The 72089-nt window shown below is 33.3% G+C and overlaps 3 protein-coding genes and 1 pseudogene across 4 annotated transcripts; 2 read left to right on the top strand and 2 right to left on the bottom strand.

The window, feature by feature from the left end:
- The first annotated feature begins 3683 nt into the window (after positions 1 to 3683).
- LOC125814075 (GDSL esterase/lipase EXL3-like) lies at positions 3684 to 7485 on the top strand (annotated as a pseudogene).
- A 15477-nt stretch (positions 7486 to 22962) lies between these two features.
- On the top strand, positions 22963 to 29836 carry LOC125814067 (protease Do-like 5, chloroplastic). Its single transcript, XM_049493519.1, has 8 exons — positions 22963 to 23196; positions 24457 to 24600; positions 24933 to 24995; positions 25107 to 25196; positions 26482 to 26604; positions 27079 to 27166; positions 27848 to 27922; positions 29349 to 29836. The coding sequence occupies exons 1-8, from the start codon at positions 22978 to 22980 to the stop codon at positions 29453 to 29455; spliced, it is 909 nt and encodes a 302-aa protein (XP_049349476.1). The 5' UTR covers positions 22963 to 22977; the 3' UTR covers positions 29456 to 29836.
- A 560-nt stretch (positions 29837 to 30396) lies between these two features.
- On the bottom strand, positions 30397 to 31039 carry LOC125814068 (uncharacterized). The gene has a single exon (XM_049493520.1). It carries the CDS (start codon positions 30919 to 30921, stop codon positions 30565 to 30567), a length of 357 nt encoding a protein of 118 aa, XP_049349477.1. The 5' UTR covers positions 30922 to 31039; the 3' UTR covers positions 30397 to 30564.
- Positions 31040 to 42074: 11035 nt separating this feature from the next.
- LOC125814064 (KH domain-containing protein At4g18375-like) lies at positions 42075 to 46838 on the bottom strand. Of its 2 annotated transcripts, XM_049493516.1 has the most exons (9): positions 46803 to 46838; positions 45810 to 46406; positions 45157 to 45651; positions 44499 to 44738; positions 44327 to 44411; positions 44145 to 44236; positions 43410 to 43465; positions 43236 to 43332; positions 42075 to 42537 (listed from the first exon to the last, which is right to left on the bottom strand). In XM_049493516.1, exons 2-9 carry the CDS (start codon positions 46383 to 46385, stop codon positions 42406 to 42408), a joined length of 1773 nt encoding a protein of 590 aa, XP_049349473.1. In that variant the 5' UTR covers positions 46386 to 46406; positions 46803 to 46838; the 3' UTR covers positions 42075 to 42405. The 2 variants fall into 2 exon arrangements, with proteins under 2 accessions (XP_049349473.1, XP_049349472.1); XM_049493515.1 differs by having other exon boundaries at positions 44145 to 44411.
- Between the last annotated feature and the right edge of the window lie 25251 nt (positions 46839 to 72089).

Genomic DNA, 72089 nt, shown 5'->3' with positions numbered 1-72089 from the left:
TTATATTATAGGCATTCTCCATTCATGTGCGGAATTGTTGAGTATAGTGAATAAATGAAAACTGAAGGGAATATGAAATTGAGGGAATATAAAGTGTTCCAATATGTTTTAGTGAAAAACATTTCTCTCTCATTAGTGGTGGAAAGAAAATTTCAAGTGTTTAAATAAGGAAACACTACTACATGTTGTTAAAAGGGTTGGAAAGAGAAAGACCTTCACGCCGTCGTCATTGTTCGGCTCGACTTCGACATTTTTTTTAGTTATTTAATAATTTAAGTAATTATTAATTATTTAATCATTAAATTAAATTATTCAACCCCAATCAGATCTACATGACCCAGTGCGGATCCGATTCAGTTTGTTTCCCGAATTTCATTTAAATTTTCATCGTTTCTTAAATGATTGTACTAGAAGGTTGCAAATTTCCATAAACGGTAGTTTTTATGGCTATAAATATCTTTGATTCCTCAGACTTCAAAGTACAAATTTTTGAACTTCTTTTTCTATACAAATAAATCCTAGTTTTGGTACCAATACATTGGTGAGTAAAATGATTTTGTCCTGAAAGGATATATTCAATTAACCTCAGGTACTTAAGAAGAGTAATTTCCTTAAGGATACATTGTGCATTTATGTAACACCCTGACTTTTCGAAACTCTAACTTAATTTGCATTTTCGTGGCAAGACGAAGAGTGATAATAAATTAGTAATGATGTGGTATGTCATATTTCAAGTGCTCAAGGGTCATATCTTAATTTTTGAAGTTAAGTGAGTTTAGTAATAAAAGTTAGCGAAAGTTATCGTAAGTTTCTTTTTAAAGATATCTCTGAAATTTAGTACAAATGTCTCTAAGATTTTCTCCCAATCTAAAAAGAGTTAGAGGACCCACAACCTATCAAATTGAAGGTCTACGAGTCTAGTTTTCCAAGCATCAAACTGTTCCTTCATGCAACATCAAAATAGAGAGATAGTCACTTTTATGTACCGACTGCACATCAGAGATGGCTAGTTGGGCCCCTAAGTCGGTGGAACTTTATAAAATAGCATCTTCTTCATTTTTTCTCAATCCAGCTCGTAAGAAATCCAAAAAAATAGATAATTACTCCTCAAATCATACTTTTATGTTCATGATCTGTTCTTGGTTCTTTAACAAAATTTGATCTACATCACAAGCTCATCATTTTGGTATAGTTTTTATTGTGAATTGTGCGGTGTAGCTTCGTGGAGGTTGTGGCAGCAGGGTTTTATCTGTGGTTTGAGTTTGTTCAGGTATTTTGGGCGTGTATATAAAGTTAAGAATCATCTTTTTATCGGTTTATAAATACCTTAGGCCTTGGATAGTAATTTACGATAGGAATCTGTATCGATTGTAAATTGTCGTAGTGATTCTTGTCCTTAATTATTGATTGAGATTATTCTCCTTTTTTGGTGTTTTAGGGGTGCGGGCAGAGGTATTATTCAGCATAAACTCTAAAGAAAAATGTATGTTAAGGCTATTTCCTTCATTCGGCATGTTTTCTTAAAGTTTGTGAGTGATATAATAGGATTGTTATCATTGGTGAACTCGTAGATATAATTGTGAGTTGTTGGATGATTAAATGGTTATAATCCTTCATTTTCGGGATTCGTAATATGTTAATAACGGCCCTATGTTGGGAACGACTTAGGGACTCTTTGTATAGATTATTTATAGCTAAACTGCTCGCCTTTAGCCTATTGAATTGTTTGTTATTTTCCTTGGGGCTAGTGTGGTTAGCTATAGAGATATGAACTACCTATGGGGCTATGTTGTTGGCTAAGAGGACTATGTTGTTTCCAAAAAGGGCTATGTGTTGCCTACGGGACTATATTGATGCCAAAGAGGGCTATGTGTTGCCTGCGGGGCTATATTGATGCCAAAGAGGACTATGTGCTGCCTACAGGGCTATGTTAATGCCTAAGAGGGATGTAAACTACCTACGGGGCTATGTTGATGCCTAAGAGGGATGTAACTGCCTATGGGGCTATTTTGTTACCTAAGAGGGCTATGCGCTGCTTATGGGACTATATCATTGCCTAAGAGGGCTATGTGAGTTCCTACAGACAAGGGGCTAGTGATAGAGGTATACAGATTGATTTGACACCTCCTGTGCTTATGTGGGCCTAGGTAGTTTATTATGTGTACCTGCCGAGCTAATGGAGGCTTGATTAGGTTGTTGTTTGATTATTTTTGTATGTTAAGATTCAGTAGTAGGTTAGTATGCTTATATTATTTTTTATTTCTTTACCTGATTACTTTTGGTATATTATGATACTTGTTCATTTAGTCTGTTGCCTTTCATACTCGGTACATTATTTTGTACGAATGCCCCATTGTCTGGGGGCGCTGCATTCATGCCTACAGGTAACGAAAGACGACTTGATAGACCTCCCCATCAACACAATTGAGTTCCAGTAGGTTGGCTAGCCCCTTTCTTCCGGAGTTGCCAGAGTATAAAGGTTTGTTGGATTTTGTTGTATATAGTTTTTTGGTAGGTCGGGGACTGTCCCAACCATATTTTACTACTCTTAGAGGCTTGCAGACTAGTGTGTTGGGTTATATAGCCACGTTATTGTCCATGTTGACCTGATTTGTTGGTTGGCTGAAGTTTAGTGATGGTTTGGTTTATTGTCTTGATACATAGTATTTCTTAGCTTCTGTATATAGAGATCATGACGGCTTTGATAGCTCATATAACTTTTACATTTTCCTAGATATCATGGTGGCCTCGACGGCCCAAACAGGATTTATGTGCTAGCTGACTATTTTTTTTATATGAACTGTGGGAGTAGTTATATCCTTGATAGAGTTATTGACAGGGGCCCTGCTGGTCAAGGACTTATTTTTAAGCCGGGATATACCCGTTTGTTTTCTTAACTACATGTGGCTTCTATCTGCTATTAGCAAATGGTTCAGCAGGATCGGCTCAGGCCAAAGTTTTGACAATAGGTGCCAGTTGCGCCACTTGAGTTTGAGGCGTGAATATTTACTGGACTTAATTTTCTTCTTATCGATATAGTTTTTGATTTATTACAGATTTTATTTTCTTTACTAATTTTAACTTTCTGATATTGAAAATATGTTTTAAACCTTGTTGTTTCTTACGAAGTGCTGCAAAGTTATTATTATTGATACGGAATAATAACATAAATTAGTTCGCAAACACAAAAGTGAATATTTGTTAGGATTATTTAGCATATTTACTCTCGAAATAAAACACAAAGTTAAACAAATTAAATCATGGACGTATAAATACACCAAACGTCATGGTAGGTAATGAGAAGAAGAAACCTTTTTTATGTAGTTATAGTTTTGTCACCTTCTAACGTGACTGCAACAAGGCAAAAGCTTTAAAAGGTCACAAAAAGTGCGTTATTAGTTGACAAGGACCTTTATCTCATGTATTTCATGATTATTTCCTCTACCAAGACATATGAACTCCATTAGTTTTCTCTAACATGTATTAATTAATAACTACTATATCCTAATATAACTTAATATAGAATTAAAAAACCTAATAAAGACCAATTGAACAAGGTCTTAATTTAGTCAATAACGTATATATCTATCTATAAATAAACAACTCTCCCCCTCCCCAATATTACTACTCAAATATTAATTAAAATGTGATCCTCTTTTTTGGTGTTTTTGTTAATATTGTTATTTGTTGGCTGTGAAGGAAAAGTGGAGAATGGATCTGTGAAGGCTGTTTTTATTTTTGGAGATTCGATCGTTGATCAAGGAAATAATAATAATATTACTACACTCATTAAATGTAATTTTGAACCATATGGTAAGGACTTCATGGGCAGGGGCGGCTTTACAACTTTGAAAAAAAAGCAATTGCCTTAGGCCCCAAAATTTGAGGGCCTCATTTTTTTAAAAAAATAATAGGTTATACGTATTTTTATTAAAAAAATATCGAGTATTACTTGTAGAAAATAAAAACTTTTCATAAAAAAGCAAAGAAGTAATAGAAGTTCGACAAATTATGAATACTATGTCTCAAGAAAGATTAAATAATTGGCTATAATAAATTTCATAAAAAATATTTGAATTTAAGGCCTCCATTCGGATTTGACATTAGGCCACCGATTTTTTAGAGCCGCCCCTGTTCATGGGTGGAAAACCTATCGGAAGGTTTACCAATGCCAAGACTCCCTCTGACTTGATAGGTATGTATAGTTAAATTATCGTACTATTTTGTTACAGTTATTATTTCTTATTTTTTTTCAAAATGTTTATCATGCTTTTTTTAGTATTTGCTTTGATATGATTTTATTTTTTTTTGAGTTGATATATTGAAGACAATCTCTTTAGTCTCTATATTTCAAGCTAAGGTAGGACTATGATTTGTGTATACTAGACCTTCTATATATCCTATTTATGAAATTACATTTGGATATATTCTTATATTGTTGTATCAAAAAAGATATTCTCAAATAGTTGAGTTTCATGGTGGAAATTTTGTTTAATTTGTTTGTTAAAATAGATATATATGCGTAGATCAAAGTGATTCACTCGTGAATTCCTACATTATAATGTCTAAATTCTCAAACAAAGAAAGGAAAAGATAATGGTAAAAACCAAGGTAGTGGTGGAGTGGTCTGTCTTCTTATTCTCTTGTCATTCTTTGGATTTTAATTTTGATTTCCAGACCATTAAAGTCAAAATTTTGATTTGTGAGAACGAAGTCGTCTTTATTAGGAGTGTTTTATCCCTTAATATTAAAATTTTTGGAGTGAATTAATTGAATTTAGTCGATCTTAATATCGAATAAGAAAGACAAAAATAAAAAAAAAGAAATTAAATAGGAGGGTGAACAATTTGAGATTCGCTATAGCTTTCTTTGGCAATTTTTATGACATTTTTCATATTTAAATATCAACAACCCAAATTTACTTTGGTAAAAAATGATTTTATCTCACAAGATTTTGCCAAACATTAAAAAGGCGTCCAAGTATATATACGTTCACAGATATTTCTAAAATGATAATCACAATAAAATTGCAAATTAAACAAACACAAAAAAATATTCAAAAATTATGGTCAAATATATGTTAGAACTTCAATTAAAATTGATTTTTCAAAAATATTCAGAAATCTATGACAAAACGGTAGATAATTAAAATCATTAAATTTGAAATCTTATTTATTTTTTAAAATTTTAAATCAAGTTAAAATTAGAAAAATAAATTAAAATATAAATGTACTATAAATATCGTTTGGCTTTATTGATGGAAAATATTGTTCTTCCAACATTTATAATTTATTTCAGTGGAGGAACTCGGGATTAAAGAAGTAATGCCAGCTTATCTTGACCCCCATTTGCGAGTTGAAGATCTGAAAACAGGAGTAAGCTTTGCATCAGGATGTTGTGGATTTGATCCTCAAACCTCTAGTATTGCGGTATTTTATTCACACTTATATATGTTGTTTAATGTTTAATATTTTAGATCAATTAATTAGATAATGTTTAAAAATACATTTGAAATACCATATTTTTGTGAATTCCTATTTTAAGGATTATCTATTCTTTATTTTTACTTGAACTATATCGCCAACTATTTATCAAAACACACCTTATAAATTATTCTTCTAGTCTCTCTTTGCTCCCCCACCCCGAAACTCAATTACTCCCTACATTTCAATTTATGTGACACTTTTCGAATTTCGAAATTCAAACAAGTATTTTTTATCGTAAATTTTTCATATATCTTTTAAATATTTTGAATTGTCAATTATTGTAATTTATAGTACTTTTTACGTAGTTTATAAATTCATATGCAAATTCTCGATCAAATTTAAAATGTTTGACTCTCAAAAGGCGAAAAGTGTCACATAAAATAGGACAGAGGGAGTATTAGTTATTCCTTTTTTTCTATCTGAACTATAATGTGTTTCACTTTTCTGAACTATCACCAACTATTTATCAAAACACACTTTAACTACTACTATTAGTTATTCCATTTTCCGACCTGAAGTGATATTCATGTGCAAATTTCAGTCAGTCATACCTCTATCAACACAATTAGATCATTTTAAAGAATGCATTGTGAAGATTAAGGAATTAGTAGGAGAAGAAGAACAAATGACATATTGAGGAATAGCTTGTTCTTAGTTGTAGCAGGCAGCGATGACCTCGCTAACACCTATTTCACCATTGGAATTCGTCGGCTGCATTATGATATTAATGCTTACACTGATCTTATGGTCTCTCAAGCTTCCCACTTTGTCCAAGTATGAATTTTCGTCACTAAATGTCATCATATATTCTAATGCAACTTATGACATAGTTGGTCAAATTTCTAAAATCAGTTCATTTGTGTTTGATTAATAAATTTTTAAGTATTTTTAAGTAATAATTAGTGTTTGATAACCAAGTTTTTTCAAAGTGCATTTTTCCTTAAAACTGATTTTGAGAAAAAAAAATATTTTCTCCCAATTTATGTGATGTGTTTTGACTTGGCTTGGCTTGAAGTTTAAGAAAGAAAGAATTTTAAAAAAAAAAACTAGTGGTCTAAATTAAGTTAGAGATGTTTGTGTTGTTATAAATTATTTCATAGGGGTAAAATGATCATTTTTAAGCTAAATGATTACTAAATATAGAAATATGTCATTTTTTAGAATTAACAAAAAAAGAGAGTCACATAAATTGAAACACATTGAGTATTTTCTTTTAGTTTTTGAAAAACAACTGTTATTTCTCAGAACCACTTATTTACATTCAAAAGCTTGATCAACTATCTTACTTTTTTATTTTTGAGAAAAAAAAAACATTTTTTACTTTCGAAAAACTTGATCAAACATACTATTAATCTAGTTGTTTTGGTTTCAATCAATGATTGTTTAATTGTTTTTCTTGGAAGGAATTATACAAGTTAGGAGCAAGAAAAATAGGTGTTTTTGGGGTTCCACCCATAGGTTGTTTGCCAGCCCAAAGAACACTTGCCGGAGGTTTCAGTAGAGGGTGTGTTGTGGAATACAATCAAGCAGCACAGTTAGCCAACACTAAGCGAAGCTGCAATTGCTTCAATTTCAAAAAATTTACTTCAATCAATGTTGGTTTTGATTGATACCTACAATCCTCTGCTTGATCTCATTGTCAACCCTCAAAAACATGGTAAACACATATACAATTTTCTTTCAAATCCTAGATTTTTTTTAATTGTATATTCAAGTTAGTAGGCATATACTGTTTTCAATTTAATTTGTTTGTCTGATTTTGAATTTTTTTTTTAAAAAAAAAATGAATAGTCAATGCATTTCAGGATTTGAAGTAGTAGATAAAGGATGTTGTGGTAGTGGAATGATAGAGACAGTGAGTCTATGCAACAAATACAGTGGAACATGTGAAGATAACACAAAATATTTATTTTGTGATAGTTACCATCCCACAGAGAAAGGTTACAGAATTCTTGTTGATCAGATCCTCCAAAAATATGTCAATATTCTTACAACATAAACATGAATTCAATCAAGACCGGCTTAGGATGCATTTACAAACATGAATGGGAAGCAAGGTCAATATTCGTCCAACTGTTCTTCATCAGTTTGCTTCATCTTTGAATTTTGTTTTATCGAGATTTTGTACACAACATATTTGTTTTCTTTATTTTGCATCTTTGTAAATCTCCTCTATGTATGTTCCTTACATACCATATTTTATGGTGTTTGTAATTTTGAAATAAAAAGATATTCATGTTTGGAAACTTAGTTGGAAAAAGAAAAAAAATTATTGTAGTTTCTCTTTAAACATATGTTATAGATCAAATAGAATCACAAGCAAGAGATAGATAATAACATCAAGGATACAGCAAGGAAGAAGATATACAACAAGATAAGGTAAGGAAAAACATCCTACAAGCGAATATAACAAACAAGGATCAATTTGCTTTGGAGGTACATCAACAAAACAAAGAGGAAAAATGTCAAGATCAGCCCAATTAGTAACAGCTCTAACACAGACTAGTTATAGATATCAAGATTGGTGATTGGATTCTGGTGTAACAATACATGTCTATCATGACAAGAATATGTTCAAGACTTATTCAGAAGTAAAAGATTCTAAAAAATTGTTAATGGGCAACCATAATCCAGCCGAAGTTTTAGGAAAAAGAATAATTGAGATCAATTTCACATCTGGACAGAAGTCGACTCTTGTGATTGTGTTCCATGATCTATAAATGATGAAGAACTTGATTTCTGCTAGCTTACTTTCTAAGAAAGGTTTATGATTGTAATTGAGTCTGATCATGTAATTGTGTCAAAGAGTAATATGTTTATAGGGAAAGGATATCACTGTGATGGTGTAACAGCACGGAAATTGGAAAAGGAAAAGTTTCATTTTTTGGCACTGAAATTGTGGTTTACGAATCCAACCTATGGACTCTAGGAAGAAAGTTGTAGGACTTGATTAGAGATTTGAAAATGATAAGTCTCTGATGTTTAACCTAAGAATGGACAGGATGGATCGTAGAGTATTCTTGGGGTCGTAGGAGGTACTCATGGAAGTGATCTAGACATAGTGAAATTTTGGGCTTCAACTTGAGGACTACGGACCGTAGGATGAATTCGTGGAAATTGGCTGGACTTTTGGGTTCTAATAATTTGTTCTACAGTTGACCAATACGGTCCGTAAAATCTCTTACAAACCGTAGACCCTGTCTGGCAGATTTTTATTAAGGATGTTTTGGTCTTTTCCTACCCAACTAACCCCTAAACTATGTATTTTTTTCTATAACTACCCCTATAACCGTTTTACTCTTACAACTAAGTCTAATTTGATCCCCTCATTCACTCAATTCTCCCAAAATCCTCAAAGTCTTTTTCTTTAATCTTCTCTCAAGAGCTCTCAAGTCAAGGATTAGGGTTTCATCATGCTTCAAGGTTCTTTTCTCCATTGCTAGGGAATTGATTACCCAAGGTATATGGGAATTCACCAATGGATCCTTTTCATCCATTAGGCTCCAAGAAAAACTCAAATCTCCAATTCAATTTCATCCAATTATCTAGGGTTTCATGCTATTCTTCATGGGTCATATTTATTATGATTCAATTGTTTATATTCAATCTTATTATGCATGATTTGATTCAATTACATGAAATTCAATAGATTTTATGTGGACTCATGCCTATGCCTATTTTATGAACTTGAATTATGAACAATGCTTATGACCTTATGAACTATGATCATGAATTTGATTAAGGATTTATGCATGTTTTATGAAAAGAATAATTTATGACTAAAGAATCCTTTTAAGATAAAATGTCAATGATTTGTGAAAGGTTTTATCACATATAAAATAAATCATGATTTAAATACTTAGAAAGGAAGTATCTTATGAACAAGTTTATGAAATTATGATTTTGAAAGGAGCTACTCTATTATGACTTATGATTGGATTGATAGTCTTGATTGTGTCTTCCAAGTATTTTGATATTATTATGATTATTTCTTTTATGTTAGGATTTACTAAGCATCAAGAGGACTCAGAGATGGAGGCTCTCCCATTAGTAGAGGCCGGGTCTGTAGAAGAAATCCCCTTGTCCCAAACTACGTGCCTCTGTAGGATTGTCTTAAATGACCTTAGCTAGTGGATCCACTTTAGCAAAGAATGAATGTGATAGAGTCTTACCTTGGTAAGTAGATTTCTCTTTTTCGATGTGAGGGTCATACCAGATTCCATGTTGTAAATCGAATGGTTTTATTGTCGGTTAACAGTATATATATCCCACAAAGTATGTTATCTTCAAGGGTTTTAATTATGAAAGATTATCAAATGGTTTTACGTATGCATTGACCTCGTATATGATTTATGATTTCCTTATAAAGGCATTTATAACATTTTACTTGGTCTGGCATATCATGGTTAAATTCACCTGCTATCATGCTTTATGTTTCATTCATTTTCTCATACTTAGTACATTCATCGTACTAATGCATATTTATGCCTATATTATCTCAAATATAGGGTATGACGCTCTTCCTCTCTCTCTTGGTATGCTTGAATTGCTCTATTAGTATGTGTATTGGTGAGTTATCATGGATCGAGGACAAAACCATTTATGTTGTATTTCTCTATCATCTTTTAGTTTCAGACTTGTACGTGGTGTACGAATTACGTTTCAACCACTCTTATGATGTTAGAAAGGCTATGTCAGACACAGTTTAGTTTTCCCCACTTATGTTTAGATTTTTTTCTTATGATATAAGACTTATATTGCCTATTCTCTCTCATTGTATTTCATGTACGTCATGCTTATGTCAAGTGGCTTGTTTAGGTCCTCTCGGGATCTTATTTTCCATGTCACGTCTAGGGTGTACTTTTAATCGTGATAAACTTTGTATTAGAGCATTAGGTTTTAGAAAAGGTCCTAAGATATCTAACAAGTCGCGTCGAGTAGAGTCTTGTTCATGTGTGTGAAGCGCACCACATTTATGCATAGGAGGCTACAAGGTGCTTAAAAAACTGCACTTCTTTTAATATATAATTTTTTGCAATAAAGTTATCTCTATAACGGTCTTTATCCTAACTCTTATCCGATGCTTTTCAGGATATGTCTCCTCGAAGAGCTAACACAAGAAGAATATGGCTAATGATGCGGATCTCGAGGTTTCTCAAGTGTCTGACGTTCCTTTGACCGAGCAAGTGGCTCATGCAAAATTTCGAGTCATTTTTCAAGTGTTGGCTCAAGCTATGATATCCTAAGATAATAGAGAGGTTATAGCTCATGTGAACCAAATTGTGGGTACGGCGACAACAAGAGTACGGGATTTAACTAGCATGAATCCTCCGGAGTATCATGGGTCGAAAGTTGATGAGGATCCTCAATAATTTTTTGATGAGATTTATAAGATAGTGTAAATTACATGAGTGTCAATGGTGAAAAAGGCAGAATTAACCTCTTATCAACTCAAAGGTGTTGCTCAAGTTTGGTTCAACCATTGGACGGAAGATAAGGCTATTGATGTGGGTCCTCTTGATTTGGAGAAATTCAAAGGGGCTTTTGTTCTTCATTTCTTTTCTCTTGAGATTAGGGAGGTAGAGGTGCTTGAGTTCATTAATCTTCATCAAGGGAATATGAGTGTGACAAAGTATGCATTGAATTTTACTCAATTATTTAAGGATGCTCCGACTATGGTTGTCTACTCTAGGGCAAGGATGAGTAAGTTTGTGTCAGGGGTTTTGAAATGGTAATCAAGTAGTGTCGTACTGCAATGTTGATTAAGGAAATGGATATCTCTCGTTTGATGATACATGTCCAACAAGTTGAAGAGGAAAATCTAAAAGAGAAGTCTAGGAAGTAAAGAGGGCAAGGACCGGTGATGGTGACTTTTCTCATTCTAGGTCCAGTGGACACAGTCATCCTCAATTCAAGCAAAAGTTTTTGGTCAAGGTTCTTCTAATGTTCCGGATCCTAAATTAAACAAAGATAAGGTGTCTAACCCTAAGCCTTAAGGGAGAGAGGTAATGGATCTTTCATTCCCGTTTGCCAAAAGTGTGGCAAAAGTCACTCGAGAAAATTATTAACCAGTACCGATGGTTGCTTTGGTTGTGGGAAGAGTTGTCACAAGGTAAGAGATTGTTCATTGATCGTTATTAGGTAGAGATGGTAGGAAAGACCAGCCTAGTGATTTTGGTTCGGGCGTTTAACGTCCGAAGAGATTTTATGTTCTTCAGACTCGACATGATCATGAGGGTTCTTTGGATATTTTGACTGGTATGTTGAGAGTTTTTCATTTTGATGTGCATGCATCGCTTGATCTGGGGGCTACCTTATCATTTATTACTCCGCATGTGTCCATGAGATTTGATGTTGAACTTGAAATCCTTTTTGATCCCTTTTCTGGTACGCCTATTGGTGACTCCATTGTTGCTAAAAGAGTTTATAGATATTGACGTATTTCTATTTCCCATAGATTCACTCATGTTGATCTCGTAGAGCTTGATATTCTAAATTTTGATGGTATTCTTGGGATGGATTGACTTCATTCTTGTTATGCTTCCATAGATTGTAGGACCCGATTGGTCACAGTCCAAGTTCCGAACAAACCTATCTTAGAATGGAAAGGGGGAAATTCTGCTCCTCTGGGCCAGTTCATATCTTTCCTAAAGGCAAGGAAAATGATTTCTAAGGATTGCATTTATCATTTTGTTCAGATTAAGGATACGGATTTTGAAACCCCTACTCCTGAGTCAGTTTCGATTGTAAATGAGTTTTCAGAAATATTTCCCGATGACCTTCTTGGTATTTCACCCAAAATGGAAATAGACTTCGGTATTAACCTACTCCTAGATATGCAGCCTATCTTTATTCTTCCTTACTGTATGGCTCCGGCAGAGTTTAAGGAATTAACGGACAACTGAAAGACTTATTGGCTAAGGGTTTCATTAGATCAAGTATCTCTCCATGGGGTGCTACGGTATTGTTTGTTCAAAATAAGGATGGTTCCCTCTGAATGTGCATTGACTATTGGCAATTGAATAAGGTCACAATAACGAATAAGTATCCTACTCCAAGGATTGATGATTTGTTTGATTAACTTCAAGGTGTGAGTTTCTTCTCCAAGATTGAACTTCGGTCGGATTATCACCAATTAAGGGTAAAGGAAGGTGACATTCTAAAAACGACTTTTTGAACTTGGTATGGTCACTTTGAGTTTTTGGTGATGTCGTTTTGTTTGACTAATGCACCGGTGGCGTTCATGGACTTAATTAATAGGGTCTTTAAGAAATATCTTGACATGTTTGTATTGTGTTTATTGATGATATTTTTGATTTACTCATGGAGAGAGAATGAGTATGTTGAGCATTTAAAAATTGTATTGTAAATTCTCATGGATCGTGAATTGTATGCTAAGTTTAGCAAATGCAAGTTTTGATTGAGGTATGTCGCTTTTCTTGGTCATATTGTCTCTGGCAAAGGTATTTCAATTGATCCTAAGAAGACCGAAGTAGTTAAGAATTGGCCTAGACCTTTGTCCGCTTCAGATATTTAGAGTTTCTTGAATTTGGTCAGTTATCATATAAAGTTTTTCCTTTATTTCTTCGCCTTTGACAATGTTGACTCAAAGGAAGGTGAAATTCATATGGTTAGAAGCATGTGAGAAGAGTTTCCAAAAGATGAAGGATTGACTTACTCCAACCCTATTTTGACATTATCGGAAGGATTGGATGGTTTGTAGCTTATTATGATGCTTCTCGGATCGGTCTTGATTGTGTTTTGATGCAAAATGGGAAAGTCATCAATTATGCTTCAAGACAATTGAAGGTGCATGAAAAGAATTATTTGACTCAATAGTTAGAGTTAGCGGCAGTAGTGTTTGTTCTAAAGATTTGGAGACATTATCTTTACGGAGTTTATATGGATGTGTTCGCCGATCATAAGATCTTGAAGTATGGGTTTACTCAGAAGGACATAAATCTTCGTCAATGGAGATGGCTTAAGTTATTGAAAGATTACGATATGAGTATTCTTTATCACTCGGGCAAGAAAAATGTGGTGGTCGATGCCCTTATTCAGTTGTTAATGAGTATTGTGGCCCATGTTGAAGATGGTAAGAAAGAGATAGTTCGCGACGTTAATAGACTAGCTCAACTAGGTGTTTTCTTGGTTGATTTCGATGAAGGTGATATCATTGTTAAAAATGGGTCGAATTCATCTTTTGTGTCGGATGTGAAAGCTAAGCAAGACCTTGATCCGATTTTGTTTGATTTGCAGAAGTTGGTTTCCAAAAAATCCATTGAGGTTTTCTCCCAAGGGGGAGCTGGTGTTCTTCGTTACAAAGGTCAATTATGTGTTTCAAATGTTGATGAGTTGAGAAATCAAATTTTCATGGAATCTCATAGTTCTCGATATTCTATTCACCCGGGAGCCACCAAGATGTACCGTGATGTACAAGAAGTCTATTGGTGGAACGTGATGAAGAAATATATTTCAAAATTTGTGGCTAAGTGTCCTAATTGCCAAAAAAAATGAAGGTTGAGCATCAGAAACCAGGAGGTTTGTCTCAAACATTAGCATTCCTACTTGGAATTGGGAAGACTTAAATATGGATATTGCTACCGATTTACCTTGTACTCAACGGCAACACAATTTGATTTAGGTTATTGTGGATCGTATGAAAAAGTCAGCTGATTTCATTTTTGTGAAGACTTCGTACTCGGTAGAAAACGATTCTAAGTTGTTTATTCGAGAAATGATAAGGTTGCATGGAGTGCTCATATTCATTATCTCCAATCGTGGTACTCGGTTTTACATCTCTATTTTGGAGGTCACTTCAGAAAGGTTTTGGTACTCAAATGAAGCTTAGAACGACTTTCCATCCTTAGACCGATGGACAAGCCAAGCGTACTATTTAGATCGTAGAAGATATGTTGAGAGCTTGTGTGATCGATTTCAAGGGTAATTGGGATGATCATTTGCCTTTGATTAAGTTTTCTTATAATAATAGTTATCGATCAAGTATCAAATGGCTCCACTTGATGTTCTTTATGGTAGGAGGTGTAGGTATCCTATTGGTTGGTTTGAATATGTTAAGGTCACTTTAATAGGGTCTGAGTTGGTGCATGAGGATATGGAAGACTTATTAGGAAAAGGTTGAAAACGGCTCAAAGTCGACAAAAGTCTTATATCAATGCTAGAAGAAGAGAGATCGAATTCGATATTGATGATTAGGTCTACTTGAAAATCTCACCTATGAAGGGTGTGATGAGGTTTGGAAAGAAAGGTAAGCTTAATCTCGATATGTGGGCCCATATCAGATTTTGAGATGTATTAGTAAGGTAGCATATCAGTTGGATTTGCCTTCCAACTTGGCATTGGTTCCATGTTTCATTGTTGAAATAATGTGTTGGTGATTCTACTTCTATTTTGTCATTGGAAAGTTTGGGAGTTCAGGACTTATGAAGAGGTTCCGTTTGAAATTTTGAATTGCCAAGTCTGGAAGTTGAGAAATAAAGAAGTTGCATCTGTGAAGGTTCTTTTGAGGGATCAACTAGTTGAGGGTGCTACTTGGCCGAAGTCGAAATGATGTCCCGATATTCTCATCTATTTCCTTGCGCTCCTATTCTAGCTTGAGGTATTAAGTATCTCATGGTTCATTCTTTTGGATTCATGTGTTTTAGTCATTCTCATATTTCCCTATGCATGCATGTTTCATGAAATTTGTTTTAAAGTTATGTTTTAGATTGAATTTGATTGCTTCCTAATTTTGTGCATTATGATGAGATTTGCATTCATGTTAGGTTGTTAGTTTCTCTTCATACTCTAATTCATGATAGTTTGAGTCTTATTCGAGGACGAATTTTTCCAAGGGGGAGTTATTGCAATACCTCAAAAATTGAAAGTTGAGATTACAAAGGGGAAAGTTTCATTTTTGGCACTGAGGTTGTGGTCCACGAGTCCAACCTACATATCGTAGAAAGTCCTACGGGCCGTAGGAAGGAAGTAGTAGGACTTGATTTGAGATTTGGAGATGACAAGTCTCTGATTTTTTACCTACGAATGGACAGGACTGATTGTAAAGTGTTCTATGGATCGTAGGAGGTGCCCGTAGAAGCGATCCAGACTTAGTGAAATTTTGGGCTTAAACTTGAGGTCTATGGACCATAATATGGTCAATGGTTCATAGTAATGATTCGTGGAAATTGGATGGACTTTTGGGTTCCAATAATTGGTTCTACAGTTGACCATTATGGTTCATAGAATCTCTTACGAATCGTAGGTCCGAATCATAAACTTGTCCGACTGGTATTTATTAAGGATACTTTGGTCTTTTCCTACCCAATTAACCCCTAAACTACGTCGTGTTGGCCCTATAACCATTTTTACTCCTACATCTAAGCCTAATTTCACTCAATTCTCTCAAAATACCGAAGTCTTCTTCTCTAATTTTCTCTCAAGTTAAGGGTTAGGGTTTCATTAAGCTTCAAGGTTCTTTCATCCATTGTTAGGGCTTTGATTACCCAAGGTATATGGAAATTCACCAATGGATCACTTTCATGCATTAGGTTCCAAAAAAAAACTCAAATCTCCAATTCAATTTCATCCAACTATCTAGGGCTTCATGCTATTATTCATGGGTTCTATTTATTATGATTCATTTTTTTAATATTCAATCTTACTATGCATGATTTGATTCAATTACATGATTTTCAATTGATTTCATATGGACCCATGCCTATGCCTATTTTATGAACTTGAATTATAAACAATGCTTATGAACTTATAAACTATGATCATGAATTTGATTAAGGATTTATGCATGTTTTATGGAAAGAATGATTTGTGATTAAGGATATTTTTAAGATAAAGTGTCAATGATTTGTGAAAGATTTTCTCACGTATGAAAGAAATCATGATTTAGATACTTAGAAGGTAAAAAGGACAAATATACCCCCGAACTATCACAAATGATACGTACATACCCTTAGTTATACTTTAAGGTTGCATATACCCTTACTGTTACTCTTTTGGGTTGTGTATACCCTTAAAACTAACGGACGGACACATGGCTTCATCTCAACAATTTACCCGATTTTATTTATTTTTTACCTAAAATTAAAAAACCCACCCATCTTTCATTTATCCACCCATGACCCAAATTAAAACACCATGACATTTTAAATTAAAATAAAAACAAAGAGCCCTCCTCCATTAAAACATAACCCAAAACCTTTTAAATCAAACAAAACACGAAATTATTCTTCAATACATCTTCATTTGCAGCTCTTTTTCAAATCTCATTAAACAAAGACACAGTAGTTTGTTATTTCATTGAAAAACAAGAGACCCATTTTAATTTGTTGTTCAAATCGATTTGTTGTTGAATGGGGTTGGAAATACTATCACCATTGATGGACGAAACTTCAAGTTTAAAAGTGGGTCTTCAATAGAATAAAAAATTTCGAATTTAAATTGATTTGTTGTTGTTGAAAGAGGTTGGAAATACTATCACCATTGATGGACAAAGCTTCAAGAAAAGTGGGTTTGCAATCAAATAAGAAAATTTTAACTTAAATTAATTAGTGGTTGTTGAAACGGGTTAAAAATACTACCACCATTGACGGATAAAGCTTCAAGCTTTAAATTGAATTTGCAATTGAATAAAAAAAATTGAGCTCAAATTAATTTGTTGTGATTAAAAGGGTTCAAAAATATTCTTGAAATAGATTTTGATGAAATGAACCAAGTGCACCATATTTTTGTGGTTGTTGTTGGAAAGCTTTTGATTTTAATTTTGCACAAAGTTGAAAATTTTGTGTTGTTGAAAGCGGTTGATTCATTGTTGTTGTCTAAACTTTAAGGAGGATGCATTGAGTTTATTCTAGATGAAGATTTTTTTTTATTTCTCTTTTTTTTTTGGATTAGCAAAGAATCAGTGATATTCTCTCACAAAAAAGATGAAGGGTATTTGGTTGTGGGTCGGGTGAATCTTTTATTTTAGGTAAATAAATAAATAAAATTGAGTAAATGGTTGAGATGAAGCCACGTGTCCCTCCATTAGTTTTAAGGGTATACACAACCCAAAAGAGTGACGGTGAGGGTATATACAACCTTAAAGTATAACAAAGGGTATTAACATACCATTTGTGATAGTTCGGGGGTATATTTGTCCTTTTTCCCTACTTAGAAAGGATGTGTCTTATGAATAAGTTTATGAAATTATGATTTTGAAAGGAGCTACCCTATTATGACTTGTGATTGGATTGGCAGTCTTTATTGTGTCTTTCTAAGTATTTTGATATGATTATGATTATGTCGTTTCTGTTGAAATTTTCTTAGCACCAAGAGGACTCTAAGATGGAGGCCCTCCCGTTAGTAGAGGTCGGGGCTCTAGAAGAAATCTCCTTGTCCCAAATTGTGTGCTTCGGTAGGATTCTCTTAAATGACCTAAGCTAGTGGATCCCCTTTAGCAAAGAATGAATGGGAGGGACTCTTACCTTGACAAATAGATTTTTTTTTTTCAATGTGAGGGTCATACCGAATTTCATGTCATAGCTCACTTGGTCTTATTACCGGTTAATGGTAAATATCCCACAAATGAATTACGTTTTCTTCAAGGGTTTTATGAAAGCTTCTCAAATGGTTTTAAGTATGTATTGACCTCATGTATGATTTATGATTTCTTTATAATTTATCACATTTTACTTGGTCTTGCATATCATGCTTATATTCACCATGTTATCATGCTTTACGTTTTCTTGCATTTCTCCATACTTAGTACATTCATCGTACTAATGCATACTTGTGCCAATATTGTCTCAAATATAGGGTCAGACGCTCCTCCTCACGCTTGTGGTTTTCTTGGATTTCTCTATTAGTACATGTATTTGTGAGTCCTCGTGGATCAAGGACAAGACCATTTATGTTGTATTTCTTTTATCGTTTTCTAGTTTCATACTTGTACATGGTGTATGAGTTACGTCCTAACCACTCTTATGATGTTAGAAAGGCAATGTCAGACACAGTTTAGTTTTCTGCACTTATTTCAAATTTCTCTTATGATATAAGACTTACATTGCCTATTCTCTCTCTCTTGTTATATTTTATGTATATCATGCTTATGTCAAGTGTCTTGTTTAGAGCCTCTCAAGATCTTATTCTTCATGTCATGTCTAGGGTATACTTTGGGTCATGAGAGATGGTATGTTTAAGTTAAGTGTTAATGCAATAAATGATGCTTCTATTTATATTTTTGTGTCTGGTTCTTATTTATGGCATGCTAGATTAGGACATTTAAATTTTGATTCTATAAATGAGATGTATAAAAATAGTTATATTAACTGTAAATTTAATGATGGAGGAAAGTGTGAAATATGTATACAAGCAAAAATGACTAAGAAATCTTTTCGTAAAGTTGAAAGATTTATATAACTGTTACATTTAGTGCATTCTGACTTATGTGAATTAAATGGTGAATTAACTAGAGGAGCAAAAAAATACTTAATTACTTTTATCGATGATTTTTCTAGATTTACACATGTTTATCTCCTTAGAACAAAAGATGAAGCATTTCAAAAGTTTAAGGAATATAAGTCAGTTATGAAAAATCAAAAGACTAGAAAAATAAAAATTCTTTGAAGTGATAGAGGAGGAGAATATTTTTTTAGTGAATTTAATAAATTTTGTGAAGATTAAGGTATTATACATTAAACTAGTGCTCCTTATACAACTCAACGGAATGAATTGGCTGAAAAGAAAAATTAAATCTATAGTAGATTTGCTTAATTCTATGTTGTTGAATTTTCACTTACCACATAATTAGTGGGGTGAAGCTTTACTTATTGCTTGTCATATATTAAAATGAGTATCTTCCAAAAGTATGCATGTTTCATTTTATGAACTCTGGAATGGTAGAAAATCAAATATCTCTTATTTTTAAGTGTGGAGGTGTATATCTTTTATATAGTTCTTGGCCATCAAAGAACAAAGTTGGGTCCTAGAGGAATAAAAAGTATTTTTTGTAGGATATGTACAACACTTGAAAGCGCATAAATTACTTGATCTAGAGTATAATGTTGTTGTAGAATCTATTCATGTTGAATTTTTTAAAAATAATTTTTTGACTAACGTTATTCTTGAAAATTTGACTGAAGCAAATCAAAGTAGTCTTAATGAGGAAAAGATGTTACACTCCAATAAAAAAAAAAGTGACAATACTCATCTAGAGCTAAGAAGAATTCAAAGAGTTAGGAGAGAAAAAAAAATCGGTCCTAATTTTATCTCCTTGGAATTGCTAACTTTTCTAGTGGGGGAGATGAAATTAAAGTATGTAATCAAATGCCTATTTTGTTTAATATAGAAGAAGATCCTAGAATATTTCAAGAAGTTATGTCTTCAAGAGATGTTACTTTTTGAAAAGAGACTATTAATGATGAAATGGATCAGTAATGTCGAATAATACTTGGATTTTAGTTGATTTGCCTCGTTGATCAAAACGTATAGGTTGTAAGTGGGTATTTAAGAGAAAATATAATAGTACTATACAAACTTTCAGGCTAATTGCAAAAGGCATTACTCAAAGAAAAGTATTGACTACTTTGATACCTATGCCCCAGTAGCAAAAATAACATCTATTGGAGTACTTTTATCGTTGACATCTATATATGATTTGTATGTACATCAAATGGATGTTAAAACTGCATCCCTAAAGGTTTAAATGAAGAAATATATATAAAACAACCGGAATGATTTGTTTTTTCTGATAATGAACATAAACTTTGTAAGCTAATTAAGTCTATGGTTTGAAACAAGCACCAAAACAATGGCATGAAAAAATTGATGGTGTGATATTATCAAATGGATTTGTAATAACACTGCTGAAAAATGTATTTGCTCCAAATTCACAAAAGTTTATAGAGTTGTCATTTGTCTTTATGTAGATGACATGCATGTTGATTTTTGGTACAAACATGCTTGGAATTTCTGAAACTAAGAAATATCTAACTTCAAACTTTGAGATGAAAGATTTGAATGAAGTAGATACTATTTTAGGTATCAAAGTTAAGAGAAATAATAAGAGAGTGACTTTATCACAAGCACACTATATTGATAAGATACTGAACAAGTTCAGTCATTTTGGCATAGAGAAATCTAATACTCCATATGATTCAAGTATAAAATTTACAAAAAATAATGAAAGAACAATGGCTCAGTTAGAATATGCAAGTGCAGTTGGAAGTTTAATGTATGTAATGCACTGCACTAGGCCTAATATAGAATTTTCCACCAGTAAACTTTCTAGGTTTACAAGCAGTCCAGTAGCATTCATTGGAAAGCTATAATTAGAGTACTTGAATATTTAAAGAAAACAAAACATTTGGGGATCTGTTATAGTGGTTTTCCTACAATATTACAAGGATATTCTGATGCGAGTTGGATTACAAGTACAAATGATAATAAGGTCATTTCAGGTTGGATATTTACTTTGAGGGGTGGCTCCATTAGTTGGGCATCCAAGAAACAAACTTGTATTTCCCATTCCACAATGAAATCTAAATTCATTGCATTAGCAGTTGCTGGAAAAGAAGCTGAATAACTGAGAAACATGTTACCAGATAAAAAGTTATGGACACTGCCTATGCCAGCCATTTTCATATTTTGCGATAGTGATACTACTATGTGCGTAGCTCATAATAAAATGTATAATGAAAAATCAAAACATATAAGCTTAAGACATGCTTATATAAAAGAGCTACTTACCAGCGGAATTATGACTATAGTGTATGTGAGATCAAATAAAAATTTGGTTGTTTCTTTTATAAAATCCTTAAATAGAGATGCAGTACAATAAAGTAGCTAGTGAAGGAATGGAGGTAAAACTCTTAAATTAAACACAAATAATGTAATCCAACTTTGAGTTAGTATACACTCTGACAATATAAGTTCAATGGGTAATAACAAGTTATTTGTGTTGTTTAAGCATGAGTCTCCTCGCTTAAATCCTTCATTTGTATTGTTTACTATTATGGGAGGAAATTAGAAATTGTTAAATGTTTGTAATTATAGAGGCTTAATAACAAATTTCAAAGTGCATATTGTTACAAGAAAGAGGATGAATTAATTCTTAATGAGATTAGCAAATGTTTGTACTAACAGGACATATAGTCTATTTTCACCTATATGAAAATTGAGGTGGTGCCGCTTCGAGCAAAAATTTAAAGATTTGATCTTGTAAATATTCATGAATTTGAATTAGCACATGGTTGTAAATGTGCTAAAATATAATATTGGATTGTTTCGCTACTTAATAATATTATGTGTGTGATACTTCCGATTTAACAAAAGGAGTTGTGGTTCAAATCTTACCAATATCTTCGTCAAACTTTAAGGTATTTACACTAACAAAAAGTTAAAATCTAGTAAGATACTTTTCGATATGCGTGATATTATGAGACATATTACAAACTAATGAGGAATTGTTAGGATAGTTGTAATATAAAGGGAAAGTTCTCACATTGGTGGGAGAAACCATCTTTTATGTCCTTTTAAGGTCTAGCTTATTTAGTCTATTTAATAAAGTAAGTCTACTTATATATATTTAATATATATCTAAATGACTTGGACTTGGGGCTTGAGCACGGATCGGATCGGATCGGATCTTTAATTAAATTTAAAGATTTATTTTTTCATAATTAATTTTGAACAAATAGTTCATTTAATATTTAATATTTAAATTTTAAATGAAACAAAAAGTTTTGTATATTCAGATAAGGAGCAACTAAAGTTTTGTCTTTTTAAAAAGGAAGCAACTAAAAGTTGTGATTGTTCAGAAACTCTTTCATGAAAAGTCATTTGTTCATGAAGGAACATGACTATTATGAAAAGTCATTTGTTCATGGAAGAACGTGACTGTTATGAAAATGCATCTCTTAAGTTCTATAAATACGAAGCATTCCCAGAAATAGTGTATTCAATTGCATATATTGGATCATACAAAATCTCTTACATTACTAATATCATGAATTTTCGTGTATTAGTAATACACACATCAATACAATAGAATATATAATGAATAGGCTAAAAAGTGTACCAAACAAGATATTGTTAGGAATCGTTTGATAGAGTGTATTAGAAGAAATAATGCATGCATTAATTTGTATATTAATGGAGTTATTTTGTAAGGTGTATAACAATAATGTTAAATAAAGTATATTAATAATATTTGTATTAATTATGTTTGCATTAATTATAAAGAGATTAAAGTACATCCTTCAATTTTAGAGGTTAAAGCTAAATCTTGAGGATCAATACAACTTTAATCTTTGTATTATTAAAAAAACATATCTAAACTATCATTTTTTTCCGCAAATTTTATATCATAATTATCAATGTCATATCTCTATCTGAACTATCACCTATTGTTAAAAAAAATTGCCACGTAGGGAAGGTTTATCTATTTTAAACTCATTAGTGTAGTGTGTGTGCTAAATTGGTTGAGGAGGCAGCTATGGTGGTGTTGGGAGTGGTTGTTTCTCCACAGGCACAGCATATCCTCCTTTCAATTCCAACGAAAATTCCTCCTCAATATTGTACAAGGCGTAAAGCTTTGATATTTACTTCTTCTCTGTTTTCCTCTTTCATATATACATCTCATCACTCTCCTGCTAGTGCTTTCCAAATCGAAATGCCTCAACAAGAAGAAGATAGACTCGTTCATCTCTTTCAGGTAAATTAAATACAAGAAGAAAACCCAATAACTGACTCTCTCTCAGTGTGTTGTAGATTCCGTTTCAATTTATTTGTCTGATTTTGACTTGGCTTCGAATATACCTAATTTTGTAACATGGAAAATTGAAATAGAGTAATTAGCTTCTTTATTCTTTACCTAGACTAACTTCTTGTGTTACGTGCTGCTATCTTCAATTCAGTGGTGCATATACAAGAAATCATGTGTTTGCCTCTACTAGGATTTGAAGTTGAGACCTATACTTATTGACTTAGGTATGGCCCAAATGCAGAAAATATTGGCTGTTTTATTGTTCAAATATTATTGAAGAATATGTGAAAATAACCATTTCCTTTAATTGGAGTAGAAACCTGGAACAATTCGATAAAGGACCATTTTTTAATTTGAAGAGTCAAGAATGTGTTATATCCCTATATCAAGTAAATGTTGTTCCCATCGTTCCAATATATAACACTCTTTTAGTTGAACATTCGGAAAATATTTGCACTATTCTATTTTTAGACAACTTTCAACAATTCAAATTTATTAAACTTCAGTGTAAAGATTTCTCCATCAAACTAACTTTTAAATAACTACTATGTACTTTCGTTATAACTAATATAATATTATACACTCCTTTCATATAGAGAGGAATTAATGAGTATCAATTTCCCTCCCTTCTTTAAGCTTACAAAGTTAATCCCCAGACCATTTGCTACTGTATGGAAAGTGAAGACTGAAAATTGGATGTCTTGAAGTAAGAAGCCATTATATACTAACCGAACTTTGTGACTCAGGTATCTTCATTGTATAATGTTGGAAGTGAACTCTTGATAGTTGTGACTTGTACGCTACTTTGCAGTCGTTGTTAATCTAGTCAAAATCTTCTTGTATCTGAAAGACGTGTGTCTCGTGTTACTGAATAGATGGTGTAGAAAGGAATTTGTGCATTATTCTGAAGACCTTGAATTGGACATCTAAGTGGACAGATCACAGATACATTGAACAATAAGATCCTCCTAAGCCATTTTGCAGTAGTATGTTAGTTCACACAAAGCTAATATGGTTTAGTATCAGTAAGAATGCCATAAATCAGACCTACGAGAAATTTAAATGTTTCTTAATGAGGTCATGAATAAATCATCCAAAAATCTTCACAACAATAATAAGACGAAATTATCATTTTTGTCTTATCATGTTTATTGATTGGTGAGTTTATCTGTTCAAAATGTAGTAACAGAACTGATGATGCAAATGCAGGAAACTTCCCCTTCTGTTGTTTTCATTAAGGACCTTGAGTTGGCTAAAGGCTCCAATGACTCTACTAAGGTGCTTGCTGACGATGAGAATGCAAAAGTGGAAGGGACAGGTTCGGGCTTCATTTGGGATAAGTTTGGTCACATTGTACGATTGTTCGACTCTATGGATTACAAATTTGCAATGAATATCCGAATTTTCCATGTTAATTGGATGAACTCTCTGCTGCTTATCTCAAGAAAGTTAAATGCTTGATGTCAGACTTGAATTAAGATTCCATTGGTTTTTTGTTTCCCGCCTCCAATATTTTCACACAGTTGAAATTCGGTTGTCTCATTCAAATTTCAGACCCTGCTTCAAATCTTGCTTAAAATTTTTCTGTAAATTTGTTTCAGTACTGACCTAACACAGTGTACTTATAATTCTAAAATCAGACAGTTTGCTGAGCATGGGGCATGATTATTTTGGGTTTATTGCAGGTAACCAATTACCATGTCATTGCTAAATTAGCTACTGATAACATCGGATTGCAGCGTTGTAAGGTTTTTCTGCATTCCTGGTGTTTTATATCCCTTTGTTTTCAGTTCTTATTTGTATATTCAACAGGACTGCTCCATTTCAGGTAATTCTAATTTTATAGGTTTCCTTTTCAGGTTTCTTTAGTGAATGCTAAAGGAGAAAGCATAGTTAAGGATGCGAAAATCGTAGGTGTTGATCCAGCATATGATCTGGCCATTCTCAAGGTGTTAAATCGATATTTTACTTAATAATGTTGTCAATTTCCATTTTGTTTACTAATTTATTTTCTATACTGGTAGCTTTAGACTGGTAATTATAACTATCCAAATTTCTCCTTATAGATAGATTGGTTAGTTGAAGTACGCTATGACAAACAGAACATAATCTAACTCCTTCCATTCTATTTTATATGACAATATTTGAATGGCCACGGATGTTGAGATATTAATTTTGGTTTATATATTATATAGCTATTGTGGAACAAAATATTAAAAGGTTTGATGGAGAAAACATCATATCAAAGTGTTAAATTTGAACAATTAAACGAATTTGAGCCATTGAATTGTGAAAGTTGTGTGGAAATGGATTGGTATAAAACGTTTGAAATGTTTAAAAATGGGAAGACCGTCATATAACTTGGAAAGATGGCACTTCTACCTTAGGAATAGAGACACAAAGAGAACTGCGAGCAAATAGCACACCTTTCAAGAGTATCAATACCGTCACATGAATCGTAAATGCATGAATGTGATGTACAGTCGCCATCAACCTATTATGGTGAAATTATTGGGGATCAATTTCATACAAATTTTAAGCACGTACCTAAATAAGGCACTATTCGCCTGTCTCAGAAAATTATATACAAGGTCTTCTAGTTTCAGTCTATATGTGAGGATTCATCATGAGTTAGCAAGTTTTACATCGGCTGCCAGCATGTTGCAACCCCTCCTCCGTTATCTGGGTTTAGGACTGGCAATATGAGCAAGCTCACACAGACGAAGTTAGTATGTTTATTTTGAACGTATTGCTTTCCAAGTAGTATTTTGACCTTTATATGTAAGTGAGTATATAAAGAACATTTAATATTATTATTTACTTATATATTTAACTTATTTTTCACTTTTATTTCCTTTTTTGGTATGATGATGACATGAGTTAGATTTTAAATGAGGAGATATGACTAGTGAGGATTCATATAGCCAACCCCGATTTGTTTTGACAGAGGGGTTGTTTGTTGTTGTCATACCGTTCCGACACCCCCTCATACTCCAAAATCTCAATTGGTATCTGTCATTGCTTCTCTCCTTTTAACAAAAAAGCAATTTAATAGAGACAAGTGAAAACACTTAGATTAGATCTAATGAAAATGAAATGTTAAACGAGAATGGGTATTAAACATGAAGAAAAAAAACTATGTGCAAAATAAAGTTGTCTAACAACATTCGATATCTATAAAAGTTGGTCAGTTAAAGAGTCCCCTGGGTTTGATTGTCTCCTATCCTACTGCAGGTTGATATTGAAGGTGTTGAAGTAAAACCAGTCTCTGTTGGTACCTCTCGCGACCTACGTGTAGGTCAAAGTTGTTTTGCCATTGGAAATCCCTATGGATTTGAAAACACTCTCACAACTGGGGTAATACATTTCTACAGTTTATTTATAAGTTAAGAAATATACCCGTGTGGAGACTCATTTTATGGTTTCATTTCCAGGGAAGAGCGATTCTAGCATTTATTTTTCATGCATTTCTGTTAAACTTACTCAGTATATAACTTGTTATCTTGATTTCCTTTGAGGATGCTAAATGTTTCCATTTCTATTGAACGGCAGCTCTCTCCTTTTACTGTATATAGCTTTTCATTTGATATAAACAAAGAAAATATTCTATTCAGCTCATACTCTCAATATCCTAAAAATGCTCATACTCCAGAATTCAGTCATACCTAGGCCAAAGGGAACCAAAATCATGAAACTGCTGAAGTTTATAAATTAATTTAATTTGCTCATGTTTCTCCATGCCATAGAGAAAGGAAAAAAAACAATTATTCATAGGGAATAAAGATAGTTAATAAGTTACTATTGTTTATTTGATTACCTCAAATGTTACAGGTAGTTAGTGGATTAGGCAGGGAAATACCTGCACCAAATGGAGCTGCCATTAAAGGAGCTATTCAAACAGATGCTGCAATTAATGCAGGTAAACATTATTCTTTAGTTTTCCTGTATAAGATATGATCACTTGTGAGAAAATTATGGTGAATAGCACAAGTAGGGGTGTCAAAAGGGTTGGGTTAATAAATTGGTGGCCAAAAGTTACTTGGGCATAACCCAAACAGCTCAATTCTTACTAAGTTTTCGTTTCATTGCTTGTTCTTTTATAATTTTTTAGTACATAATAAAACTTATCTTTTTTATAAAAAAAAATTATGGCTCTATAGAACATATCAATTATAAAGATTGTGTTTTGAAAATATTTTGACAAGATTTCTCAGGGTCAATTTAGGCTACAGATGAAGCAGAACTTCTTGATGGGCTGAAATGAGTTGAGTTAATAAATGATTAGCCCAAACTTGGATGGGTTGAGCGGGTCATGTTTTCAAGGGCTAATTTGTCACCCTAAGCACAACTGTCACCTCTTCATGATGTACTGTTTGAGTAGGATGTAACACATTGTTTAGAGAGCAGAGCCAGTTAAATGGTTGTTTATCTGGTTTACATGAGGATGCCGACAAGGTTGAATGCCAGTTTGATTTAAGGGATGAAGTTCAATTTCTAACTGCAGAAATTGTCAAAGTAGAATACTTTTACCTGATTAGAACTCATAATTCATCAAGTTATGCATGCCGAGATTTAGTTTGACTTATAGTTACTTATGCAGGGAATTCAGGTGGTCCGTTGATTGACTCATCTGGTCATGTAATTGGTGTAAATACAGCAACATTCACCCGCAGAGGTAAGAATGATTGCTTGATATTCTTCTTTTTTCTCTTTCTTATTGGTGATCCCTCGTTTAAGGTTTTCCCTTTCAAATACGTTTTTACATGAATGCTGGCAGGTCTGCATCTGTTGGTTCATCGCTTGCTGACATTATTAAATGCCTGTTGCTTCTTATCTTTACACAGAACATGTTGATTCTTCTGCTCTAGGTTGACCAGGATAGAAGTAGAAGCATTGGTGTTCATCATATTCTCATTTTTCAAATTTTAACTGTTTAAATTCTGCATCACATGGAATCATCAAGCATCTTACCCGTATCCTAAGCCAACGTATTAGGTAACTGTTGAATTTTTATGGCCTGGTAGGATCTAGTTCTGTCCTCCCCTTCGGGAAAATGTATTTGCTTTTCCCTCTACCCTAATACTGCAGAACATATGCACAATCTTTTATCCATTGCCATTTATATACTTTTTTATGTCAAACTTCGTATACAATTAACATAACTTCTTATTATTTGGCATTAACGTTTCGGCTATCTAAAAGCTTGTTACGGATTGTGCTTTGCATAACAAGGTGTAAAAGATGTGCATTTTATCATTAATCCCTCAGAAGGATCAGAGGTTATTCCTTTCTAAGAGTTTGTCAAGAATAGAGCTGAATTAGCATAGATCAGTAGAAACTTAGAAGCTTACTAATCCTAGTGACTGCTCAGGAATTTCGCTAATCTGGCTGCATCCATAGTTACATGATCAAAGTTATAGTCGTAGTTTGGTAAAATTTAAATTTATTTAATTAGAAATGTGGTATATCAAGCTTGGTTTCTAGGTTAGAAAATTGGATTGGCTTAGATTATAATCCAAGCCTAATCACAAGGTTAAGAGCCTATGCCTATTACAAAAGCTGTAGTTCACCATCCCTAATGGCCTATGATGAAGTATGTAGAAGCCTACTTAGCACACAATTCTAGAATGATTAACATATTTACTATTGAATCTTAATTAGCCTACAGGTTACATCATTTTGTGATTTTACTAAAGGACCTTTAGCCTTCGTTGCTCAAACTCTCCAAAAATGTTGTCACACCCGTATCGGTTCCTCCAATAATCCACTACTTTTGGAGGATTTAACACGCACCCTGCAGCATTCTTGAAGAATCCGAGCACCATAGCCTTAAGTCGCGTCCTGCAAAATCGTGTGATCTGAAAGAAATTAAAGCTCACACTTATTTGATGCTGTAGAGTTGGACAGGTGAATCTGTAATAGTCATTTCAGTTACTTGATCTTTAATGAGCATCTACTTTTCTTGCTGCTTCACAGGAGTTTAATACTCTCTGGTGACCTAGTCTTCATAAATATTTTATATATACAGAAACTTAGTGATCAGAAAAGGATGAAATCTGAGGAAATTTCTAATTGCTTTTGAGATTTCATTCATGTTGCAGGCTCGGGTATGTCCTCGGGGGTTAACTTTGCCATACCGATTGACACAGTTGTACGGACCATACCTTACCTGATCGTTTATGGAACAAGTTACAAAGACAGATATTGAATATCTGTAATCAGAAAGTTCCTTGAAGGAAGGTCAGGCCAAAGCATAAGGAAGGAAGCTCACTCATAAGCGAATTCCGAGCTATAGCTCTTAGCGCTTGTGATACATATTTCATCATGTAGATAATTCTTGACTATAAATATTCCATGATCCAACATTAACAATTTTTCATCTCTTTGAGTGGTACCTTTGATCCTTAATGCAGTTTTAGTTTGTTCATTGGATGGTATTAACTTGACAAAAAAGGCTTCATTTTAGAGCTGGGAAAAGACCATGTTATTAACTGTTACTCTTGTAGCTTTCACAATTCATTTTTCTTATGTGGAAAAGAAAAACATGAACCAAACACTGTATTCAATATTATGTTTTGTGTGAAGAGAACCAACTGAACATTGTGTAACTTATGCTAAATTCTATGGGAAGATTATTTTCCTCCATTTAACCAAACAATGTATAAAGTCATGCTAGTTCTAATGCATGGGTAACTCCTCTCTAACCACCAACAAAACGACCCATTTTTTACCAAAAGAACCAAAAAAAAAAAAACTCTTATCAACGATCAGTGAAGTAATAAATTGTCATATGCATCATTGACACTCCTGGCCGACTGGTCTACCAACTGTTTCACTTACACTGGTCATCAAAACATATTTTTTCTTATAACTGAGATATCCCCGAGGACTAATGGTGCATGCTTTGAAACTCGGTGGATAATGGACCTATCCTACGATCTTTCTCCACTTACACATCAACAGTTCCCCCTAACAAGATTCAAACTTGTGAAATGTACTTGATCCACATCACGTGTTGCTTTCTTACTACTAGAAAGCCCCGGGGCCTAGTCGTCAAAATTGGAACTTTATAATGGATCAGGGGCAGGGGTATCATGGTAGGAGGAAACCATCCATAAGGAACATTAGAGAGAGGAATGCAGCAGAAAATGACAAGTTTATCGATGACAGACTCATCAGCTTCTTCCTAGAAGAGAAAAACATATGATAATATAACACCAATAAAGTTCACACTTGAAAATGAAATAATCAATTGTCACGATGAATCAAACAGGGAAGATGTTCATCCAATTGGATCAAGTTTATCGCCACGAATAATTAAGACTTTTGCTCCCCAAGCGACATTAGGGACAACTGTTCGTCAATAGAACAATCCACATGACATGTTTTCCGGCATAAGGAAGGGATTAAAATGAGACCAAGAACTCGCTGTTCCATTGGAGAAGGGGCAGATCTTCTAGTGCTACGGTACTCGACTGCATCTTGAAGAATTATGTTTCCTTGCTTATCAATACAATAAAATGTACCTAGAAAGAACCTTCCATCACTTATACCAACCAGCATTCGTCGATATAGTAGCTTCTTGACATGAGAGACATAGTTTGAATTGTTTGTCTCTAACTGATTTGAGCTTCCAACTTCAGATAGGTATGTCTCTAGTTCCTTGGTGCTCATTTTAGTCCAGTTTAGATCAATGAAGGAAATTTGCCGTACAATTGTGTAATTGTAGCTACAGCATATGCTAAGACAAACAATTAAACCATCAACTCCTCTTCCCTGCAGAAAGTTAAGACAGGGAATTAATCAGGTAAATTTTGATAACCGTGGTGTCCAAACCGCTCTTGGGCGATATATTCAACCCTTTGATTCGTGAAAATCCATGAAGATACATTAAAGGGAAAGCACTCAAAGCAAACTCTCAAACAGAAGATCTTTTGCTAATTTCTCCTCCCCTCTCCTCTCCCCACAGTGAAATAGAACAAGTGATAGCAGTCGAGAAATGAACCCAGTATATATAAAAGAAAATCAAGAAAATTGTGATATCCTGGATGTGGGTGTGAACAAGAAAAAGAAGAATCTTCTTAGTCTTTGCACTAATGCTTGAACAAGGATATTTATAAGGCATAATACATAAATTTACCCTTTAACTTGGCCTCATTTCATATTTATGCCCTCCAACTTTAAGTGTACACAAATAATTAATTAAACTTATATAAAGTTGAACAACTAGACACAAGAGGAGTATGTGGCATAATACATGTAGGACACCACGTAGGCCGCAAATTGTCATGTAGGATGACATGTAGGACACGTAGGTAATTCTTGAATTAAATTTCAGCAAGTTTATGTGTTCTAGCATATTATATGTGTTCTAGCATAAACGATTTGGTTATTTATTATTCATGTAAGCAGTAAGATCCTGATATGCTTTGCTTTCGCTGTGCATATAGTTTTTCAACAATTGGTATCAGAGTCACGCTTACATCTAAATGTATAAGCTAAAACTCTACACACTAAATCATCTACTATATAACTAAATAGACACCATAAACGAATATATGATCTGTTAAAATTGAGCAAATATTTATTCTATAATAAATATTATTTCTTAACATATGGTTAATAGTATATATCCCAACATAAGTATCTATTGTGCACACTGAAAATTGGACGGCATAAATGTGAGCTAAGACCAAGTTAAAGGGCATACTATGTATTATGTCTATTTATAATAAAGGAACACCTATCGCAGAATAAGATACTCAGCTCCACAGCACATAGAGATTAGCACACTTTCGGGCAGAACATAGAATAGTAGAAGATCCAACATGCAGAATACAGCGACCATTATAAAGTCACAATTTAGAAACGATATAATACTCATTTCAGAAACAGCCTCTCTACCTCCACGAGTTATAGGCATAAGCTCTGCGGACACTCTAGCCTCCACACAGACAACCACTTACGGGACTACAATGGGTTTGTTTTTGTTGTATAATATACTCATTCCACTAAAATGCAAATAAAGATGAGAAATGTGGTCAATATCACAAAGAATAAAGAAATTCACAAATTGAGATTTGTCTATTAAAAGGATCGAATTGCATAAACCGTCAAGATACTCAATTTGGGGGTTAATCTACCAGATAAATCATATAAGCTAAACTCATCTCCTTGAAAAAACATCATTAATGGCTATTATGACAATCCCAACAATAAATTCTTAAATAAACACATTCAAGTTGAAGGATTGAAAACTATATTTAAGGTTGAATCCCAAAACCCTACCCCCAATATCTCAATAAAATTAGTAGTAGAAAGTAATTAGCAAGAGAAGAAGAATTTCAGGGCTACCTTTGCATAAAAGTTTAATTTTGCAAAATTCTCGAAGAAATGAAGCACCAAAATATGTGCAGAACCCGCTATTACAATCTCACTTTTCTTTGCTTCAGCTTATGGCCCTCTCTCATATTTGTATAGGCATCTGTATCTATATGGGAGGAAATGACCAAAAATACCCCTAATATATTGGAAAAGATTTTAAGATACCCTTGGTTTATTTTTTGGTTTAAAAATACTCTTCCTTTCACCTGTCTAAAAACCCCCTCAATCAAAATTGAATTGAATTTTTTTACTAATTAAATAATTCTTTTTTTATTCAAATTCTTAATATTAGCTCATCCCAAAATATTTAAGTCTAATTATATTTAAAATAAAAAAATAAATTTATTATGTTGTGAAAAATTATAGTGACGAGGAATAAAGGAAAAACGACAAAATTTGACTGATTATATAAGTAGTTAATATTTAAGATTTTAATAATGATCAATGACAGTAAATAAGAAACAAAAAAAAGAAATTTTGTTTTCTCAAGATTTCGTGATAGGTGTTCTTATTTGAGATCATTGATTGTAAATAGGGGGGAAAGAGTTTTTTTTTTATATTATTGTTATTGTTATTTTGGGTCAGTGACCACGATAAATAAGAGCCCGTTTGGGTTGACTTAAAAAAAATAACTTTTTAAAGTGCTCAAAGTTATTTTAAAAATAAGAAGTTATGTGTTTGGATAAAAAAGTTGCAGTTGAAAAAAAATTGTTGATGTGTTTGGCAAATAAGTGTTGTTAATCTAAGGTTTTTATTTCTAAGAAAAATTAAAATAAAATTAATTTATATTTTAATTCAATTTCAATAACTTAGTATTTAAGTTAATTTTAAATTTCAAAAATATATAATTTGAATAGTGTTATCACAAATGCCCACCTAGTCCCTGGTAGAATGCTCTCGTCCAGATACAAATGGAGTACAGCTGTAAAGCTGTCATGTCAGGTGGTAGGTGAAAAGTGCAAGTGAAAAGTGCAGTGTCATACCCCAATTGGAAGAGCGGATGAGATTGTATGCTTCAGTGTTCTCTCATCCAGATCTATAATGGGGTATAGTTGTAAAGCTGTCGTGTCAGAGGTTGGTGAGGCGTCAGCGTACTACACCAATCAGAATGAACGAGGGTGTTTGTCCAATGGTAATAACTTTTTATGGTTGATATTTTCTGCATGACAAACACTATATTAAATTCATTCATCCTAAGAAGGAAGTCAGCCAGCAAGCCTTTTCAAGAACCCACAAAGACGTTTGCGAGGGACCTGGTCCCTGCAAGACTGCGATATGAAAGGTGACAAGACAGCCGTCAAAAAAGCTGCCACCTCTGATGTGGTAGGTGAGAAACTTTTCTGAACAGCAAGCTTTCAGCCAATAGGAGTGTTTCAACGAGTTTGTGTTGATTTATATCATCTCTTTCCAAAATACACAAACTCAAGATTTGGCAAACAAAAACTTGGATTTTCTTTGAAAATTCACAAGCTTGAAAAGAGAAGGTCACCTTCAAAGAAGAACATTGTTCATAACAACAAGGGACCAGATGGAGTGCTAAAGCATCTTGTTGTATTTAGAGCTTTGTGTCTTATGTGCTTACATTGTAAATATGTTCCTATTCTATAAAGGATTTAGATATTTTGTTTCATTTTCTAAAAAGTCTAAGTCGATTAGAGTTAACTGATTTAGTGGGCAGTGTTGTATCTGCTTAGTCAAATTCTAAATCATCTAGAGTTAGGTGGTTTAGTGGGCGGTGTGGTATCCGCTTAGCAAAGTCTAAGTTATCTAGGGGTGATAGCTTAATTAGTGGGCAGTGTGGCATCTGCTTAGGCTTGGTTAAGTAATCGTTGTATTACTTAGTGTAGAGATTAGGAGGTTAATCTTTATGTGTGGTTGTAAACTGATTTTTACTTTTGCTTTGAGAAGATTAGTAGAAGCAGTTTGAAAAGTCTTGTTGAGACAGGTCGTGGTTTTACTCCCTTGAGTAAGGAGGTTTCCACGTAAAGTTGTTTGTTCAATCTTTACTTTCAGCACTTATTTTACTGTTTGTTATTGTAACTGTGCTGAGGACTTGGTCCCATCGAAACAAGTGGACACATATTTTTAGTTACTGTTCTTGCTGAGTCAAAGGACCTGGTCCTTAACTGATAAGTGGACACATACATTCCAACAAATAGATCACAAGAAAGAATTTGGGAATTGTTTAAAAAAATTAAGGGTAAAAAAGTAATATACTTGTCAAAGTAGAATGACTTTTAAGTTTAAAAAAAAAATAGGGGTCACCCTACTTTTAACTTATTTTAAGTTACTTTTGACTTATTTTAATTGTTCTTATAATTGTCAAATACTCTCACAAGTCAAAAACAAACTTAAAAGCCCATCCAAATGGCACTAAGACATAAGAAGGGAGTTTTTTTTGTTTTTTTGTTTTTTTTTTTTGGGGGGGAGGGGGGGGGGGGGAGAGAGAGAGAGAGATTTCAAGAAATGGAAACTATAATTAGATACACAATTATGGTCAGGCTCAGCTCCCCTCTATATCTTTTTGCTTAATACAAAATCGCCCAGAGATAAGATTGCGTAAAAAAAAATTAACTTTTTATTTTAAATATAATTAGACTTAATTATTTTTAATATTTTGAGATGAGCTAATATTAAGAATTTGAATTTAAAAAAAATTCAAAACAAATAAAAGCATGAACTAATTAGTAAAAGAATTCAATTCAATTTTGGTTTGAGAGAATTTTTAGACCAAAGAGTGGAAAGAGGGGTATCTATGAACCAAAAATAAAGATGGAATTTATTTTTAGACCAAAAGATGGATGGGAGATATTTTTAAATCTTCTCCAATATGTTAAGGGTATTCTTGGACATTTTCCCTCATTTATATATATATATGAAAAGAAAAAAACTACTTAATTACACTAACATGTCTATTAAAGGCTCATAAGTACCCTTAATCTATGGAAAAAGGCTCATAAATAGCCTTCTTCCATCTTTAGGTCCAAAAAAATTCCTAAGATTTGTTTTTGAGTCCAAACTAGTGATATTTTTGTTGTTTTATTTATGGATTGTAGTACAACTTTTACTCCTACCGATAGGGGTGTGTTTAGGGTTTAGATTAAAACCTATTCAAATTGAAAAATAGAACCAAATCAACTATATTTGGATATTCTTTAATTTGGTTTTACATCTTTAAAAATTAATAATATTTGATTTGATTTGACTTGGTTTTTCATTTTTTTTTAAAAATTGATAATATTTGGTTTGACTTTGATTTAATCCAAAAAAATCAAAGAAAAAACCTAATCGAACCAACAAATATATACATATATTTTATAACTATACATACATAATATATTATTTTTTATGTATAATTTTAAACATCTTATATATGTTTTCATTAAAATTGATTTATAATTTAGTGTCAAAAGAATATGAAAAATCGTCTGAACCTAACTGATTCATGTCAATTTTTCAATAAAATTGTGGACTTTTATTTAAAAGTAAAATTATCCCGAACAATTGGAATGGTTTTTTTAATTCATGAAAAGAACTAAAAAATTCCTGAACTGAACTAAATAACCTTATGTGTATGTAAATATATTTTATATTAACAATATGTTATATTTTATAATATTTTTAAAATATAAATATAACCTAGATCCTAGCCTCAAGTGACCGGACAACTTTGGGTCTTTGCTCTTTAATTAGCCTTTTGATTAATTAGGTTTAAAATTAAAAGATAAATACTCTATCAAACAATACATCAAAATCTATGCAAGCACTCCTATTAAATGTTTAAGATCAAACAATATGACAAGAAAATTTTACATGCTTGCCTTCTTGGTGAAGAATTGAAGTGCTTCTTCAAGAACATATTTGTAAATGAAATATTTTAATAATAGTATATTTTGAGGTGATATTTTAAAAGTTAAAACAAAAAAACAAAAATTAATTGAACCCTACCGATACCAAAGAGTAACCGATATGATTAGAATGGTTGTAAAAAATCTAATTTTGGTTATACATTATAAAATATCCGAAATTTGGAATGATGTAAGTTTTTAAAAATAACAGACCAAATCATCCCATTGACACCCCTAACGAGAGAATTTATGAGGCCAAAGTGGTGGATTTTGGAGTTTTATTCACAACAAATTGAGTGAACCAAAGTTCTGTAATGTTAGGCATTCTATCTTTCTTGTTGACTGAATAATTAACCTTCTTTTTGAATGAATCATTTCTTTTATTTTCGTGTATAATTAACAAACAAATAACTTAACTAAAATCTAGGGGTGTCAAAAGAATATGAAAAACCAACCGCACCTAATCGAATCAAATCAATTTATGCTATTTTTTTCAATAAAATTGTGGACTTTTATATAAGTGTATAACCGTTCCGAAAAATTGAGATGACTTTTTTAATTATGAAAAAAAACCAAAAAATTCTAGAACCGAACCAAATAACCTTACATGTATGTAAATATATTTTATATATTAACAATATGTTAAATTTGATATATAAATATATGTTATATCATTTTCAAATATAAATATAACGTAGGTCCTAAACCTCTGGTGACTAGACGACTTTGGGACTTTTTTCTTTAATTAGTCTTTACTTAATTAGGTTTAAAATTACAATACAACAAAACTTATCCAAACACTCTTAATAAATATTTAATATCAAACAATACAACAACAAGATTTTACGTTCTTTTCTTTTTGGTGAACAATTAAAGGGTTTATTCAAGAACATATTTATGAAAAAAAAATATTAGTAGTTGTATATTTTGAGGTGATATTTTAAAAGTAAAATAAATAAAAAATTAACCGAACTATATTGGAAATGATTAGGATAATTTTAAAAAGTATTTTTGGTTATATATTATAAAATTCCCAAAAAATTGAGATAGTATAATTTTTTTTAAAATAGCCGACCAAACCATATGACACCCCTACTAAAATCGATAACAATCAGATTAATGTAGACTATTTGATTTGATAGTGTTAATAATTTTTAAAACGATTAAGTTGATTCAATTTTGATTAATAACTGACCCGTGAGTTATAGTTTTCTCACCAAAAATAGCAAAACCAATAAACATGCAAATTGGTTTTCCTTTTATACCATCTTAATTCAAGAGACCTTCTCTATACGTCTTCTTCCTTGTATTCCTCTTCTGATAATTTTTCATGAAGCCTTCTCCTATATACAACATTGCATATTGTTCTTTTTTTAAAAAAAAAATTAAATTTTGCAAATTGTGTAAAAATATAGGCATGATGACATCAATTTTTTCCAAGTTCATTATGAGACCTTCTTGTTGAAAAACAGTGAGTATTCTCATTTCTCTCTATTGAGTTGTGAATCGTCAACACCTCAGCAATAAAATTATAATGATTGAAGTTTAACAACGATGCCAATATTTCTTCTCATACACCTTTTATTTTTTCCGACACGCATAAAAACAAGTTACAACCTAGAACTGAAAATAATGCAGCACATACTGCTAGACTGCAGTTACTTCGTTATCAAGAAGTGCCATAACGAAAACCAACTACAAGTAAACATGTGGGCCTTGTTTACCGTAAATAAACGAACATAAAAAGAGTAGTTTTATATTAAAGCAAGGAAGAATAGAGTAAGCACTGGTCACTAAAGCAGAAAAATATGGCCATGCATCAATATAGAGCAGATTCAAACTGCATAACATTACACACCAACAAAAGAAACAAGTAAAAGACAGAAAGAGACCACTTCCATGTCATCATCTACCTATCCGTTCTTTGATTACAAAGATCACTTGTTACTTTGTATAAGCATGAAAAAAAAAATCAAATCAAATATGTACAATCACTAATTTAATCAACATAATGCCTCGGTCCACAACGCTCCCTAAAGTCACATACTTCATGGGCTAAATAGTCCACAGGACATAAGGCAGACTCCTTCTAGAATGAGAGGACATGGGGCAGACTCCTAGAACAAGATCAAAACTACTTTAGGGGTCAGGACAAACTTCTTCCTAAGAATAGAGATCTCTACCCAATTCCTTAAAAGGATTATCTCGCTAGAAGGTTCATTATGACCATCAGCAGACTGCAAACTACGATTTGAAGCCAGAGCTCTTCCCTACTAAGACACTTCTTCTAATTGCTAACCCTAGAGACCAAAAGGTCAACAAGAACCAAAACCAACCAACCTTCAATAGAAGATTAGAATTGATCCCTAGCAGTGAAATGGGCAGGACATCTCCCTGGAAGCCTCGACATCAATATCACCATACTGTTAACTAGAGTTGAAAACAAGAGCTCTCCTCTTTTTCTATGGTGAACATACCTTCAGTCCGACAAAGATGACCAAAAATTATGGAGTTGAACTGAATATCCTGCAAAAACTCCATAACAGAAAAAGTTCGTTCCAGGAATTTTAGAAAGGACTATTCTTATCATAAAACAGAAGCACTAATTATGACCAAATCAACATATTAAAGAGATTAGAAAGGGACTCAGAGCAAAAGGGAAGACGGAGAATGTAGAAGCCATTCAATCTGACATTAAGGAGTAGAATGCAGGTGGTGAGAGTACATTGGTATGATACAACGAAGTAGATATTTAAAATTGTGTGAACTGCCATGGTGTTAAACTTAGGAGTCATCGATGAAACATTGGAAACGAATGACGGAGTATACTGATGAACATCAAGGATGACAGAACCAGTTTGGACTGGTCTGTTAGATCTATAACATAGTTTATAGTACTTGTGTCTGGCAGTTCTTTAACAACGTTTGTACTTATACCAAGAACATTGATGGAAAATAAGGAGCAGAATAAGGATCTACAAATGATATTTATTGACCTAGAGAAACATAGAATAGAAAAGAGAAGTCCACAAATGTACCAGAAATGATTTAATAGTATTCTGAACAGGGAGAGACAATAAGTTGACTAGAAAATATTAGAAATGATCACAGCATACAAAGGTGCGTAAAGAAACAACATATGTATTAATATAAAAGGACACCTAAGATAATTTGTCCATATATATCCCTAGGGATGGCAATGAGGCAGGATGGGTTTAAGGCAATGAGGGGAGGAATGCGGGGCAGGTTGAAGTGATTTTTTTTAAAAACTAATGCGGGGGGGGTGGGGGGGGGGTTGCGGGTTCAAACTTAATTTTAACTTTTTACATGTTATAAGAGTGATAGAGCATTATCTATTAAGATAGTTTCTTTAAAGCTGCTAAAATATTCAAGATAGTATATGAAAATGGTTCAATCAAAACTAAAACAATTTCTTACATGCCTTGCCAATTGACCTCTAAAAAATAAAACTTCAAGTCATTATCTATTAAATTAATACAATTTAATAAAAAAATAAATGTATTTTTATGAACTTTATTTTTAGCATCAAACTTAACTAGAAAGGAAAATATTTAAATAAATTATGCGGGGCGGGGTTCTATGCGGGGCGGGTTGAAAATGAAAAAAATGTTATGCGGGGCAGATTAAATTTTTTGCAGGTTAAGCTCAACCCGACCTACCCCTGCCCCACACCGCCCCATTGCCATCCCTACATATCCCACATGAGCCCACAATCAGTCTGTAAGTGTACATTATGGTGATTGGAGCTAAACGGAGAAAGGTAGATTAAAACTTACATTAGGTCCAGTATTAAAGAGTCTTTTAAATATGACTAGAGACATGTTACCGGTGAACCATAAGTGTGAGATTTAAAGAAACTCTAAAATGCTGAGGAACACCATTTTTTTACTATAACAGAAGGCACGAATAGAGCAGAGGGAAACAGGATTCATATTAGCTAGCACTTGCTAAGAATAATTGGTGGACTGTCGACAGATTGGAAATATTAAACAAGCAAGTTGCTACACAGCTCATGTATTATACTAAGACTCAATGACCTTCACCAAGAAAAGATGAGATAACAATGCTTATATAAACAAGTGAAAAGATGTGCAGAAGTGTCTTTCCCCTTCCGTAACGAGGCTAGAGAGAACCTTTTGATGAAGGATTTAGCTGGAAAAAGTCCAAAGACTAGGGAATTAATTTCTCTAAGAAATTATCTTGCTAGTACTAAGATAATTTAAGTTGTAATTAAATAAAATACAAAGAGGTGGTAGATCAATATTATGTGCATGCAATAGTCACAAGGCAATCAAAGTAGGTGGAAAGGAAGCAGCAAAGGTATATTTAAAGTAGGTGCAGCTTACAGGTTGATGGAGCAACCAAGTCAACAGATTCCTACCTGGCCATGGAGACAAATTTGGAAAGGCAAAATTCCTTATAAAGTCTCATGTTTTATATGGCTGCTAGCTAAGGAAGCAGCTTTGACACAGGATAATGTTATGAAAGTTCTAGGTGTTTTCTTTGTGGAGAAACATCAGAAACTGTTAACAATCTTTTTCTACACTGCAAATTTACTCAACAGTTATGGAGGGTATTCTTGAGTCTCAAAGGCATATCCTGGGCAATGCCTAGGAGAATTACTGAAGCCCTAAAAAGTTGGGAGGAGGCAGGAGTGCTAGCTAAAGACGGAACGAGATGGAGAATTATCCCTTCTTCAATCTGGTGGGCAACCTGGAAAGAGAGAAATACTAGGTGTTTTGAGAGCATAGAGAATAGTATGCAGAAAGTTAAACTAAACTGCATTTTGTTATGTTTTTGGTGCAATCAATTATACTCAAATGAAACTGTCTCTATAATTGATGTTTTAGACTCTATTTAGATTTAGAACAGTGGAGTTTTGGAGTTCATCTGTATATAAGGTTTAGTACTGCCCATGTACTATTGTGTTGTAATACAAAGTTACCAAGTTTCAAAAAAAAAAAATAGTCACAAGGCAATCAATGAGTAAATTGAACAAATTGTTTGCCTTTTTTGCTTATAATTCTCTGTTCCTAAATTTAATTTCAGTTCTACTCTTCTGAATAAAAGATCTAAAAGGCTGTCAGAGTGAAATAAATTTGTCTTCCCTTTTCTTTTTTAGTAAAGTGAATAGAGGAACTGAAAGATTCCAAAAATAGATACAAGATGGCGAAAGGTGAAAAGGACGGCATCAAATTAGATAGAATTATATACTCAATGAGAAATCTTGGAAGCAATTGGCACCGGAAACTGCAGAACTATGATTACATGGAACAGTAAATGCTAAGCCCAAGTTAAGCACCAGATATTTTCCTTCTTTAGAGGATCTTGAGAATTTGGAGACGCTCACTGGTTATTAGGATATATCTAGTAGTGCTAATGCACACAGCAGAGAATTTATCCGAACTCACAGAATAAGCACATGAGCCACAGGTCATATCAGCAAGACCTGATCTTACTGAAGAAGCTAAAAGCAAAGAGGAATCAGCAACAAGCTACTGAAATCCATGTAACATGAGCTTGACAGCTGATAATAGCTAAAGTTCCGTATAAAGTTAACAGAGCATGGGAAAGTAGGAGAAAGTTGGAAGCCATATTCATCAAATTATAAGAACTGATGACAGACTATCAAAGGAAAGATAATGTCCTACGAAGTTCTAACCAGAGCAGATGAAAAGAGCCTATCAGGCAACATGGCTGAACCTATATAGGCAGAAAACAGAACAAGCGGTCCAACTACATGAATTCTTTGCAAACATTCCTACAGAGAAGAAATTTATCAAACCTACGCAAATGACACTCTCCAGCACGATAACCTACCATATTCTAGAGAGGAACTTCTGAAGAAGGAACCTCGATATTTAGTCAAGGTCGCACCTTCAGAAAGGAGATGTGTCGTTATTGCTCAAGTCGCCATTATGAATGCCTGAATCAAGTTCTCAGCAGCTCGCTTCTGTTCCTGCGTACCAGATATTATAGCAATCTGATCACCTCGAGAGGATTTGGAATCGATTATATCCACAGCTGCCCCAGATATCTGCAAGAGGAACGATGACTTTAAGAAAGTAACCAACCATCATATCAAAGTAATAGCAAGATACCAGAACTTGCACTGCAAGTAATACCTACGGCATCAAGATAAAACAACAAGTATCTAATATTCATTCAGTATGAAGGTATTCATACATAGTAGCATGCACCTATTCATGCATACTAGCATGCACACCCACACACAAAAAAATGATCATTTAGTTATCTATTCTTTGAGTTGAGTAGGCTGCACATAAGAAGTTGGCTAGGCAGAAGTGTCAGTGGCTACACCAGCAACAACAATAACATACCCAGTGCAACCCCACAAGTGGTGTCTGGGGAGGGTGGAATGTACGCAGCCTTACTCCTACCTTTGTGAAGGTAGAGGCTGCTTCGGGTGGTGTGTACGCAGCCTTACTCTTACCTTTGTGAAGGTAGAGGCTGCTTCCTATGGACCTTCGACTCAATTACAGCATATCAAAATCAGCAAGAAAGGGAAATACAATAGTGAAGAAACAACACCAGCCTCGACCAAAAGTCCAAAATATAAATGCCACACAAGAGCAGTAGAAATGCAGGGAGAGGTAAGTGTTTGAAATTCAAAGCCCGTATCATTTCAACAACCATGTAAATTAGACCACCAAAGGAAGATAAGCGATGGACATAAAAAAATCAAGTTTTAAACAGGCTCAAGTAACTACTTACCTTGCGGATATTATCTATGTTTGAGCCACCTTTACCCATAACTTTACAGACTGCATGTCCTGGGATAACCATCTCTACAGCTGAGGATGGAGGCAATCTGCTCAAAGGCATGATACAGTTCAGAAAAAATCAAGAGAGAAAATACAAGTTAATTCGCCAGCATAAAGTACTTACCCGCCATATAACTTTGAGGAATATGAAGAGAACGTTCCATAGCTATCGTCCCCCATCTTCCAACAGAAAAATAGTGAAAGTAAACATCCAGGAACAGTGAAAGTAAAGAACAGATGATGAATAATAGCAATCAGCAAGAAGCAGAATCCATGGCACCGCAAAGCCAAAAAAGATTTAGAAATAAGACTCAAGGACTTCACAACTAGTAAATCCATGAAAATTGCGAGATAAACATCAACAGTAATTGGAATGTTTCATGTGACTTCATCATATTCATATAAGATCCTCATTAAGAGATTAACATTTCCATTAGTTAGACCAATTCATATGAAGGGAGAAGAAAGATTGGTCACTGGAATGACATTAGTGTAACTTCTCCATAGCTACCTAACTATATAGTAATTAATAGTAAAAGAGGGAGAAAAGGTAACATGTTTTCCAGACTAGGTTACTCTCAATATCTCTCCTTTGCTTTGCCAAAGCGAGATAACTGTACTCTGCATATCTTCATCAAGTAATGTTAGACAGTCACCAGTACCAAATGCTTCATTTCTTGAATCACCTTATAACAGCTATTTCAAACAATTTATAAATAAAAAATGGAGGAAAAAAACAATTGACATAAGATGCAGTTTACAAGGCTGAAATTTTGATTAAAATTTGAGTTTGAAATGCCCAAATACACAACAGCATGGAAATAGAACTTTGTGCCATGCAGGGAAAGCAGAAGTATACCGAGAGCGACTCATGACCATAGCGGCTGCCCGAAGAACGCATTCCAACACCATTCCCAGTTTCAATCCTATGTTCATAGCTCAAAGGAGCAGCTGGAGGAACGTTGGGCAACACTGGAGCCAATGAGAAACCAGTACCACCAGCGCGTAAAGAATCAGCACCTGCAGATGGATTATGATTACCTTCTCGGCCTTTTATAACATCATCTCTGAGCCTCAGTACAATCTGGATAAGGGCGTCCCTCACACTACTAACTTCCCCAGACACCTACGCATTTAAAACGATGGCTAATGAATATAAGGAGAAGCAACTAAAAGACAGTTTAATTGATTAAAACTATTATGAAAGACAGACCTCAACAAGTTCATCATTTGAATCTGCACATTTGGGCCTTTCGCCTTTTGAGATACGTACATCAGCTCTAGTTCTCTTCCGGATTTCATTAACGATTGAACCACCTTTCCCAATGATACATCCAATAATCTTGGATGGAACAAGTAGACGAAAAGTTACAGTATCCTCATCTTCGTCATTTATTTTCCCTTGCAGCAGAAGTACAGCTTCAACTGCCATGGATTTAAGATCATCCACTGACTACAGAAAACAAATGCTGAAGATGGTTAATACATGGAATACAAGACAATGGAGATGAATCAAACTACTTTCTATAAAGTTAATTACAAAAGCAACATAAACAGCCTATTACTAATGTTTCTAGCATCAAATAAAATGCAATATATAGCACCCCAACCCCCCCCCCCCCACACACACACCCTCCTGCATGTAAATACGTCAAAGATCAAAAGCGGGAGAAAAAGCATAATCTTCTTTTACCTCCTAATAAGGATAAACAAAAAAAATGAAAAACTGTCACCAATGCTTACTGTGTATAAGTTTGTTTCACAATGATCTATGAGAAGGCAAAGTACACTTCCACAAAAAGAAAGACAACTGCTAAAAGACCAAAATCTCACCAACTCGGGGACTTTGAATACTGGAGAGAAAGCAATACCTCAGTGGAAATGACTGTGATAATGCACTGATCACGATCAGCTTTGGCATCACAAACCTCAATACGAGCACCACTTGTTTGCCTTACACTTTTAATCGAAGCTCCTCCCTTGCCAATAACACGACCAATATTGTTAGTTGGACACAGCACTCTAATAGTCAATTCCTCAGTTTGAGAGGAACCACTGTAACCAGGAACCATGGGAAGACCAGAAGAATAAATAGGCCATGTGCTTCCTGCATCCACATAACCCGGAAGCTCTGGTATTTGTGTGGTACCCAAAACAGATGGAACAGATCGAGATGGCATAATAGGATCCACATTTGGATAAATCCCAGCTCCTGGATATATGGGAACATCTGAAGGGATAATAATACTTGGACGGACTTCAGGAACATTGGTAGTAAGAGGAATTTCTTCCTTAGGTGTGAACTTGTACATGATTGCAGAAATAGCAAAGAGTGATCTCCTAACAGATTCTGGGTCACCAGTTATCTGTGTTAAGTAAGAAACTGTCAGTTCATGCATAAATTATAACAATTGACTCGAAACAACAAAATTTAGGAGCAGAATGTAGTTTTATAAAGTTTGTGTGACGCACTAATACTACTTAATTGTCAATAAATATTTTTTATAAAAAAAAAAAAACTAACCAGAACAAAGTTATCAAACTCGAGTGCACAGGAATGTGTTGGATCACTAGCATCTCTGGCAACTACTTTAATATTGGCCCTCAACTTGCTTCTCAACTTCTTTATGGTGGTACCAGATTTACCAATGATATTAGCAGACTGGCTTGAAGGAGCAAGAAGCTGACACTCCTCTTTATCCTTCCGCTTCTTATCAGATTCTCCAATTGCAGCCAAAGCATTTGCAATTGCCGTATAAACCTTGAGAAGAGCATCCTGAGCCGTGCAAAGAGGTTTTTTCTCATTGAACTCCTGATCAACCTCAACATCTTCCTTTTCCTTTACATAGCAATAAATGAGTATAACTCTATCCTTAGCACCTGGAAATGGATCCACCACCTTGACCTTCGCCTTAGTCTCAGACCTAATTGAATTTATAACTTTCCCATTCTTTCCAATAACACTGCCAATCACATTATTTGGACACAGAATTCTGTAAACTATTAGCTCATCATCGCTTTTCTCGTCCCTATCTGTCCTCCTCTTCTGGTTCTTGTTATCTCCATCATCCCTACGTGATCTTTTTCCAGTCTCACCCATAATAAAATATAAGAATTACCCCTAAAAATGTAGCATAAAAGTTAATAAACCTAATTACACATTCTTGATAAACAGGAAAAAAAAATGAAACTAAAACAAACTATTCAGATATTACATATTCCAAAAACATGATTTCCAGAAAAACCTTAAAGAAAAACTTCAAACCCTAAGAGTAAAAACAAATTTTCAGATACAAAATTTGAAAAAAAAACACAAATTGCCTATCAACTATGCGACGATCCTAAACTAGTAGGAAAAGAATACATCCAATAAAATACAAACTGGATCCAGAAACATAGAGAAATAGATTGTAACACTTCTGAAAAAATAAATAAACAAAGAGGCAAAGACACATAGTACATACAAAATTCGTAGATGATATAAAAAAAAGATTGAAAAGAGAAGAAACACCATAACCTACGGAGAAAACGAAGCTGCGCACCTGTGATTTAGTTGTGAGAACTGTGGTGATATTCCAAAATTAGGGTTTTTAGTTTTGTGATAACTGGTTCAGACCGGTTTGCTCCTTTGATATTGTGGGTTTTCTCTTTAACCAGATAATGTATTAAAGAGGATATTTTATAGAAAAATTATTTAATTACACAAACATTTTTACCGCAAAGAAAAAAGTATGAAAAAACTATAAATTCAGCATAAATTATTAATTTTATCCTCAAATTATTGACCGTCTTAAATATATCCATTTACTTAATTAACTTAACCCAAATACTCTCCGAATATTGCAACGTGATTAAAATATACCTCTAAATTCTCGTCAAGTTTGAGAGAGTTTTCAACACTTCTCTCAACCTTTTTATTAAGAGTCAGACTCCTACAAGAATTTGAGACCACTTGTTATGTCATATGGCATATCAAGATGTATCTAAATTTAGTTAGTCATGTAGAGGGATACTTTTAAAGTTGTCAATAGTTTGGGGACGAAACTAATAATATGCGTCAAGTTTAGAGGTGTTTTTAATATTTCTCTCTATCAGATACACTGAAATATTGAGAGAGACGAGCGAGAAAAGGAGAGAGGCGAGCGAGATAGGAGGGAAGCGAGCTAGATAGTTTATGTATCATAGATTCATGCGAATCACACTAGATACATGTATCTAGATGCTAGATATATTCTGAAATATAGATACATAGGAGAGACACAAGCGGGAGAGTCAAATACACGCGATTCAACTTGGATACAATATATCTGAAATAAATTACACCTAATTTTGATCTCATGTATCCGAGATACATTTATCTGGACACGTCAGATACATGTATCCGAAGTCTAAATTCTAATAATATTTATAATATTGAAAACTCATGCAAAATAAAGTAATTTGCTTGTAAACTAGTGAAATTTGTGTTGTTTACCCATATTTTATGAGGTGGAATTCCAACTTGTGAAGCTAGGGAAAAAATCATATGAAAAACCACATGAATATAATGTTTAAGACTCAAATTTAAAATACATAAAAAATTTATTTTTATTTATAAAATATATTTTTAAATTATAAAAGACAAAAAAATTAGTTGGGACTAAGAGCCTGTTTGACATTGCTGCTAAAAATTGCTTATTTTCAGAAACGTTTTTTTAAAAAATAGTTTTTTCAGAAAAGTACTTTTAAAAAAAAAGCAATTTGTGTTTGGAAAATTCATTTGAAAATTGTTTTTGGTAAGCAATTTGTATTTGATTAATTTTCTTTAATAAATGCTTTTGAGAGTCAAATTACGAAAAAGTGCAAGTATCAATGTGTTTGTAATATTAAGATTATTTTATAGAGAGAAACAATTTTAAACATCTAATACATAAACTTTAATTACATTTTTAATTTAATTATTTAAAATGTACATATTCAAATTTTCAATCAATATTGTTGAAAAATATTGAAAAGGGGAATCTTGTTGGTATTTGTTACCTATTTTTTGGATTCAATCTTAGCTATTATCCTTTTTTTTTTTTTGGTATTATACTCTAAAGTTTTAAAAAAATCAAATTAAAATAAAATAATATGTAAATTAAGAAAAGAAAAATTTGTTATTTGCTACCATTTCTTTGGGAGGGTCTAAATTTTTAATTGTTACTTTTCTCTTTTTTTATTCCTACAAAAATATTGTTGTTAGTTTTATTACTAATTCTTTAAAATAATACATAAAGTAATAATATACCATATAATATATAAATAATAATATAAAACATAAATTAAATAAAAAAGTTATTATATAAAAATAAAAAATAAAATTCTTGAATAAAAATCAACCAGACATATGAGATATGTTAATTAATTAATAAGGGATATATTGATAAATATGTAAATATGTAAGAGATATTTTAGTCTTAAAAAACTACTTTTTTATTTCTGCTTATGCTTTTTTTTTAAAGCAAAATTTTTTAGTTTCTTCCCAACAACATAAAAACTGTTTCTGCTTCATTTTAAAATAAGTTTTCAGAATTTGTCAAACACTTAATTTCTGATAAGTGTTTTTTCTCAAAAAAATCACTTCTAGCCTCCCAGCAGCAATGCCAAATAGGCTCTAAGTGTGGCAGTGGGACCGTGTAACATCCCAAAAATTTCTAAACTAAGATTCAAATCATTCTTTAGTTACATGTAAGGTCGTATCGGGCGAATTTTAAATTTGTTCATAGGTGTAAATATCAATTCTTTAGTGTGGGAATGATTTTGGATATGAATTAAGGTCACAAGAACTCCCTAGCACAAAGTTGAGTTGAAAGCTTCCTTACCGATTAAGTTTTGACATAAGATTCTACTTAGGTCAACTTCAAACGACATATCTCTCAGCACAAAATGAATTAGGTGACCTATAAAATTTAAGTTACGTGAGTCATCTTTCCAACGCCACCAAGTTCGCCTCATTTCGTGTTCGAAGCAAAAAGTTATGACCATTTTACTAGAGACTACCACATCATAATTTTCTAAGTCAATTCCTACTAATTGCTTCTACAGGCCATAGAAAATTCGACGACCCATACTGTCAAGTCGTAGAAGAAGTTCAGAGAGTCAAATTTTGGGGTCCGATTCCTACGGATCCATTTTACGGGCCGTAGGAACTTTTGTGGGTCATAGTTTGGACCCGTAGAATGAAATTTTAAGCCTTAAAATTCAGTATAAATTCTACATATTGGATCTACGGTCCATAGAAACTTCTACGGGTCGTAGTTTGTACCCTTAGAATGAAATATTGAGTCTTAAAATTTAGTATGAATTCCACGGATGGGATTTAAGTCCGTAGAACAAACCACAATTCATTGATGGCCCCGTGGAAGGTGTCAGCTTTTTAAGAAGAGTATTTCAGACTTGTCCCGCCCATTATAATCCTAAAACCCAAATTTTTACTCTAAGTTAAGGGTTAAAACAGTGCTAGTCGATCTTTTACGTTCATTAACACTCCAAGTCATTAGAGCAAGGTTCCCAGAAGAGAAAAGCTAGGGTTTCGAGCGTTTTTTGAGTTTCACCGATTTCATCAAGAACTTTGTCCTTCCAGGTATGTAAGGCTACTCATAGTGATGGACTAAGTTCGTCTTCATGCTCTACATCTAAATTAATTCATTAAAAGGTTATGTTTAGAGCTTTATCGGTAGTCTCTTGACATCTGAATTTAGTTGTGCTTCTTATTCTGCATTTCAATTTCCTAATTGTTGAGATTTTGATTTCTATTATGCATATTGAATTCTAAATTGTTGTTCATGTTTCGCATCACATGAACTCTATTTGTTTATAAAATTCATGTTTATAGAGATTATTATATGAGATTCTTATACATCGATTTCAGACTTGATAGGTAAGTGTATGTATACATTTAAATGCATGTTTTGAAAAGAATTTTCAATGAAAGAATCAAACTATTTCATATGTAGTATTTGACGGTTGAGACAGAGAAAGAGTATAATTGATTTTCTTTCAAATAGTATTTCAGTAAAGAAAAGTGAAAGTAAAGCAAAGAAATAGTCCATTTCTCTGTAAAAGGTGATTGGTCAAGACCTAATTCAATTCAAATTTACTTGGGTCAAAACGAGTTAGGTAATGGGTCGGGTCAAGATTCAACCCAACCCAATTTTTACTAAGCTTAATTGTTTTATTTGTTTTTTAAAACTATTTTAGTTCCTAATAAAATGATTTTTTTTCTTTATTACGGCTATATATAACATAAAAGATTGAAAAAAAAAGTTTTTTTAAAATTTTCATGAGCTAATTCGGACACATCAGCCCAACTTTTAATGGGTTGAGCTAATGAATGAGCGAGTTATTGATCCGCCCAAATTTAAATGGGTTGGGCGGTTGAGTTTGATTTTGCCGCCCCTAATTCCAGCTTCTCACTCGCTTAACATAAAGTGAGAGGTACTTTCCCTATCACACGTATACATGTTCAAAGTGTCTAAATAGTCCATTTAGATAGGATTGAAGTGTCTAACTGAAATAAGCTTGAGTTGAAGTTGTAAAATGAAAAATAAGTCCAGACGCTTAATCAATCAGACGTTGTTCCATCCTTCTTCCTTGATCTACACATTCACACACTTTACAATTAAGGAATGACGGTTAAGAATCAAATTCAAAAATATATTTATAGATTTCATCTTTACTAAAACTTTATCTGAAGTAGACAATTCATTGCCCCTTCAATTTTTAATGTATATCCCACTTTTAAGAGGGGATGAATCTTGTAAAAACAACAACAATGCGTGTTAGAAAGGAACATGATGAAAAATACCAAATTAAATTATTAAGTTTGGTAGTACTAATTATAAAGTACTGTAGACTCTCATAAACCTCACAATTGCGATCTATTTTATGTGTCACCATCGCTTTTAAGATAAGATTCGAGCCATTCTTTATTTCTGAATAAGATTTCACCGAGTGATTCTAAATTTTCTTAGATGTTAAGGTCACTTAAAACTCCTAGCAGAAAGTTGAGTTGAAAGTTTCCTTACCGATTAAGTTTTGATGTAAGATTCTCTTTGGGTCAACTTCAAACGACCATATCTCTTAGAATATAAAGAGTTATGTGGTCCATAACCTATCAAATTAAAGGTATTTGAATCTTCTTTCCAACGTCACCAATTTCGCAACAATCCAAGTTTTGTGTAAAATGCTATGACCATTTTAGTAACCCGATACAGTGTAGTGACGAATTAGCCACGGGAAAACATTAAAAAAGGGTTGTTTTTGTCATTTTACCTCTAAGAAAACCCACCCTAAACGAATTTCTTGACTAATTAGAGACCCAAAACAATTAGATTTTCATCTCTTAATCGATCATTCTCTTCTCTCTCAAACCCTAAGGAAAAATCAAAGGACTCCACAAGATTCTTCTTCAAGGTAAGTCTTTCTCCAAGAATTCCATTTTTTCCAACTCAAATTCCTCATACAATTTATATATAATATATATATATATATATAATAAAGGAGAAACATAGACAAGGTGATGTGGTACCTCTCTCTATGGCCTCCATTTGCATTTATCTTTTTTCTCCTTTTTTACATTTTTTCCTATTTAAATTAATTATTGTATTATAAAATCAAATTACTTAGCTTATTACAAATAAATATTTTATTAATGGAGTAACATTTATAGCAAAGACTCTTCACATTCCTTTTTTTCTTTGTTAGTCTCACTTCAAATCATAAAATGATAATATATTTCAATATTTTAAGTGTATTTTTCTTAATTATTTAATTTATTTACAAGGAGTAATTACCCATGACCTACATATCTTTAATTTTTATTTTTAATAATATTCAAGACTCTCATAATTTTCATGTCCATAACCTCCAAACATTAATTTGTAAGCTTATGATGTCTTATGGTATACCTGTATTTTGCCTATACAAACTCATATTTAGTTTCATAGATATTCACATTCAAAAGTCTTTCTTTTTATTTTCTACATTTTACCTATATAAATTCATATTTAATTTCATGAAAATTCACATTTAAGAATATAGTTTCTCTTCTTCATCATATTAGTTTGTGAATTAACTAACATGTAAAGAAAAAGAAGTACATGGAAGGTAAGAAATATTTCATTCTCAAGTCTCTTTTTACATTTATGTATTTGGATATGCTTTCTTAATATTTTATTTATGTATGTATTATCATTCTCCAAGAAAGTATGATTAAAAAAAAAAACTTTGTAATAATGAACAATGTGTTGTTAGTATGTGATTGTTCTCTTTAATAGTCAATTTGGGGAATATAATATAGTTTGATTACAATATTTGCTAGATTTCAAGAGATGATTATTATTTATTTATGTTAGTACAATTGAATAAATAATTTACAGATGTATTACATATAGTTTAGATTTCTTTTTTTCTTTTGGTATAATCACTTTCAATCGGTATAATATTTTACTTATTCATAATTATGTTTTTTTTTATTCAATTGTTAGCATATGATGAAGAGTTTGACATATGAAATACATAATATGATGACATATCTACTTGCAAAGAAAGATGGTGGAAGAAAAACAGTTTTTTAAGCATAATTAAGGATTATTTTTGTTATAATTTTTTCTTTTACTCTGACTTGTATTGGTAAGGTAGCTACTTTTGCTAGAATTTTTTAAATTTTAGTTTGTATAAGTAACTTAACTACATGTATTGACAATGCTACTCATTTGATTCTTTACTATTTTATTTTATTTTGTTATGAAACACAATTAATATAACTATCTAATTTCAAAAAAAATAAAATTATGATGATCATGAGCTTCATTTTTATTATGCTTGCAAGAAAATAATTAAAAATAAAATGTGAATTCTATGATGTCTTCTTTTTGTAAATAACAATCTATTTTTGTCACTATTTTTTTTGTTTGAAATGTATTTATATATTTTATGCACTCACCGATTATTATTATTTTTGTTCATTATGTATTTCTATCTCTTATTTTCACATTTATTTATTTATTTTTACAAATAAAATTAATAAATGATTATTAATGCAATTAATGTATAATAAAATTCATAACTCATGTCTCTTCATTTTACTTGTAACTTCTATTCTTAGATATTGTTATAACTTTTTCATGTTTCTTTTTCATAATTTTTATAAATATTTAATTAATATTTAAAAAATTATAATAAACAAATTTAATGATAAAGACATAATGAAGCACTTCAAAAGGGTTTTTTACGAAATTAAAATTTGTATAGAGGATTGTAAAAAATATGTAATACAATATATTGTTATTTCAAAATATGATCTCTTATTTTATTTACTTCACCACGGTAAATATTTTATTCTACTATATGCATATGCACAACATGCACTTAAAAGATGTAAAAAAAAATTCAATTTGTTTAAAAAGGATGAAAAAGTGTATCATATCGCAAACGAAGAGAATATCAATATTGTCTATATATCTGATACTAACATGAATATAAATACTATATATAACTGTCCAATAAATATTTCTTACAACCGCGCGAAGCGCGAACAATTTCAATAGTGTGTATATATATATATATATATATAAAAAGGAGAAACATAGAGAAGGTGATGTGGCATCTCTCTATGATCTTTATTCACATTTATCTTTTACTCTTTTTTTTCGACAATTTTTTTCTTTATTTAATTATTTATTTTATTTTTAATATCTCAAAAAGTATTTAATTCAATTATATAGCTTCTCATCTCCCACTATAATAATATATCATATTTATTACATATAATGTGCATTTACATATTCTTTCACATTTCCTATTTATTTATTTTGGTAATTAAAAGACTTATTTACCAAAGAGCTTTACAAAATTAAAACCAGCCAACTTGGACAGGCAACCCCAAGTTTAGCTGATACTCCTAACACATAACATCCCTATCTAACTATTACTCTTAAAATCAGGGATATACATTAAGTTCTTTTAGTCTACTAGCTAGTCTAGGTTGCCGGGATCCTCGCCCATGAACCTCTTGGATGACTCACATAACATCCCTATCTAACTATTACTCTTAAAATCAGGGATATACATTAAGTTCTTTTAGTCTACTAGCTAGTCTAGGTTGCCAGGATCCTCGCCCATGAACCTCTTGGATGACTTGTCGAATAATGCTTCCGGCGGCCTTTGTTCCTTTTGAAATATTCTACAGTTTCTTTCTATCCACAAACAATATAATGCGCATGCAAGTGTCATTCTGTATACCTGCTTCATACTATTTTTCCCTCTCATGTTCCTAATTGCCCATCGAACTTCCTCATGCTAGTTCAGGTTTTGCCTATGTATACCTTGCCAAATCAGTAGTTTAGTCCAAACACTTCCGACATAAAAACATTGGAAGAACAGATGATCAATATCTTCATTCGAAACCTGACAGAGTGGACATGCTACTTCATCTGACACTTCCTATTTATGATAAATTAAGAAATCTAAAAATTATCGCTTAATTACATATTCCATTTTTAGTTTAGAAACTCAAAGGTCATTGTCATTAATTTAATGATCATTCATTATGTAATAAGACAACATGAATTTATTTATATAAAATTTGACATAAACAAAATAATGTAGCACCTCTTCTCTTTTTTTTTTCTTCCTTTTGTTGTATTTGTTTCTTCATTTCTGTACGTATTTTACAAATAAATGAATTAACAAAATGCCTCACAAGTAATAAAGCAACAAAACCCACGTAGTATAGTAGCAATTAAAGTGATAAACCGTTACACTAAAACATAATTATATTATTCTTAAAAATTAATTAGCGTCGTGACCTATATAAAATGAAGCAAACTAACAAAAAAGAGGTTGTCTTGGCGAGAACCCGAACCAATAAAACTTGGTTGAGCAGACAACATTTCGCTGTTGAGTCAACCATCTCTACATCTTCCATCAAGCAACTAGATTCTGCTGAGCAACATCTTATTCTGCAAGAAGATTGCTTATGCCAATTCGAATTAGGTTAGAAAACTATATTGATATTTCTATAGAAAAATATTATATTGTTATATGCTAAATGCATCTACATGGCAAGCTCAACATCAACTGCCCATGAACATCGTAATGAAAATGCAGTAATGACGGAAACATCCATAAAGTATCATATGTTGAAACTTGTTTTGAAATGTAATTATTGTGGGGGATAAGGCACCGGTACCCACCTAGACTATGACCGAAATCCCAGAGACACACCTTAACTAAACTACTAAACTAAGGTCCCATTACCCCTTTGAACTTATTTTTTTTGTAATTTTGTACACCTTTTGTCTTACGTGGCACACTCCATTAATCCACACAATTGAGGCGCGTGGGAGATATTTGGATGCCACGTAAGCCAAAAAGGTGCACAAAATTACAAAAACATGAGTTCGGGAGTGGGGTGGGTGGGGTGGGGTGGGGTGGGGGGTAATAGGACCTTAGTTTAGTTTAGGTGTGTCTCTGGGATTTCAGTCATAGTCTAGGGGGATACTTGTACATTTTCCCTTTTTGTGGTGCAAAAAGATTTGAATATGAATCAACGGGTTTGTGTTGTGGCAACGGTGCTATTAAACTAATTTCTCACCAACTTCCATCAGATTTGTAAGATCTTTACCTACAATATAATGAGAAATCAAAGCTTTTCCAAACTTATATAAGAACCTACAACAACATGTTTGCATTCACATCTCTTGGAGTAAACTATGACAAAAATTTAGCGAAAAGAAATAAAGACATTTATACATTTCGAGTTCAGGGTAAGAAGTACCATTTTATAGATGATTTAATGCCGAGTGGTGAGAAAATGAAAAATCTCCAGCTATACTATTTTGACAGTGAAAATGAATTGAAAAACCGGACACTAAAATTGTCAAATATATTTATAAGTATATATGCAAATGACACGATAAAATTGCATTTCATTTACAGACTGATAACACAAATATAGAAATTGATGAAATAAAAGAATATCAACCCGCTAGGTGGGTATCCCCACATGAAGCTACATGACGTATATATGCTTTTCCTATTAATGAATCCATGCGTATACCATCTTCAACTTCATCTTGACGGACAATAACTTGTATATTTTAAAAACACCGATAATATTGATAAAGTTATAAATAACCCTATGATAAAAGAATTATGTTAATTGATTTTTTTATAATGAACAAACTGAATAAGGAAGCTACGAATTTAAATTTACTATATAGAGAATTTCCAGAATCATTTGTATGGTCAACTTCTTACAAAATGTGGACACGTCGCCAACAAAGAAATGCGATTGGTCGTGTCGTAACATGTCATCCAACTGAAGGAGAAAGATATTATCTTGGGCTCCTTCTGATGAATATAAGAGCACCTAAATCATGTGAAGATTTGCTAACTTTCAATGGAGAATATTGTAGTACATTTAGAGAATCAGTAGAAAAAAGAGGCCTGCTACTTTGTGATAATAATTTAACAGAATGTATGTCTGAAGCGACGAGTTATCAAATGCCATCTAGCTTAAGGTATTTATTTGATGTATTGTTAGCTTATTGTTATCCGAATAATCCTAAAGAGTTATGGAAAAAAATTGAAAACCCAATGTCGGAAGATTTCAACAAATATCCAGGTCTATTTTCAAGGGAAATTAGTTCTAAAGTGCTAAATCATATTAATGATATTTTTTATTCAATGGGCTGTGATATTAATGAATTTGAGCTAATTTCAGAAATCATAAAAGCTTTTGCAATGACTAAAGAGGCTAAAGATGTACTTTCCGAAAGAAATATAATTGTTAGTGAAGAAGATTTGCTATTACAAAGGCAATTAAATAGAGACCAACAAATAGCCTACAATACAATTCTCAATAGAATTTTTCCGAATAAACCAGGGGCTTCTTTATTGACGGCCCAGGTGAAACCGGTATAACTTTTTTGTATCGTGTATTGTTGGCTACTGTGAGGCATCGAGGATTTGTTGCTTTAGCAACAAGTGCCGGTGTTGCAGCCTCACTTCTTCCAGGAGGTCGAATGACACATTCCCGTTTTAAATTGCCTATAGAAATTGATGGAATTTTTAGTTGCAATATTAGTAAACAAAATTCATTAGCGTCTTTAATTCGAGATGCAAAATTAATAGTATGGGATGAAATTTCAATGGCAAAAAAGGAAATGATTGAGGCATTAGATTTACTTGTCAAAGATTTAATGGAAACAAATATTCTTTTTGGTGGAAAAGTTATTGTATTTAGTGGTGATTTTAGGCAAACTCTGTCTGTTGTTCGAGGTGGTAAAAAAGAAGATTTTCTGCAAGCTTACTTTGTTCTAAAATTTGAAACCAACTTGAAAAGCTGCAATTGTCTGAGAATAGGCAAGCAAAAATAGATCCTGCCTTCTCCCAATATTTGATGAGAATTGGCCATGGAAAAGAAAAAATAACCAGCCAAGGAAAAATTGAAATTCCACGCTATTTATTATTATTCCTTTTACTAATGAAAAAGATTCCTTAAATATTTTATTCAAAGTTGTTTATCCCAATCTATATATATTTGCTTCAAATATTTCTTTCAATACTTCCCATGCTATTCTAACAACCAAAAACGATTTTGTTGATGAAATAAATGATATGTTGATTATGCAATCTCCATCTAATCCTATAGTATATATTGATACTGATGAAACTCTAGATCCAAAAGACCAAAGTGAATATGAAGACTTTATGCATACTTTGAACCTCCAAGATTGCCTTCTTATAAGTTATCTTTAAAAAAACACTGTCCAATTATATTACTAAGAAATCTAAATCCTTCAGTGGGTTTGTGTAATGGAACACAATTAACATGTGATTACTTTAAATCACATATTATCAGCGCCACAGTTTTTAATGGTGATTTTAAAGATACTCATGTATTAAAGAATACCATCATTAACATCACAAGATGAAAAAATACCCTTTCAATTTAAAAGACACAATTTCCAATAACTATTAACAAAGCTCAAGGTCAAACATTAGATTTTGTTGGAATTTATCTAAGATAACCTATTTTTTTTCCATGGCCAGCTATATGTTGCATTATCAAGAGCTAAAAGTTCTAACTGTGTTAAAATATTAATAAGACCGCTAACAGTTGAAGATCAAAATGATTGTTGTACACATAATATAGTTTATGACTAAATTATTGCAAAAACTTTTGTCTAAATTGATACCGTTACGATTTATGGTAAAAAAAATCTCCCTATTTTCTTCAACAATTTTACCTTTCAATCATTTTTTATTATGCTATGCAACTCTATTACTTGCTATAGTCTATCTAGCTAACAGTTGAAGATCAAAATGATTGTTGTACACATAATATAGTTTATGACTAAATTATTGCAAAAACTTTTGTCTAAATTGATACCGTTACGATTTATGGTAAAAAAAATCTCCCTATTTTCTTCAACAATTTTACCTTTCAATCATTTTTTATTATGCTATGCAACTCTATTACTAGCTATAGTCTATCTACTCATATTACTATTATGCGCTAACAAAATTACAATTTTATAATCGCAAATCATCTCATGATAGAAAGATTAAGCATAAATGTAATTACCAGATAAATTAAAGAATGGACAGTTAAGGTGCAAGTCATTGATAAGGGCGGACCTAGAGATAACCGGCAAAATACCAATAAATATCAACTCATGATTCTTGAAGATGAAGGGGTATAACATTGCTTTCATCACATCCACTTAAATTTTCTCTAATCCGATTTATCCATTTTACAACCACATTTACTCAAATTTATTTCGCCTCTTTTTATTTCCTTCCCTATATGTTTTCTAGATTTATTGTGGATATGTTAAACTAATATGAATTATTATTTCTAATCTACCTACAATTGGCATGTTAAAGATTTATGTGTGTCTGCATTTTTGTGTTCTTGATCCAATCTCTAAAATATACTGTTATCTCCAAGATGTTTGATGCTAATGAATACTTATGATCTCAAATTTGAAATCCTGTTGCACTTTAACACCCTCCGTATCTACTGAAGATGCTTGAATATCTAGCACATCTCGAACCATCGGTTGAAGTTTTAGAAATGTCTTGTTGCGACTCCTCCACCATTCTTAAAGTTGAGATTTGTAGTGTGCATCCTTAATACTTTCCTGATTAAGATATTCGTCAAAATCATTCTTTTCACTAGGATTAAGACCAAGATAATTTTCTAGCCTATCATCTATATTATTTTCATATCTACACCTAGAAGTTTTAGGATCTTCAATACGTACTACTTCATTTATTCTATCATAATTATACAAGACATACAATTTTCTAGCTTCAATTTTTATGCTATCTTTAATTATTCTCAAACTAGGTAATTCGTGAGCTTGAATATCTAAATTTGGATATATTTTCAGCCCTTCGTAATGCACCTATTTCTTTGTAAGTTGGGTTTAATAAACAACAGTTAAATAAATTTGAGGAATAAGACAAAAATAATTTAAATTTTTTTCAATCATTGACTTAACGGACTCTTTAAATCTTGAAATATTTTTGATTTATAATTTTTATTAGAAACAACACAAATTTTTGGTAAAATTGAACGAATAGTTGGATAATAAAGTCCAAATATTTGTTTTGTAAAACTTTTAAAAAATCTATAAGATTCTTTACGTCATCTCAATCAGTGTCTATAAGAGCATTCCAACCCATTAGTAAAGACTTTCTATATTCATAAGCAACTTTAAGCATTTCATATAAAGAATTTCATCTAGTAGACACTAGTTTTTGAATTTTTCTTGGGGGAAGATTAAATTCACGACAATGATTTTCAAAATCTTTACGTCTAGCCTTACTTGATATTTAAAAATAAAATGACATGCAGTTCCACATTTTATACAACCATTATTATACATTGTTATATCATCTCTTATAATCAATATATATATATATATATATATATATATATATATATATATATATATATATGTGTGTGTGTGTGTGTGTGTGTGTGTGTGTGTGTGTGTGTGCAGCACACCTAATATGTATGTAATCATCATCATAAATAGGGCAAAGTTCAATTTTGTATATCAACTATTATTAGAAGCATTATCAAGGGTGACACTACTTACTTTATTACAGATTCCATAAAATTCTAAAACTTCTACAATAGTTTGAACTATGTGACTATCAGTTTTACGCATTTCATAACTTTTATAACCTAAAATTATTTTTTGCATGTTCCAATTTTCATCTATTCAATGACAAGTAATAGTGAAATAATCATTATCATTAACAGTACAACCCATATTAGAAGTGATAGTCATTTTACAAGTATTATAGTAAAATAAACAACGAAGATAATGAAAATGTTGACTTTGATAATTAAAAACAACTTTTTTAATTGTATTTTTTGAAAAAACTTTAAAAGATGGATTATACACTATTTGAATATGTCACGACCCGGGAGCACCCCCAAGTCGTAACAAGGCATACTCGACCCCGAAGGGGTCTTATACAAGCCACATAGTCATTCATTGCATTCAATAATGAAAATAGTGCGGAATAATAATAAAAAAACTTATTTACATCCACACATTTAAACTTCTTAAAACAACTTTAAAAACACACAGCGGAAGTCTAAGTCTCACATGGCCATCTTAGACACAGTCGCAAAACATAAGTAGGGACACGACCCTTTACAATCAAAAGAAGTCTATTACATGAACAAAAGAACTTAAAAGTCTTGTCCTCGAATCCATGAGGACATACCAAGTCTTGGAGGAAAGCAATCCAACACTTCAAACTAACTAGGAGGGATCACTTGCCGGAACCTACACTTATAGTAAAAATATGAAGAATATGGGTTAGTACACAAAATGTACTAAGTATGATGACCATGCAAAACATGCTTAAAAAGGGACATTTTAGTTAGAAACCATGCATTATGCCACCTTTTTGAAATATCATGAACAATAGCATAAAAGACATACAAGACAAGCATAACATCAAGTAAGTCATAATATCACCTTTAAACAATATCAACATGAAAATCTTTACCTTGGACCTTCACCTCAAGAAACCCTTATGCTATACCTCGTGCAATGTATGGATGGCGTCCCATACCACCATCCATACTAAGGCACCACATTTAGGTCACTTAAAGTAACTTATCATTCCTTTCTTTCATCTTTGCACAATATTCATACATAAGAGGTATATCATTAATTAAGACATGACAAGGGAAAATAACTCGTAATATAACCCAAGTATAACATGCATAACATATTAAGCATTTAAGAGCCAACATTCTTTAATAACCTCATTTAGGGTACATTCACGTCACAGTCATTAGGATTTAGAGAAACTCACTATGACCCTCTCCAAGCCTACTCGTGCAATGTATAGGTAGCATCCCATACTACTACCTACACTTTGTAGAACCTGTCAAGAAACCATAATGAAATCTCACATGATGGGAAGTAAGCGTTTAACCGACATAGACCATGAGAGCTTGTCATGGAATCCGGTGTCATGAATCCCCACACCGAAAAGAGGTGGTCTACTTGCCTAAGGAAGACCGGTATATATAGCTTAATGGATCCACTAGCTTCCTATGCGGGCACATAGTTTATGGGATAAGGTCGACGATCATTGAAACTCATGCCTAACTGTCGGGGGAGTTTCCATCTAACCAAATCCGCTCGGTGCTTAGCCTACATTCCCATAGAATAGTTCGTTACTTTGACATCATCACACATGAAAGGGTGCCATAAGCCTACCGATTCAAGGTACATTATTTAACACATGAAAGGGTGCCATAAGCCTACCGATTCAAGGTACATTTAGGAAAGCTCATTAACTCCTCTTGAAAGGGTGCCATGGGCCTACCGATTCAAGTCTCATCATTAACCTTTATGGAAAGGTGCCATAGGCCTACCGAATCCAAGGTTCATTACTTATCATTAATGGAAGGGTGCCATAAGCCTACCGATCCAAGGTTCATTATAAGCATGTGTGGAAGGGTGCCATAAGCCTACCGATCCAAGGATTCAACAATCAACAATATAATCATTTATACAAGAAAAGGATGCATAAGCCCTACCAATTCAAGGTATACTTTATATTGAAGAATCCTTCATATTCTATCATCAACATTCATGAGTGTCAAATTGAGAAATAATCTTTCAATAGTAACACATTTACATTCATAACATGATCACATTATCTTCATTGAACTCTCATTCATACAATGTCATGATAACACTTCAATTTCTTATACTATGCCTTCAAGGCCATGGTCACAATGTAACAAACAAGTAAACAATTCTAAGTCAACATTAGCTCCTCATGTCTTGCCTTTAAGGCCATGGTCACAATACATTCCATAATTAAACACCTCCACCATAAGTGGATCAAACCAAGCAAGAACAATTTTATCCCTAATATGAGATTAAGCCAACTTACCATCCTCCAAAGCCATAATAACCATTACTCAATTCCCAACAATTCTATCACCACAAGGTGATTCGCCCATAATTTGCCCATAAGGCCACAATCCTCAATTCATCCATATACCAACAATTCATCAACATTAAATCATAGGCATTAAACCCACTTCATAAGCAAATTCAAGTCTTTTAATGAAAACATGGGTTCTTGAAGAAGTTTCATATAAAATCATCTTAAAATCATAAATACAACTTCAATTCACCAATATAATGACTTTGAAAACATTTTACCCATGAACCCATAACTAGAATAGAAAATAGAAGTTTTGTTCTTTGAAGACTTTTGAAACCCTTTTTAATGGACTCCTTGAAGGAAAGATAATCAAGGATCAAGGGTCACCATACCTTTGCTAAGATTCCCCAAGAAAATTGATGAAGACACCACCTTCAAACCAAGCCCTAGCTCCAAGTTCTTGACTTTCTTAAATGGAGGTTTGTAGAGAGGGAAATGTTTTTAGGGATGGGAATTGGATTATGGTATCTAGGAAATAATATAAGTCCTTTGAAAAAAAGGGTCCAACACTTAGAAAATTTTTCAGGCGGGTGAACAGTAATGAACAGTAACATTAGCTACTGGAATTTGCCTTTTTCTGCCGGACAGACTTTACGAAAATGGGCATAACTTCTTCGTCCGAACTCCGAATGAGGTGAAACGAAGTGCGTCAGGTAGCTAACTCAAAGGGCTTTCCATGGATATATTATTGGCCACCCAACTAATTTGTGTGCTAGGAGGTATGACCCTCCAAAGTAGACCCTCGAAAAAGGCTTCACTTGGAAATTTCGGATTTTGATACGGTTGCTCTAAAATTTGGGTTAGACCCATTTCCCACTCAATTTGACCCCATAAACAAGAATATGAAGTCGGATTTTCGAAAAATGAAACGGATCTTTTTATATACAGCTAAACAAGTTTCCGGTAACTTTCGAAGCACATTTTTAAGAACTTTTGGGTCAAATTCAAATATAATCATTTCATTAAGTTCTCGACTCCAAACTCACATGTGAGGCTCTAGTTTCACTCTATCATTTTTCGAGTCGTTACAGAATAGAATGAATAAAATTGAGATTTTAAGCAAAACTCAAAGGCAAGCAGTAACAACGATCATTTTAGTTAATTCTTCAAGATCTCTTTTACCACGCCCCGAGCCTACATCCTAGATGTGGCTGACACTCGAGAATCATTTTTGATCCCCAAGCAAACCCTTGACATGACTGACTACTTAGTGGAAGACTTAACTCAAGAAGTAAGGAGCTTTAAATGCATAGTTTAACTCATATATCTCAAATAGACTCAAGTCGAATGTCTAAAAGTACTCAATATTATAAATATAATAGTTTGCAAAACATCTCAAAATCAAATCGAAATACTGAGACTCCTCAACTCTAACTATCTATGAAGCCTATAATACTCGAGACAAGACCCACGACAACTCAACAATAACTGGAAAATAAATGTGAAAACTTCCGGAATGCAATGAGGCTCACCAAAGCTATCTAAAGCGAAAAGTGATCTCAACAAAATGCATGACGATGATCCTAAACACCTGTATCTGCATCATAAAAATATGCAGGCTGAATGACATCAGTACATTGAGTGTACGAGTATGTAATATAGCCGGAGCGAAACAACTGAAAGACATGAATGGAATAGATAAATATATACTCAAGCTGAATGTAAAGAAATAAAGGAGTTAAATCATTTAAAGCTTTACAAAACTTATTCATATTTGAACTCAACATAATAAGTGATATATTAAAATACACTTTAACTCTATTGGAAGATTCTTTAATCGACAACCATCACTATGAGCTATGTGATGATATAACGTCTTGTCCACAATACTAGAACTATCCTATACTATGCTGGGGTATAGAACCTCTCGAAATATTTCTTCAGACTCTACTCAAAACTCTTCTTTACTTTTCTCAGAAATCAATTTAAGACAATAATTGGTTAAAATGATTTATTAAGGTTCATGTTGGAAAATATACATGAACGATCAATTCAAGAATCTCAATCCATGATATACAACAACTCAACAATTAAGAAAATAAATTCTGAATTCAACGATACTAGTCATCTCAAGAATACTTGAAATCAAGGATAAAAACCGCAGATTATTCTTTTACTGATTTGAAAGTAGATGTAGGGCATGCAGGCGAACTAGTCCAACACTATGATAGTCTTACATACCTAGGAAGAACAAAGTTCTTAGCGAAATTGATAGAAACTTGAAGGACACTCGAAACCCTAGATTTTCTCCTCTTAGAACCTTGCTCTAATGTTTTCAAGTGTTAAAAAACGTAAAAGGATGTTTAAAACTACTAAAACCCTTAACTAGGTGTAATAGAGTTGGGATTTAGACTTATAATAGATGGGAAAAGTCTGAAATACCCTTAAGTAATTAGATAAAGCAAAACCCTAGTCATGCCTAGCGAAGGTCCTGACGACCCATCACCAAGATGACTGCCCGTCACATGTCATCGTCAAAAATGTCACGCCCCGATCCTACACTCTGGATGTGGATGACACTCAAGAACCATCGCTGGTCCCCAAGTGAATCCTTGGCCTGGCTGACTACTTAGCGAAAGACTTAAATCAAGTAAAATGGAAATTCGAAATACCAACTTAACTCATATAGTCTTAAAACATCTTAACTTAATAAATGTTTGAAACTACTTAAATAAGCATAAGTAATTAACTCAAAGTCTCAAAGGAACACCAACAAGGGAAAACAGGAACAGACTCCTCAACTACTACTGTCTATGAAGCCTCTAAATAATACGATGGATGTCGGGACAAGACCCCGACAACCTAACAAGTACAAAACAATAATGTGAAACCCTCCGGACAGCAAGGAGGCTCACAAAAACTATCTAGAATGCAATAGGATCAATGAAGCATCGGTTGATGACCCTGAACACATGTATTTGTATCATAAATAAGATGCAGGTCGAATGACATCAGTACTTTGAATGTACGAGCATGTAAGGGGAAAGTTGAAACACAAGCAACTGAACTGATACTCTGGGAGGACATACTCACCTCATCTCAACTCAAATGCGAAAGCAACAATAAGATATACAATATATAAAGCTTTTAAAATAGTAGATATCAACTCAATATGTATAAAAATACAATAATAAACTCTTTACTTTTATTTGGGAGATTCTCTAACCGACAACCATCACTATGAGCTATATGATGATATATCGTCTCACCCACGCTATCAGAATTGTCCTATACCTTGCCGGTGGTATAGAACTCCTCAACTAATGGATCCACTAAACTATGCTTAAAAGCAACAACAAATCATCTAAAAGTATGACCCTTTACCCATGTTGGCATACATGGATGATAAGGATTCTAAGTTGTTTGAACTCATTCCCATATCGGTGCTCAATACTACTCCCAATAATATATAACTCATGCTCAAATGTTTAAAAATAAACTCTTTCTCAAATTGAGATAATTACTCAAAAGATCCTCTTAAAAGAGGTGATACTCAAGACTCCTCATAAACACATTAAAAATCAATGTGTCTCTTGTTTTAAATGTAAAAGTATTACATACTTGGGAATGCTTAGTTCCCTTACAGATAATTGCAAAAGATTTCTCAAAATGACTCAAAAGGACTTTCTTAAACATTCCTCTTAACTTTACCTTGATTTGAAAATGTAAATTAAGAGACGTGATTAGGTTATGTAAGATCTCTTAAGGATTAATGAAGATTTTAAGTGTAGATATCAAGTAGAGAACATAGGTACGATTCGAGGGAACACACACGAAAATAAGGACAGAATGGTAAGGGATCTGGGGACCCTGGCGCACTGAGTGGCATAGGGTGCCAACCCCAAAACTACTGGGCAGTAGTTGGGGTGCACTGCTGGCACGGCGCGCCAGGCCCCAAACTACTGGCTAGTAGTTTAAGCGTGATAATGGTGCGGCGCCCCACCCTCTACCCAGATTTTTTTAATGAATTTTCTTGCTCAATTTCAAGGCCTAACTCATCTATAATCGAATGATTTCCTCCAAACTCTTTTTGATTCAAAAACCCAACACAAAATCAACGAAATCCCACTTAAAATCCATCAAGAACAACACTCATTTGCAAGACCCCCACCTTAAGAACTCAAAAACCTCCATTGTTGAAGAATGAGGTTAAAACTCAAGAACTTCTCAAAAAACTCAATCAATCAACTTCAAGAAAGAATTCATGGATTAAATTACATGATTGGCGTGAGGGCGAACAAACCCAACACTATGAAAGCTTACATACCTTGAAGAACACTTGTTCTTGGCGAAAATCCTCAACCTTTGAATGAACGCTTGAAACCCCTTCTCTTTCTCCTCTTGAACTTGCTCTAAAATCCCTAAATGTTTTTGGAATGTCTGAATTAACTTAGCATCTAATTTGAACCTTAACTTGGGTGGGTAAAACCTGGGTAGGCCTTTAGGGGCAAGGAAAAGACCAAAATACCCTTTTCTTAAACGGATGAAAAGCCTTAACTATCTCCCCTCAAATGGGCTTCTTATTGCTAGCTCAGAATTTAGATAACTCAGCGGCGTTGGAAAAAAGACTCAAAGACCTTCGATTTGATACCTCATGGGACACCTAACTTTTTATGTGCTGAAAGTTATGGTCGTTTGAAGTTGACCCTAAACTAAAAACTGAAGTTTAACTTGTACGAATCTCTAGTTGGCTCTTCGAAGTACGAGATGTTACAAAAAAACACCTGAAACACTGAACTTTCTGCAAATTTGACGGACCAGCTGACGGACCGTTAAGTAGTTTACTATCCGTCAGGGCTGTCGTCAACTTTTTTCTAATATGACAATACTTGGTAAAATGACCATAACTTTTTACTCCGAACTAAAAATAATGCAAACTGAGTGGTGTTGGAAAGAGGACTCAAGGACCTTCAATTTGATAGGTCATAGGCTACCTAATTCATTATGAGATGGGAGATATGATGGTTTGAAGTTTATGTTAGTAGAATCTTATGTCAAAACTTAATCAGTAAGGAAGCTTTCAATTCAACTATGTGCTAGGGGGTTCTTTTGACCTTAATTCATACCCAAATCCATTCCAACACTAAATAATTAACCTTTACACATACGATCAATTTAAGAATCACTTGCTACGATTTTACATGAAATTAAATAATTGTTCGGGCCTTAACTTAGAAATTTTTGGGGTGTTACAATATCTCCCCCTTGGAATCATTTGTCCTCTAATGATGGCTGAACTGATCATGAAAAGGGTAAGGGAATGTTTTACAACCCAATTTAGTGCAAAATATATATAAAACTCATGAACCCAAAATGCTGAAGGAGGGATTAAATTGAATGAGCACTTTAGGAGGATTTAGTACCTTAGACTAGAACTAACTTAGATGAAAAGAGATGGGGTTATCTCTTCTTTATATCTTCCTTTGCCTCCCATGTATCCTCCTTAACAAACTAATTTCTCCATAAGACCTTGACTTATGCAACCTCTTTGGCTCTAAACTTACGAACGTGACGATCAAGAATATGAATAGGAATCTCCTCATAAGATAGATGTCCTTGATACCAATATTCTCAGTAGTCACAATAAGCGAAGGATCACCCAAACACTTCTGTAGCATAAAAATATGAAATACCGACTACTGCTAACTCTAATGGTATCTCCAACTCATAAGATACATTACCAACTCTCTTGGATATCCTATAAGGACCAATGTATCGGGGACTAAACTTTTCTTTTTTACCAAATCTCATAAAACCCTTATTAGGTGAAACCTTCAAATATACCCAATCATCAACCTCAAACTCCAAATCGCTTATTCTAATATCTATATAAAATTTATGATGGCTCTGTGCGGTTTCAACCCGTCTTTGTGCTCATCCACCTTTGGAACACATAATCTACCTTGATATCTCAACACACCATCTCCCCCTTTTCAAAGGCCATTACCTTCTACTTATGACAATTAGCCTCTAGTTCAAGTAAGATAGGGTCTTTGACTTTCTTCTCCTTCACTTTTGACACTAATGAGAATTCAAACCATTCATTGCTACAATTCCACCTTCACTAGAATTTAACAGAAGGACTCCCAAACGTGCAATTGTGTGAACTTCCTTAGCTAGCTCTTTCTTGCCTTTCTCGACATGAGCAATACTCTCATGGACAACCTGCTCAAGGCATCTGCAACAAAGTTAGCCTTACCTAGGTGATAGAGGATACTACTGTTGATGTTTGCGTAATCAAGACACAACTTCCAATTCGAGTGTCTACGATCGTACAATAGTAATATAACCCAACCGAATGGGTTGAGGTCGAGTCCCAAGGGAGCGGTTTTTGAGAATTAAGAGTTAAGAGCGAATATGCTAGAGTTAACCATAGCTAAAAATTTTATCGAGTAAAAACATGATAAATTAAGGGGTTGACACGAATGTCAATTATCAATGGAGGGTTTATATCCAACTAATGAACAAAAATAGTGAAAACAAAAATGCGAATATAGGGAGACGAGATTCTTGGGATGTGATAGGAATATGGGATAAACTACACAATCGGGTAAATACTATTGATAGTCAATTGTTGAACATTTGTAACTAGGCTAGACTTTAGTGGGGTAAATTCTCTCTCGAGCAACTTACCCCGAATCAACTCGGTTTCTATCGAACACCGAGTTGCCGCTTTTAAGCACGACCTCCACCTTAGCCCATTCACTCTCTCGAGCTGAATGTGTAGGAAAAGGCCTAGGATTCACTCTCTCGAGCTGAACCCACGACGACCCAATAACCACCGGCTATCGATTTAGTAGTCTTAGTTTTAAAACCTCTCTCTCGAGCAAGCCAAAAACACTAAGATGAAATCGTATTTGCAACTACAATCCCATTAAGTTCAAACACAACTACTAAATGTAATCACATTTAAACAACAAATTTACTAACAATAAGCAATACCCAACAGGAAATTTAACCCATATTCACAAAATCACACCCCAAGAATTGGGGTTTTAGCTAGACATAGAAAAAAGAAGAAAATGGTACCAAATCGAAGTAACATCAACAGGGTATGATTTATATTCACTTTAAATGAGTCTAGGATGAAGAATCTTCAACACCCACTTCCAATTTCTTGGAATTAGAAGTCTTCAAATCTTCAAAGGCTAAGCAAAAATGTTCTCTACTTGAAAACTTAGAAAAATAAAATGTTGTATTTGAAATTGCATACTAAGATAAAAATTCAAACTAATATTTATAGTTGTAAAAAAAATGTGTGGCGAAGGATCACTCAACACAGTTAGTCGAGATCGCTGATGCAGTCGGCGATCCGCCCTTTGGTTTGCTTCATCGCCTTTCAGTTTTTTCCTTCAGCATCTTCGCGTTCTGGATCATTGGGCGATATAGTACTGCTTCGCAGAACTATTCGGCGACGCGCCGACTGCTTCTTTTCATCGCCGACTTGATCTTTTCCTTTAAGGCTCAACACTCTGAAACTTTGGGCGAGGTTGAGGCCATTTGGCGACTTGCCTAATGCATTAGGTGATCCTCATGCTTTCTTTTCTTCATCTTTTCAGCCGTTTTATTCCTTTTTGCCAAGTAGTGTCCATGCTTTGCCTCAAACTCCAAATACCTGAACCTTAAGAATTCACATCAGTTATTGAGACAAAATATGCATTTGAGGACATTAATTCTATTAAAATGAAGCCCTAAATGAGTCTAAATTGTGGACTCATCAACACCCCCAACTTAAACTTTTGCTTGTCCTGAAGTAAAACTCAAGTTCGGCAGTTCAAAAAGGATGTCTCGAATAGTGCTACACAGGACTCAATCATGAATGCACACATAAGACTCAATTTACTCATGCGAAGATCCAATGTGCAGTCAAAGTTTCAAGTTGTGACACACCATTATTAAAGAATCTCAAGCTCACCATACTTGGTACAAATGCAAGTTCAAGCTCAATTAAAGTGTTCAAATGCCCTCACACAAAGAATGATTCCATATTCACTCACGATGGCTTAACAATTTAAAGCTCTGAAATTAAATGCAACGCTCACACTCACAAAGAAGAACACTATGCATGTTTCACCTATAAGTTTGCCCGTATTTTCCAATAGACCATTGTTTCAGCTCACTCAAGATCAAAAAGATCTTTACAAGGCTTGTAATGCGGCTGAGTGCAAATGTATGGTCATTTAGGCTCAGTGACTTTCTTCCTCATGAAATGTGGTGCTCACAACACTTCCTTTCCTCTTCTTTCATCATTTTCTTTAGTGCTCATAAGTCATTCCATTATTCACTTTTCATGGATTGTTCAGAAACCCCATTTCTTTTGTACTTTATTCCATGAATTTTTCTTTTCTCTTTTTTTTTTGTATGGATGGGGTTCCATTTTTCTCCAAACCATAGGTTAAATGAGACTTTTCCTGCACTTCTTGACTTGCCTTCTCTTTTCACCACACCCCCTACTTAGGCTTTTGGCCTAAGTTAGCTATTCAATCAACCACAAATCAAGAGGATTATAGGTAGTGGATTAAGGGAGGTCATGTTTTCATCAAGTTTCTTCCAAAGAAAGGTAAGGCTCAAGGGGTGTTCAAAAGAGGTTCACACACTCATAAGGTAGGCCACAAAAGAGGTATATGTCAAATTGACTCACACTCTTCGAAGTTGCTTTAGATCATATCAAGAGATAGCCTTAACTAGTCGACCGGACCAACGGGGCAAATTCTAGGTGTTATCATGCATGGTTCACAGTAAGCTCATCACACAAGGAATCAACACCAAAGTCAAACAAGACTCCACACTTTCACTAGTGTGCAACGATCATCACAAGAGACTCGATTTGATAATTGGCTAGTCACAACGAGATGCAAAGAGTTCACATATTGTCTATGCAACTTTATTTGGCCTCATCGTAGCCGCACATTCATGTTTATTTGATTATGAGCACTATTCAAGTCATCGGTATTGATCAAAACCGATACTCAAATTTGCAAGAGAACAACCACATTCAACACATACAAGAGGTGGCAAAATTTTCCAGAAGGGTCAAAAATCATTTGAAATTTAAAAGGAAAGAGCCAGAAGCTCAAACATTCCACAAAAAGCAATGTCAACACAATTTAAGCACAATGCCCAAATAGATAAACAAAACAAGAGTGGGCCTCACTCCATAAAGGTGGGCCTCACCCACTACAAATAACTTTACATTTGTCCTCAAATGCAAATAACCATATCCAAAAGTGAAAAGAAATAAAGACAGAGAGGGAGGTAAAGAGGGGGTCCT

The sequence above is a fragment of the Solanum verrucosum genome, unplaced genomic scaffold (assembly GCF_900185275.1).
Source record: "Solanum verrucosum unplaced genomic scaffold, falcon-dt-bn FXZP01000271.1, whole genome shotgun sequence".
In the NCBI taxonomy this organism is placed as follows: Eukaryota; Viridiplantae; Streptophyta; class Magnoliopsida; order Solanales; family Solanaceae; genus Solanum; species Solanum verrucosum.
This window is presented reverse-complemented; position numbering and strand designations above follow the sequence as displayed.

What these genes read in the sequence shown, in the direction of transcription:
- LOC125814064 (XM_049493515.1), bottom strand. Translation starts at nt 46,385, where the DNA reads ATGGGTGAGACTGGAAAAAGATCACGTAGGGATGATGGAGATAACAAG. An exon ending in ATGGTCATGAGTCGCTCTCG is followed by an intron (nt 43,466 to 44,144) that starts GTATACTTCTGC and finishes TTCTGTTGGAAG; the next exon opens with ATGGGGGACGATAGCTATGG. An exon ending in ACATAGATAATATCCGCAAG is followed by an intron (nt 42,538 to 43,235) that starts GTAAGTAGTTAC and finishes TTCCTCTTGCAG; the next exon opens with ATATCTGGGGCAGCTGTGGA.
- LOC125814067 (XM_049493519.1), top strand. Translation starts at nt 22,978, where the DNA reads ATGGTGGTGTTGGGAGTGGTTGTTTCTCCACAGGCACAGCATATCCTC. An exon ending in AAAACACTCTCACAACTGGG is followed by an intron (nt 26,605 to 27,078) that starts GTAATACATTTC and finishes CAAATGTTACAG; the next exon opens with GTAGTTAGTGGATTAGGCAG. An exon ending in AGATGCTGCAATTAATGCAG is followed by an intron (nt 27,167 to 27,847) that starts GTAAACATTATT and finishes TTACTTATGCAG; the next exon opens with GGAATTCAGGTGGTCCGTTG.
- LOC125814068 (XM_049493520.1), bottom strand. Translation starts at nt 30,921, where the DNA reads ATGAGCACCAAGGAACTAGAGACATACCTATCTGAAGTTGGAAGCTCA.